This window comes from Loxodonta africana, chromosome 24, assembly GCF_030014295.1.
Source record: "Loxodonta africana isolate mLoxAfr1 chromosome 24, mLoxAfr1.hap2, whole genome shotgun sequence".
NCBI lineage: Eukaryota > Metazoa > Chordata > Mammalia > Proboscidea > Elephantidae > Loxodonta > Loxodonta africana.
In genome coordinates, this window is record NC_087365.1 from 30,225,421 (window position 1) to 30,297,147 (window position 71,727).

General features: G+C 41.5%; 2 protein-coding genes across 5 annotated transcripts in view; both read left to right on the forward strand.

Annotated features, from left to right (window-relative positions):
- The first annotated feature begins 2,257 nt into the window (after nt 1-2,257).
- Nucleotides 2,258-50,354, forward strand: CSNK2A1 (casein kinase 2 alpha 1). 4 transcript variants are annotated; one of them, XM_064275908.1, is made up of 14 exons: nt 2,291-2,390; nt 11,335-11,450; nt 27,507-27,714; nt 29,738-29,849; nt 32,821-32,922; nt 33,415-33,465; nt 34,943-35,002; nt 36,411-36,494; nt 40,879-40,989; nt 42,545-42,646; nt 44,043-44,143; nt 44,953-45,101; nt 46,226-46,312; nt 48,992-50,354. In XM_064275908.1, the coding sequence occupies exons 3-14, from the start codon at nt 27,614-27,616 to the stop codon at nt 49,105-49,107; spliced, it is 1,176 nt and encodes a 391-aa protein (XP_064131978.1). In that variant the 5' UTR covers nt 2,291-2,390; nt 11,335-11,450; nt 27,507-27,613; the 3' UTR covers nt 49,108-50,354. The 4 variants fall into 4 exon arrangements, with proteins under 4 accessions (XP_003411677.1, XP_064131981.1, XP_064131978.1 ...); XM_003411629.4 differs by lacking the exon at nt 11,335-11,450 and having other exon boundaries at nt 2,258-2,390; XM_064275909.1 differs by lacking the exons at nt 2,291-2,390; nt 11,335-11,450 and adding an exon at nt 19,706-20,000.
- A 12,010-nt stretch (nt 50,355-62,364) lies between these two features.
- TBC1D20 (TBC1 domain family member 20) overlaps nt 62,365-71,727 on the forward strand; it is a 21,804-nt gene continuing 12,441 nt past the window's right edge. Inside the window, exons 1-2 of the mRNA XM_064275918.1 lie at nt 62,365-62,496; nt 71,137-71,322. Of these exons, the coding sequence (XP_064131988.1) occupies nt 62,427-62,496; nt 71,137-71,322 (256 nt within the window). The 5' untranslated portion in view covers nt 62,365-62,426. The remainder of the gene's footprint in view (nt 62,497-71,136; nt 71,323-71,727) is intronic.

Genomic DNA, 71,727 nt, shown 5'->3' on the forward strand with positions numbered 1-71,727 from the left:
AAGTTCGTTCCTATTTCAAGGTCTTGGTACTTGCTGTTCCCTTTTCAGAGGGACCCCCTGAACCACTCAAGCTAAAGTTCTCCTCCCCCTCCCCATTTACTCTATTTCACAGCTACTTATCTTTTTCCTTCATAGTACTTATTACTACCTGAAATTCGTCTGTTTATTCATTTGTTTACCTGTGTGTGCATCATTTGGTTCTCACTCTAGAAGGTGAGCTCCGTGAGGAAACGGTGTTTGTCTCGCTCACACCACATCCTCAGCACCTAGCACGGTGCCGGGCACATTGCAAGCGATCAATAGCTGTTAGCTGAATAAACATGAATAAAGATGGGGAAAAAAGAGCCAAGAGAGCGGAAAAGACTTGGCCCACGAGATGGGTAGGTCAGTCATTTCCTGGAAGACATTTTCACAGAAACCTTGGGATCTTGTTTACCCTCCTCAGTCCACAGGTGGAGAAACTGAGGCCCAGAAAGGCAGAATGGCCAGCCTGAGGGCACCCAGAGAGCCATCGCTATGGATTCCCAGCCCATTGGGTTCAAATGGCATAGATCGGTCTGACAGGATTAGGCCCAGAAAAGGTCAAAGCCACCTCCTTGAGGCCATTACTGCAAGTTTGCATCCCTCCCCCATCCTACAGGAGAGGAGGTTGTCTTTTAGGGAGCAGAGGCACCAGTCAGCCGACAAACTGCAAAAAGGGCTGGAGAGGGTGGGTAGGCCCATCCTTGAGCCAGGCAGCTATTCTGAGGTAGCTTGAGATAGTGGCTGGTACCAAAATAACCCAGCCTCCTCACCCTTGTTCCAGCCCTCACACCTCTGCCCCACCTGAAGTGAAGCTAACACTTGAATTTCCCTCAGCAACACTTACACTCACCGGCTTTCATCAGAGCCTGCAGGGGCAGGGTGATCATCAGATCCAGTCCTGCCCACTGGGGGCTCACAGTCTGGTGCCAGAGCCTGACTAGGGACCAGTAAGGTTGTTGAGTGATGATGCCCAGGTCTCTCAAGGAGAGAAGATTCCCCTAGGAAATGACCCTTAAATGAGTTCAACGAACATACCATACCGAAGTTAGGCAGTGCATGAGGGTGAGGAAAGCGTTCTGAGTAACAGAGAAATCTGTCAGTACAAAGGGAGGGAGACAACAAGCTAAGTTCCGGGAATAGTTTGCAGTTTTAGTGGGTGGGAGCATCAGGAATTCGAGGGGAGGTGGCAGAATAGGAGGCTGGAATAGGGGTTTTCATCAAATTATCTAGGGCCTTGAATACCAAGCTGAAGGGCTTGGGCTATCTTTGGTGGGCAAAAGTGTGCCTCGAGAGATTTTTGACCAAGAGTATGCCATGAAGAAGGAGCCCTGGTGGCGCAATGGTTAAGTACTCGGCTGCTAACCAAAAGGTTGGAGGTTCAAACCCACCCAATGGGCCTGTGGGAGAAAGACCTGGCCATCTGCTCTTATAAATATCACAGCCTAGAAAACCCTATGGGGCTGTTCTACTCTGTTACACGGGGTCGATGAGTCAAAAATCCACTGTGCATTCGACGGTACACAACAAAATGCCATGATAAGGTTTGCAGGTAGACCCTGTGGCTGCTTTGGGGCGTTCGCCCCTGTGCGGGGTAGAGAGAGGAGATCAAAGGGGGATAGCTCTTTATTCTGGAAGGACACCTCACGTAGGAGGCAGGAATTAGGCCTCCGACCCTAGAGAGCGAGTATCGTCACTTCCCGGACTTCCGTGCCAAGCCTCTCCCCGGATCCAACTTTCTGTCACTGCTTCCGAATTCTAAGTTTGAGAAGAAAAAAAGTCCAGCTGGAGCCCTAACCTAAACAAGGGGTGCAAGCTGGGGAAACTTCAACTCCCAGAGCGCTTTGCTTTACAGCTCTGCAGGTCGCGCATGCTCCTTTTTAAGAAAGGCGGGGCCGGCATACAGGTAGGTGGGCCTCGACAGCTGGGTGAAGTGCGGGAAACCTAGGGACCGCCATCTTAGTTTGGGTCAAACCAATTGTACACTTAGTGGGAGGTTCATGTTCGCTCTCTCGTCAGTTCACATAAGCGCTGAAATAAAATGCAAGTAATCATTTCCAATCTCTTTATCATGCTTTGAGTCGAGAACTCCTTCCGTTTTGAAGCTTAATCGGGAACTAAACCCCCTGGTAGACAATCAGACATCCCAGCATGGCCGCAGCCAGCTAGATTCCGCCGGGGGCGGAGTCGGAAGCGACCCGCCCCACCTCCTGGTAGGAGGGGGCTTCCGCTTCCGGCAGCGGCGGCTGCAGCCTCGCTCTGGTCCCTGCGGCTGGCGGCCGAGCCGTGTGTCTCCTCCTCCGCCGCCGCCATATTGTCTGTGTGAGGAGAGGGGAGAGGGGCCGCCGCCGCTGCCGCTTCCACCACAGGTACCGTGGGCGCCGCCAAGCCAGGTCGTTGAGGGCTGGGGGTGGCCCAGAGTGGGACAGCGGGGTGCGGCCGCTCTTCCTGCTTCCAGTCGACTCCTGAGGGGTCCGTCGCCTTCTCCTGCCCCCCTTCCACATACTCACCAACCGAGGCCCCTGCAGCCCATTGGGAGGCCTGGGGCCACCCCCCTCCCCAGGGCAGGGAACGAGGCTTGGGGGCAGGGGCCAATGCGGGGGTGGAAACCAGCTCTCCGAGTCCAGTTTCTTGCCGGGTAGAGGGCTGGACTGGGGCGGGGACTAGGAGGCAACTTGGGGGAGGGGGTCGCTAGAGGGGGAGGGGAGCGCGTGGGGTGGGGCCGAAGGGGGATGCTGGGGGAGAGTGCAGAAGGGAGTGGTGCTTGCTGGGTAAGGCGAGGTGAGCCCTCCTGCAGAGAAAGAGTAGGGGCCTTCCAAGGGTCCCTCAGGGCGGGGTTGGACTTCCCACCTGCAGACCGGGGTGCAAGGTGAAGGGAGTCCCGGGTGCGGTTGCAGAGAGAGAAAGGGGGAGGGGACCATGAAGAGGGTCGAACGGGTGGAGTTGTTAAGGGTTGCTTGGAAGCCTGGATGGAAGAGGACAGGTATGTAGAATGAAGGGTTGGCTAAGAGTATACATATATATACACACACATGCAAGTTGGTGACCTTTTGAAAGAGTAGGACTTTTAAATTTTGTTTTAGTGTTTGTTTTTTTGCAGTGTTGGAATATATCAGGGCTGGTGATGGGTGGAGCGTCTGTAGTTTGTTTTTGCGAAGCACAGTCAGGGTCAGAAGTTGCTTCTTGGTTATTGCTTTTGTGAGGAAGAAAGAGTTTTGAAAAGGAGGCGGCAAGTTATTTGGGAAGACTTGGTTACCTTTCGACTGCTGAATTGTTTGAGAAGTGAGCCTGGGGAGAGGAAATGAAAAAAAAAATTAGGAAGAGAAGATTTTCTGAGATGGAGGCCTCATTCCATCTAAGGAGTGGCAATAGAGGCCAGTGTTTAAAAACTAGATTGCCTGGGTTCTCAAATATTCATGCCACCGCTACGCAACTGTGTGACCTAATCTCTGTCAGCCTCAGTTTTCCTTTCTGTAAAATGGGGATGACAATATTTTGTAGCTCATAGGTTTATGGTGAGAAGTAAATAAGATAATTCATGGCAAATGCTTAGCACAGGGCCTGGCAGGTAGTAAGTGCTCACTGGATCTTACATGTCACTCTTATTAAAGGGACTAGCTGGTATATTTGCAGTTCTTTATTCTGAGTAAAATTTGTGATCAAGAATTTGAAAGTATGCAAGGCATCAGAATATTATCTTTGTAGTTGCTGCAGTGTTTCGTTTTGTTCTAAGCCAGTTGGCTTAATATACCCGGGAATGAAAGACCAGGACCAATACTAGTACTAGTTCTACTCCATATCATTTTGAAAAGTTCCTTTGCAATCTTACCTGGACAGGTTTGTCCTTTTGTGACTTTGAAATACTTGACTTTCATTTGCTATGGGGGGAGGAGGTATGACTTGGAGAAAAAATGAAACAATTGGAAACTGCTTAGATTGATTTATTAACTGGTGACAAAGTTACATCACCCTGGGGCAACTTTTCTCCAAAAAAAAAAAAAAAGTATGCTTAGTTATGCTCTCTATAGGGTACAGTGGAGACTAGAAAGGCAGCGTAGTTTAGTCTCTGAGTAGTGAGTGAATTGCCTTGCTGTTTCCGGGGTGAAACCATTGGCAGCTTCTTTTCCGCATGTATTTTTAGTTCTCCAGTTGCCTACCAACTCTCTTCCAGGATGAGTCCATATTTTTACTGTAGTCTCTGTCTCTGAACATAACATCTTTACTTCACATACTCTTTTGAAGAAAAGGGAAATTTTGTTAGAAAGTGAGTTTAAAGCTTTGCATAGGGTTTTGGGGTTTGTAGTAGGCAGAATGTGGAGCGCTGGTGGCAGCAGTGGTTAAACACTCAGCTGTGAAGGTCACCAGTTCAAACCCACCAGCTGCTCCATGAGAGAAAAGATCTGGCAATCTGTTTTCTTAAAGATTACTGCCTAGAAAACACGATGGTCCTGTAGGGTTGCTGTGGGTTGGAATGTACTGAAGTGTTCTACAACGGTAGACAGAATGACCCTTCTTCCCAGAGATGTCCACACCCTAACCCCCAGAATCAATGAATGTGTTATCATATAGCCAGAAGGACTTTGTAGATGTAATTAAGAGTAAGGACTTTAAAATAGGAAGATTATCTCGGCTTTTCTGGGTGGGGCCAGTCTAATCATAAACGTATTGCCATCAAGTCAATTCCAACTCATAATGACCCTGTAGGACCAGGGTAGAACTGCCCCCATAGTTTCCCAGGCTGTCATCTTTAAGGAAGAAGACTGTCACATCTTTCTCTCGCAGAGTGGCTGGGGGGTTTGAATGGCCAACCTTTCAGATAGCAGCTGAGCGCTTAACCACCAGGCTACCAGGGCTCCTTAGTCTAATCAGAGAAGCCCTTAAAAGCTAGGTGCATTCTCCAGCTGGAGTCAGAGAGGTTCAAAGCATGAAAGGGACTCTACTTGCCATTTTCTAGAGGGGGCTACATGGAAAGCATGAGCCCACAGCTGACAGCCAGCAAAGCCAAAAAACCAAACCTGTTCCCTCGAGTCGATCCCGACTTATGGACACCCTGTAGGACAGAGTAGAGCTGCCCCATAGAGTTTCCAAGGAGCGCCTGGTGACCTTTTGGTTAGCAGCTGTAGTACTTAACCACTACACCACCAGGGTTTCCGGGCAGTCAGCAAGGAAATGGAAACCTCAGTCTCAAAACTGCAAGAAATTTAATTCAGCCAACAATCTGAATGATTGGAAGTGCATTCTTCCCCAGAGCTTTCAGCAAGGAACATAGCCCTCTGGGTACCTTTTGAGACCTTAAGCAGAGGATCTAGCCAAGCCTATCTGACTTATGACCTACAGAAACTGTGAGAATACGTTTGTGTTGTGTTAAGCCACTGCGTGTGTGCCGACTTGTTATGGCACCAATAAAACACTAGCAAAGATCTTGGTACCAGGAGTGGGATGCTGTTAACCTAAAAATGTGGGAGTGGTTTTGGAATTGGGCAGTTGGTAGAGGCTGGGAGAAATTTAAGGAGTGTGATAGAAAAAGCCTAGATTACCTTAAACAGATTGTTAGAAATATGGATGCTAGTGATTTCTGCTAGTGAGGGCTCAGAAGGAAGTGAGGAATGTGGCAGAGAAATCCTGAATTGGCTTAGAGCATACCTATGTCCAAAACCAAAAAAACCAAACCCAGTGCCATCAAGTCGATTCGGACTCATAGCGACCGTATAGTACAGAGTAGGACTGCCCCATAGAGTTTCCAAGGAGTGCCTGGTGGATTCGAACTGCCGACCCTTTGGTTGGCATCCATAGCACTTAAACCACTATGCCACCAGGGTTTCCATACCTATGTCACCGTGAACAAACTATTAAAGGAAATATGGGTACTAAAAGTACTGTCCCTGAGAGCTTAGAAGGAAGTGAGGTATATGTTATTGGAAACTGGAGGAAGGGGAATCCTTGTTACATAGTGGCAAAACATAACAGAATTGTGTCCTGCAGTTATATGGAAAACAGTTTGTAACTTGTGAACTTGTATATTTAGTATAGGAAATTTTTCCAAGCAAAGTGTTGAAGATGCAGCCAGGTTTCTTCTTGCTGCTTATTAGAAAATGTGAGAGAGAAATGTTAAACCAAAAGAACCAAGACTTGATTTGGGAAATCCTTGTCCTATCCAGATGGCAAAAGGAGTGTGTGGCTGTACAACCTTTTACTAAAATTTCAGAAATATCAAAAGATCAGAGCATTCAGTCATGCAAAAGACTCTTTGAAGAGATTAACAGTGTGACTCACAGATCCCCTAATCAAACTGGGGGCCTCTAGGAAGCTTAAGGGTATCATCCCTCAGCCATCTCAACAGAAGCCAGAGATAGAGGAGGATTATTTTTAAAAGATTTGTGGACATAGCCTCCATTTAATGAAGTGAACCCATGTGAATTTCACGCAAAGTTCACAAGGTTCTTGAGAATTTTATACAAGTAGAAACACTGCCAGTTTGGATTGAAAGGGACAGTGAGAGTAAGATATTTAAGAACACTGTTAGACCCCTAAAATTCTACTGGCTGGAAGCAAGCTCATAAAACTACCCAGCTGCAAACATGCTACCTTTTATTTTAAAAAGAAGGGTGATACAGTGGATGCAACCAGGAGCCCAGAGGGTAGAGCCAAAAGCCAGAGAATTTTTCCATGCTTTGAAATGTAGTGGGGTTTGCCCAGCTGGATTTCAGAGCTTTTTTTTGGACGGGAGACTCCATTTTATCTTGATCTTTTCTCCCTGTTTAAACTGGAATGTCTGTGACTGTTACCCTGTGTTTGCCCCATCATTGTATGTTGGGAGCAGATGACTTATTTCTTAGGAATTGTAACTCAGGAGTTGTACTTAATGAGCCATGGCCAGAGCCTCATCCACACCTGGTGCAGATTATGAGATTGGGGGCTTTTTGAATTTACAAGATTTAGGTGAGATTTTTAGACTTCAGGTTGATGCTGTAATGGGCTGAAACTTTAGAGGACCTTAGGATGGGATGAATGTTTTTACATTTGGGAGAGACCTGAATCTTTGGGAGCCAGAGGGCAGACTGTGTAGGTGTGTAGGCAGAATGGCCCCCCTGAAGATGTTCATGCCCTAATCACTTGAATCTGTGAGTCTGTTAGTTACGTGACGGAAGGGACTTTGCTGATGTAATTAAGCACCTTAAGATAGGATGATTATCCTGGATTTTTAGGATGGGCCCAATCTAATCATTAAAAAACTCCATTTGTCCTGAGTCAGTTCCAACTTGTGGTGACCTCAGGTGTATCAAAATAGAATTGCAGTCCATAGTGTTTTCAGTGGCTGATTTTTCAGAAGTAGACTACCAGAGCTTTCTTCCAAGGAGCCTGTAGGTGGACTCAAATCTTCAACCTTTCCTTTAGCAGGTGAGCGTGTTAACTGTTTGCATTATCTAATCATATGAGGACTAAATCTAATCATGAACCCTTAAAAGCGAAGGTCTTTCCCCAGCTGGAGTCAAAGACATGGAGCAGAATGGGAATTCAGAGAGAAGCCTGATGGGAGTTAACCTGGCATTGCTGGAGGGGCCACAAAAAGCATGATAAGTAATGTGGACAGCCTCTAGGAGCAATAGCTGACAGCCAGCAGGGAAACTGTCAGTCCCATAGCTGCAAGGAGTTCACTACAGCCAACAACCTGAGTGGAAGTGCATTCTTCCCTAGAGTTTCCAGCAAGGAACATAGCCCTGCAGGCACCTTGATTTTGGCCTTTTGAAACCTTAAGCAGAGGAACCAGCCAAGCCCACTTAACTTTGGAACTATAGAAACTGGAGATGATAATTTGTGGTGGTTTAAGCCATGACATTTGTGCTAGTTCGTTATGGCAGCAATAGAAAACTAGTACAGGGGTTTTGCTGATTTTGTTTTAAAATCTTTTCAAGGGAACAAAGACAGCAAAGGTTATTCAGTAATATAATTTGGCCCTGGAAGACTTCAGAGAATAACACTGTTGAGTGGAACCTAACCCTCTTTCTTGATATGTAAATACCTTGTTAGCGTCCTTAGATGCAGTTTGAAGGGCTAGATGACCAGCTTGCTAAAATGCAGATTCTAGAGCTCTAGGCTCTTTTGATAAACCCTTTGCTGTCCAGTGATTCCAACTCATAGCAACCCTATAGGACAGAGTAGAACTGCCCCATAGAGTTTCCAAGGAGTGCCTGGTGGATTTGAACCACCAACCTTTTGGTTAGCAGCCATAGCGCTTAACCACTATGCAACCAGGGTTTCCGGCTCTTTTGATAGGATTTCTAAAAAATGATTCTTCCATGTCTATGATAAACTTCTTGGATAAATAACAATTTATTAATTTGTATTGCCTGAATAAAGCAGTGGATTTATGTAACAACCTTTTAAAGATGTAATTCCTTTTTTAAGATGGAAATGGATGATTTTTTAAAATTGATAACCACCTATACAATGGTTGGTTCTCTCACGCCTCCTCCATTCCATTGTCCATTGCCGCCGAGTCGATTCTGACTCATAGCGACCCTATAGGACAGAGTAGAACTGCCCCGTAGAGTTTCCAAGGAGTGCCTCTTGGGTTCAAACTGCCAGCCTTTTGGTTAGCAGCCATGGCTCTTAACCACTACACCACCAGGGTTTCCCTCACGCCTCCTACTCCACCCCAAAGTTGTAAGGTCTTTTCTCCCTTCATTGTCATTTTGAGGTTCAGAGTCAGATTTGGGAATCATAGCTACAGAATGGAGTTTCTAGCTTTTAAGAAAGGCCTTTTGTTTTTGTTCTGTAATAGTATTCTATTGATTAGTTTCATACGTGAACTCTAAACTTTAGTGGTGATGATGCAAGAATTGAGACAGTTTCTTTTTTCGTTACCTGCATGGAAAGATGGTCAGAGCATTTCAAGGTATAAGGACTTTTGAGATGATCTGTTTGACTTCCGGGCTTAAACCAAAAAAAAAAAAAAACCAAACCTGTTGCCATCTAGTCGATTCCGACTCATGGTGACCCTATAGGACAGTGGAACTGCCTCATGAAGTTTCCATGGAGCGCATGGTGGATTTAAACTGCCACCCTTTTGGTTAGCAGCCGTAGCACTTAACCACTACGCCACCAGGGTTTCCTTTCTGGGCTTAGAATGAGGAAAATTAGGGCACATGAAGGTTCAAGTGTCTCAACCAAGGTATCTCAGCCCTAGAGCTGGCCTAGAATCCCAGTCCAGGCAGTGGAAACGCATAGCTTTTGAACTATACTCCCTGAGAACTCCTGCTTTGCCCCTTTTCTTTGTTGGTACTACCTTGTGCCTCAGTTTCCTCACGGGGTCTTTGTGAAGATTAATTACGATAACGCATCTGATACATTTAACACAACGCCAAACAGTGACCCTAAAACGTTAAGTGGTGTATTATGATAACTGTCTTAGTTATCCAGTGCTGCTCTAATAGAAATACCAGAAGTGGATGGCTTTAACAAACAAATTTATTCTCTCACAGTTTAGGAGGCTAGAAGTCCAAATTCAAAGCACAAGCTCTAGGGGAAGGCTTTCCCTCTCTGTGGGCTCTAGAAGAAGGTCTTTGGCTCCTTCAACATCGGTGGTCCTGGCCTCCCTTGGAGATCTATGTGTGTCTTGACATCAACCTTCCACTGGGTCTAGGAGATTCTCAGCACAGGGATCCCAGGTCCAGAGGACATACAGTACTCCCAGCTCTTCTTTCTTACTGGTAGTCAGGTCCCTCCTGCTTGCTTGTTTTATCTATTAAAAACGATTGACTCAAGATACAGCCTAGTCCTGCAGATTGTATCCTGCCTCGTTAACATAACTGTCTCTAATATTGCCTCATTAACGTAGAGGTTAGGATTTACAACACATAGGATAATTACATCAGATCACACAATGGAGGATAATTGCATAATACTGAGAATTATGGCATAGCCAAGTTAACACATACTTTTGGGGGACACAGTTCAATTCATAACAGTAACTATTAGGACAATTTTATATGATTAACAATTGCATAAATAATTACAATATAATTTGTACAAGTTCAGAAATTGAGAACTGATAAGATTTGGTCTTATTTAGGGTTAAGTAAGGGATAAGCATTTTAAGGTAATAACGCTTGTGACACTGGATTGAAAATGAGAAGCTCTATGCTAATCCTTGGTTTATCAGAATTCACTGGGTGACCTGGGCCAAGTTCAACAATTTTGTTTCACAAGAGCATTAAATGTGTTCATACACCTAAATTTCTTTGAACTCCTAAAATGAATAATTTCAAAAGTAGTATCATATCATTTGGTTGTTTCTTTATAGCAAGAAATCTAGGCCAGCTGGCTGTTCAAATGAAGAGAAGTCCTCTAGGATTATTAAGGAAATGAGTGGCTGTCATTTTAACAAGCAGTGTATTTGCATTGAGTTGTAGGCAATTGGTAGTTTAAAAAATTATGTATGCTCCAGAGTAGATGTTAATAGTCCTTGTTGTTTACCTGGAGTCCCTGGGTGGTGCAAATGGTTAAGCGCTAAACTACTAACCAAAAGGTTGGTGGTTCACATCCACGCAGAGACATCTCAGAAGAAAGCCCTGGGGATCTGTCGCCTAAAGATCACACCGTGGACAACCCTACGGAATGCAGCTCTGCTCTGACATCCAGGGGGCTGCCGCGAGTTAGAGCTGACTCCCTGGCGACTGCTTTGGTTTTTTGTTATTGTTTTTTGGTTTTAGTTGTTGACCAGACATGGTATTTTCTGCATTATTGAAATCAGGAGTTCAGTCTTTAAAAGTTAAGGGTGAAAGAAGTCACAGTATCACAAGACACTGCTAGGAGTGGCATTTCACTGAATTCTACAAATTCTGTCTTTCAGTCCTAGACAGAAGGAACCTACTTAGCAACAGTTGCTATGGTGGACAAGCTTTTTTTTTTAAAACATTAGTGGTAATCGTGTTTCCCTGCGTAGAAAATTCTGCAGTATCCAAGTAAGGGTCTCAGGTTAAATAAACATAAAGAAAACCAAACCCATTGCTGTCAAGTCAATTCCAACTCATAGCAATCCTATAGGACAGATTGGAACTGCTCCATAGGGTTTCCAAGGCTGTAAATGTTTTTCTTTTCTTTTTTTTTTTGTATTTTAATAATTTTTTATCGTGTTTTAAGTGAAAGATTACAAATCAAGTCAGTCTGTCACACAAAAACCCATATACACCTTGCTACACACTCCCAGTTACTCTCCGCCTAATGAGGCAGCCCGCTGTCTCCCTCCACTCTCTCTTTTCGTGTCCTTTTCGCCAGCTTCTAACCCCCTCCACCCTCTCATCTCCCCTCCAGGCAGGAGATGCCAACATAGTCTCAAGTGTCCACCTGATCCAAGAAGCTCACTCCTCACCAGCATCCCTCTCCAACCCATTGTCCAGTCCAATCCATGTCTGAAGAGTTGGCTTCAGGTATAGTTCCTGTCCTGGGCCAATAGAAGGTCTGGGGGCCATGACCACCGGGGTCCTTCTAGTCTCAGTCAGACCATTAAGTCTGGTCTTACGAGAATTTGGGGTCTGCATCCGACTGCCCAAGGCTATAAATCTTGATGGAAAAAGACGGTCACGTCTTTTCTCCCGTAGAGCAATTAGGTTTGAGCCACCAACCTTTGAGTTAGTATCTGAGCACTTAACCACTGCACCATCAGGACTCTTGTAAGATTTAAATCCCAGGGTACAATTAATCTCTTGTAATTCTGTGCATATCACACCTTAAATGCCTTTGTGTTGGCCAAACCAAAACCAAACCAGTTGCTGTCGAGTCAGTTTCGGCTCATGGCAACCCGATAGGACAAGAGTAGAACTGCCCAGTAGAGTTTCCAGGGAGCTGCTGGTGGATTTGAACTGCCGATCTTTTGGTTAGCAGCCGAGCTCTTAACCACTGTGCCACCAGGGCTCCTTATGTTGGCCACTTTTTTTCTTTTCTTTTTTTTTTTAATAACTTTCTGGACTTCTATGTTTTTCAGACAGGTTTTCATTAGCTGAAACATTTTAATCTGCTTGCAAAAGCAAACTCTTTCATCCTTTTTCTGGCTTAAAGGTGAAGAAATGAAAGTCACCCAGAGAGTACAGTGTGTATGCTTGTGTGTATTGCCTTTTAAAATAAAAGTGGTGTAATTTTTGTAGGTGGGAATAACAACAGAAGTCCACAGTGGTATATTAGGATTGTAATCTTAAATAATCCTGAGGTTTACTCAAGGAGTAACTTCCTGAGTTAGCAAATATTGTATGGATTCGGGCCCTTAACCAGGAAAAACTTACACTGTTGGTTTTAAACAGGTCGTTTCCTTACTTGTTCAGTGTGCATTTGGAATCTTGGGATTTGAAGCTCAGTGGGTTAGGGGAACGCAGACAGCTAGTTGTTAACCTTTTTGAGCTGTGTCCCCCCTCCCCACCCCCACCCCCAGTTTAAAAAAACAAAAAAACACTACTTAGGTATTCTTAGTTTGACAGGTGAGAGAGAACGTTGTTGTCCATGGTTACTACCTTAAGTTGAGACAGGGAAAGAGAATCAGTAGGAAGTAGAGGGAGGGAAATAATTTAATCTTACATCTGTTTTTAGCGTTAACCTATTTTCTTTTAGTTTATTCTTCCAAGCTAGCGTTAGGAGATTTAGTTTGTGTTGTTTTTGGTTTTTGTACCAGTGACCTCCGTATAGAGGATCTCCCAGAATAAATGGTTTACCATTAAGTGGTATACATGGACTATATCTGAAAGCTGCAAGAGATGATTGTACATCTCTTGAAATAAGGGGATTCATGAAATGGTTTTTTCAGCCTACTGCACGGATTTTGACAATTCAGTTCATGATGTCTACAGGTTATTTAAACCAGAATTTCTCAACCAGTGTACTGTGATGGGGGATTACAGATGGATGTGCCTAGATACTGGTCCTCTTAACCCTCTGGCCATTTGTACAGGGCACAGGGCATTCAAACCAGGAACAGTCTGGATCATTTACTCCAGTATGCCATACAGATACTATTTTCTCTGTGTGTCTTGACTTTAAATAATGCTGGGAAGCAGTGATTTAGATATTAAGGAAGTTCAGTAGTTTTAGGATTCAGGAGGCCAACAATCTTAAAATGATCTTTGTGTGTGAGTATGTGTGTTTGTGTTTTAGGTGAAAGTCTATAGCGCAAATTAGTTTTTCATTCAAAAAAGTATACACAAATTGTTTTTCTGATGTCGGTTGCAGTCCTGCAGCTTGTCATGACTCTCCCTCTTTCCCTTTACGCTCTGGATTCTTCGTGTCTATTCACGTTTCCTGTCTGTTCCTGCCTTTTCAGCCTTGCTTTTGAGCAGGTCTTGCCCACTTGGTCTTGTATACTTGCTTGAACTAAGAAGGATGTTCCTCATATATGTTATTGCTTGTTCTATAGCCTTATCTAATCTTTGGCTGAAAGGTGGACTTCGGGAGTGGCTTTAGTTCTGAGTTAGCAGGGTGTCTGGGGGACAGAGTCTTGGAGGTTCCTCCAGTCTCTGTCAGACCAGTAAGTCTGGCCTTTTTTTGTGTGTGAATTTGAATTTTATTCTACCTTTTTCTTTTACTCTGACTGGGACCTTCCGTTGTGATCCCTGTCAGAGCGGTTGGTGGTGGTAGCTGGGCACCATGTAGTTCTTCTGGGCTCAGGCTGGTGAGGCTGTGGTCTGTTAGTCCTTTGGACTAATATTTTCCTTGTATCTTTGGTTTTCTTCATTCTCCTTTGCTGCAAACATGATGAGACCAATAGATGTATCTTAGATGGCTGTTTGCAAGCCTTTAAGACACCAGATACTACTCACCAAAGAAGGATTTAGAGCATTTTCTTTATGAACTATGTTATGCCAATTGACCTAGATGTTTTCTGCATGTAAACCTTCTCTTAAATTTTCATAGTAGTGGTCTCACACAATATTTGTCCTTTTGTAATTGTCTTATTTCACTCAGCATAATGCCTTCCAGATTCGTCCATGTAATGAGATGTTTTAGGGATTCATCACTGTTCTTTATCATTGCTTAAAATGATCTTGGCTTTTAAGCTTGGAAAAGACCGTTTTAGGTATCTCTCTGATCATAATTTTCTTTCCACACAAGGGTCAATATGTAAAAATGTAAGACTAAAAGATTTAAGATTGGATACTTGTGAAGAAATTCAAGTTCTAGCAGTAACATGAGGCAAAAATAAAGTTCAGCCATTTAAGATACAACTATTGGTCTGTGCTTATATGGAGCAAAAGAGAATGAAGGAAATCAAAGGCTCAAAGGAGAAACTAGAAACTGTCCATGGGACTTGTAGTCCACACAAACCACAGCCTCCTCTAACCTGAAACCAGAAAAACTACTACCGCTACAACCGCTCTGACGAAGAACGCAATAGAAGTCCAGATAGGATGGGAGAAAATTGTAGAACAAAACTCAAATTTCTAAAAAAGGCCAGACCTACTGGGCCGATAGAAACTGGAGGAACCCCTGAGACTGTCGCCCTGAGATAACCTTTGAACTTGGATTTGAAGCTATATCTGTAGGGCACCTTTCAGCCAAATAATAGATTGGCTTATAAAATAAACAGTATCATCCATGAGTAACGTGCTCCCTTAAACGATTAACTATGAGACCAAATGGTCAACATTTACCCAAAAGCAAACATGACAAGGCAAGGAGGGGAAGGGAAACTAGATCAGTAGAAGCAGCATTGTAAAAATTGTAACCAATGGCAGAGAAAAATTTGTATAAAAAGTGTTAAACAAGAACCTGATTTGCTGTGTAGACTTTCACCTAAAACACAATAAAATATTATTAAAATAAAAAATAAAATTCACTTTTGTAAAACTGGTATCCTCACCTGGCTGTGGAGGCCACTGTATCTTCTCTGAAACTGATATTTTGTTATTCATAAACTTGGATTTCATGCTGCTACAAACATTGAAGCCCAGTATACATTGTCTTCCTCTCTTCCTTCAGGGAAGAATAGATTATATTTGATTTGAGAAAGATTTTTAAAGTTCATGTAAATTATAAAATTAACCTTTTAAAAATTGATCTTTTATAGTCTTAAAATGTACATTTCCTGTTTATCTAACTCAGGATTCTTAGTTCTGCTGAGGTTTACAAATTCCTCTGAGCATCTAGTAAAAGCTGTGCACCTTTCTTCAAAAAATATACGTACATATACTATCTGGACTCTCAGGGAACTCCTGAACCTCTGATCTCATTGATGAACTCCATTTTCAGTGCCATAATTTGTAGTCCAAATAGTAGTTTCCCCGTTCTCTTATTTTTAGTAACTGTAACATTTGCGTTGTTTATCATTTGTTGCAGTATTGTTTTTCAACAACTATTTCTAGGCCAACTTCTATATACCATCCTCTGTGGATGCAGAGGTATTATTCCCTGCCCTCGGAGCTTTCTTAGCTCGAGAGATGACCATTGTCACGAGTACAGTGTAAGTGCTGGAAGAGGCAAGCCCAGAGGGCCCCAGGCTGTTAGGATTTTCCCGTAAATCCATGGTCAGTTCTGTATTTCCTTATTGTCAAAAGGTAGAGTGTAAGCTATTCCAGGGCACTTAAAAAACACAAGTTCCGTTTAGACTAGTGATGGAAACGAAATCAAGGAGTGATGCTGAACATTTGCCTTGCCCGTATTTTTTCCTGGCTACTATTTTTTAATGGTATAGTGTAGAAAAGGAATTACTAACTTTAATGCCTAGGAATCAGCAAGATAAATGACCGGATCTGTCCGTGATTACCTGTGGCATCTCCGCTGGGTTGGACAGTGGGCTCTGGTTTTTGTCATGCAGGAATGCAGAATCGTTGTTACCAGACGGACCTTCCCACCTCCCTTCCCTTTCTTCTTTCTTTTGAGAAACTGAAGGTTGATTTTTTTTTTTGAAGTTTTTTTTTTTTTATGTTGGCAATGCTATCACTTTTTACAGTATTATGAAAAACTTCATAATACATAAAAATAGATTAGTATGATCGTATCATCACCTTTCAACTTAACCGCTGATTCACTTTTTAAAAATACTACGTGATACACATTACTGAAGAAGTCAGCACAACTTGACCAAGGCAAGGTCACAGAAGCTTCGTAGACGCATCCAAACTCCATGAGGGACCGAGGGCTAAGGGCTGGGGACCATGGTTCTGGGGAACATGTAGGCAAGTTACAGTCTCTAAAGAAAATGTTCTGTATTCGACTGTGGCGAGTAGCATCTAGGGTCTTAAAAGTTTGTGCACCGCTATCTAAGATACACTCCACTGGTCCCACCCCATCTGAAGCAAGGGAGAATAAAGAAAACCAAAGACAAGGGAAAGATTAGTCCAGAGGACTAATGGACCACAACTACCACAGCCTCCACCAGACGGAGTCCAGCATTGGATGGTGCCCAGCCGGCTACCACCACCAACTACTCTGACAGGGATCACAATAGAGGGTCCTGGACAGAGCTGGAGAAAAATGTAGAACAAAATTCTAAACTCATGAAAGAAGACCAACCTTATTGGTCTGACAGAGACTGGAGAAACCCAAGAGTATGCCCCCCCATACACCCTTTTAACTCAGTACTGACATCACTCCTGAGATCCACCCTTCAGCCAAAGATTAGGTCCATAAAACAAAGCGAAACTAAATGGGCACACCAGCCCAGGGGCAAGGATGAGAAGGCAGGAGGGGACAGGAAGACTGGTAATGGGGAATCCAAGGTCAAGAAACGGAGAGTGTTGACACATCGCGGGATTGGCAGCAAATGTCACAAAACAATATGTGAACTAATTGTTTAATAAGAAACTAATTTGCTCTGTAAACCTTCACCTACAGCACAATTTAAAAAAGAGAGGGAAAAAATACTGTGTGAAAAACTTGTACTGAAATGTTCATAGCAACATTATCCATAATAGCCAAAAAGTGGAAATAACTCAAGTGTTCATCAGGTGACTAATGGATAAACAAAATGTTGTATACCCATAGAATGGAACACTATTTGGGAATAAAAAGGAATCGAGGTACTGATACATTCTACATACAACATGATGAGCCTTGGAAACATGTTAAGTTATAAGAAGCCAAACAAGAAAAGTCCCACGTTGCATGATTCCAATTATATGAAATGTCCAGAATAGGCAAATCCGTAAAGGCAGAAAGTAGATTAATAGTTACCAGGGAATGGTGGGGCTGGGGGGGTGGTGGGGGCATTGGGAATAAATGTTAATAGGTACAGGATTTCTTTTGGGGATGATAGAAATGTCTTGGAATTAGTAGTGATGGTTGAACAACATTGTACACTTCAAAATGGTGAATTTTATCTCAGTTTTTAAAATTGAAAAAAAAGTTATGTGAGCCAAATAGAGTGTGTGTGTAGCTACCAGTTTACAATCTTTGCTTTAGAAGAGAATGAATAGGCTTTGAATCTTAACTATTTTCAAATCACTACCTCTCTGTGATATTGGAGAGGTTACTCAGTTTTGCCTTATCTCAAATGGGAAAGACAGTACCTAGGTGCTGAACTTGTTAGGTTTAAAAGTGATAAATATAAATCTTAAGACTTGATGACTGGCCTACCATAGGCACTCACATAACATGTCTAGAATTGAAAGCCAGGCTATGTTTGTTGTCCTTAGTTCCATTTTCCATTGTTGGCAGGCCTAGGGCAACCCACTGTATTAGTTATTGCTTATGGATCACCTGCAGGGAGTGTCATTGTCTCCTATGTAACCTACTTATTCCATGTTGGTAAAGGAGCGAGTGGGAGGGGTTGTTAATGCCAATATTCTGCAGTTTACTGACTGTAATCAGATAGGTTAAATGATATATCCAAGGTGACATAGTCCCATGAAGAAGTGAATCTCAGCTGTGCCCCTTAGTGGAAGGGCAAAGCTGAGACTCGATGCAGTTCTTGGTGGTTCCAAACTTCCTGTTCTTTCCACAATCCTGATCCCTTCTAAATCCAAGGTTTGTATCTTTCAGTAATAGAGTACTGAATTCTCTCTGTAGCTCAAACAAGGCCTGGCAAGCACTGTGCTTATCACGTAGGTATATCGCACAGCCTGGAACCTCACGAAGCTTATGGCTCCAAAGAAACATCTCTCACTCATACTGAGTTCGTATCTTTTTAAAGAGTGATAGAATGAAACCATTTTACCTATGGTGTTACTAATGGATGGGATAACACTTACATGTAAGACTGAAGAACATCTTTAAAACCAGCCACAGCAGACCATATACATGGAGCGGAATATCCATCATACAGGCAAACTGCTTTTCTCGTTTTTGAACAGGAGAGGGCTATATGGACATGTTTTTTGTTTTGGTCAGAATACTGTCTACTACTGTCTTGCTACTCGGCTCCTCAGACATTTATGAAACACTTAACCCTGCTGGGCACTGTGACCAGGTCTTTGGATTCATAACTCTAATAAGGACAGACAGGTGTGTAAACAAAATGCATTCACTGTGGTAATCTAATAAGATGGGGGTGCTTTAGCCCCAAAGAGGAAATAGCTCATTTTGGAAGGGAATGGAAAGGTTTCATAGTGGACATAAAACTGCAAGTTCTTGAAGGGTGAGTAGGATTTCTACTAGCAGGCGGCATTGAGGGCATAGTCAGAGTGTAATGGCACAGTGACAGAAAATGAGTTCAGTTCTCACTTGTTTAAAAATGTTTTAGAAATATTCAGCTGTGCTACAGAAAAACATTAGGATAGCACAGAGGTTTCAAACTGATACCCAGTTATAATATGATTGAATTTATTTAATGGTTATGGAACTATTCAGGGTTTTCATTTTTTCTTGTGTGAGTTTTGATAAGTTCCCCCCGGCCCCCCGGAGTTTCCAGTGTACTTGGATAAAGTTGTTCGTGATACTCTTTCCATTGTTCATATCTGCCAGATCTGTGGTGGTGTTCCCTTTTCCATTCCTGATATTGAAATCTAGATCCTCTCAGTGGACGGAGCTAGGAATTTACATCAAGTAAAGCCCACTCTTTGTGATGTACAGATTTGTGAGTTTTGTCAGTGCATAGGGTAACATATCCACCATTACTATGCTATACAGAATCAGTTCACCCTGTGGCAGTCTCTCATCTTCCCCACCTCAATGGTTTTGCCTTTTCCAGAATGTCACGTAAATGAAAGCAAACAATACGTAGCCTTTTGGATCTGGGTTCTTCATGTAACAAAATGCATTTAAGATTCATCCATGTTGTTGCCCAGATCAGTAGTGTGTTCCTTTTTATTGCTGAGGAATATTTAGTTGTACAGTTGCACCACCATTTGTTTATCCATTTATCTGATGAAGGAGATCTTGGTTATTTTCATTTTTGGCGATTATGAATAAAGCTGCTATACACATTCACATACAGGTTTTTGTGTGAGCATAAGTTTTCAGTTCATTTGAGAAATACCTAGGAGTGGAATTGCTGGGTCATATGGTAAGTGTGTATGTTTTCCAAACATGCTGCATTTCCATCAGTAATGAATAAGTTTTTATTACTCCACATCCCCAACAGCGTTTGGTATTGTCAGCTTCTTTTTTTTTTTTTAACCATTTTAATAGGTTTGTAGTGATGTAAAAATGGCATGGCACATCGCGTCTGACCTCGAACTTCGTGAGGGAGAGAATCAAGATCAACATCCCAAGGCTGATTCCTATGAGGTAGAGGTCAGACATACCTCTTCTCTCTGACCTTTTTACCAGTACCGATGCTAGCTGTTCCTCCCACAGCACTCTGCTTCTCCGCTGGGTTCAATAATTCGTTGCAGTGGCTACACAGAACTCACAGACCATACTCAGAGTTATGAGTTTATTAGGGAAGTAATAAGTTGCAATTCAGGGTCAGGAACAACTCAGGATACGTCTCTTCAATCAGGACAGCTCTTCTCAGCCATGCCTCCAGGCAGGCCTCTCTCTGGACCTTGGCCTCTCGGCCCCTCAGCCTGGCCTCTGCCCTGCTCGGACAAGTGTTACAAAGCTGTTCAGCCCTGCCAGTAAGTACCCAGAGGCACCCTGCTCTGCTAGGAAGCATCCTGACCAAAGGTGGTCAGCTCTCCATGATTGGAACACCCACTGTAACCAACTTGATCTGTGGGCTAGGAAGCCCATCGCATCATCTCACTGGTGTCCTGGCTCTGCTGTCACCGTTTCTCTGCCACTGATTCTTGCTGTCTTGTGCCATCTCCTGTGTTACAGCGCTCTCTCTCTGTCCTGGGTCTAGGAGGTTCTCAACACGGGGACCTCAGGTCCGAAGGATGTGCTACACTCCGATCTCTTCTTGGTAATGAGGTTCCCCCCTTTTCTGCCTCTGGGATGGCTCATTTTAACCCTAGTGGGATGGCAAAACTGACCAATCCCCTCATTAGGGTTCCATATATCTTATTTTCTTGGTCCTACCCCCACAAGGTTCTGTGCACCTTATTTGCATTAGTAGCAAGGTGTCCCAATTCCCTTGGTGGGCCACAAGCACCTTATTTGCATAATCCCACCCAGTCATTTGGTGGCAGTTAAAAGACTGGTGAGAGAGGTCATTATAATAGCCATCCATCACTCTGCAAGTGGTATCTCATTGTGGTTTTAATTTGCCTTTCCCTCATCACTAACTTTGCAGCACGTCTTTTCATATATTTATCTATGTTTTCTCTTATGAAATAGCTGTTAAGGTCTTTTGCTCATTTTTTAATTGGGTTGTTTGTTTTCTTACTGTTCTCTATATATTATAGATGCAAGTTTTTTATCAAATATTTTTGCACATATTTATTCCCTATCTATGGCTTGCTTTTTCATTCTCTTAACAGTGTCTTTCACAGAAGTGTTTAATATTATCTTAATATTAAAGTCCAGCTTATCAATTTTTCTTTTATGGATTGTGTTTTCTAAAAGTTTTATAGCTTTATATTTAGATTTATGATACGTTATGTGTTTTTTTTTTGTATATGGTATGAGGTTTAGGTTGAAGTTCATGACTTTGCGTATGGATGTCAAAATGTTCTGACAATAGGTTATGTTCTAGGATTTTTTTTTCTCTTCTTTACCATTCTTTTTATCATTCAATTTTTCCCTTCTTTCTAGTTCGGGAAGACATGGCTTTTCTGTTCTTTTAGTAGATACTATTGTGGATGATATAACTTGCAGCCATAACTTTTCAAAGTCTAATACTAATAAATCTACCGTCCTCAGATAATAAAAGGACCTCAGAACACTTAAATGCCATCCTCTGGTATTACATGCTATTGTCCTGTATTTTAACTTTTTTTTTTTAAACCTACAAGATACTGTTCTTTTACGTAGTCAACGTTATCTTTCAACTCAAACTTGACAAATGGGATTTTTTTTTTTTTTTTTTGCCTGAAATACAGTGTATATGAAGTAGAAAATACCAAGTTCTATAGGAATGAAAAAACTTTAGCCTTGGAAGCCAGCAGACTTGACTTTGAATCCCAGCTCCATCTCTACTGCATGTTCTCAGTCAAGCTACTGAACTTGCTTAGTAAGGTTGTTTTCTTACCTACAGATGAGGGAAAGTAATGCCTGCCTCATAAAACAGTTTGAAGGATTAGGTATTTAAAACTGAGAAGCTATTTTAGCTCCAGACTTGTAATATCTGTATCTGACTATTCAGTACCTCCTTTTGAATGTTTCAGAGCTATTTTAGCCTCAAGTCCAAAACACTAACTTTTGTGAGCCCTCTTCCAGATTTTTTTTTGTCTCCAGGAATGGCACAACAATCTGTCCAGCCAGAAATCTGAGTCACCTCCCACTTCTTACCTATTGTCCAGTCCACCCAGAGCTATCGAAATTACACCATAAATTTTTTTCTCAAATTAGTCCACTTATCTGTACTGCTACCACCCTAGGTCAAGCCGTCATCATCTCTCTTCCGTTGACTACTATAACAGCCTTCTGACTTCCTACATCTGTTTTCTCTGTCCACACCCAGCCAGGGTAAACTTCTCAAAATTTACATATGGATAACTTTCCTGCTTAAAGTTCTTCAGAAAATTTCTGTTATCCTTAGTCTGGAGATAAAATCCTTCATGGCACACTTGTGGTACTTTGCTCCATGTGATTATTTGGTTAATGTTGACCTTGTTCTGCCTTGCTCACTATTATGTTCACAAGGCCTAGCATAATACTTTTTCATAGTAGGTGTTCAGCTACTTAAGGGATGAATACAGGAAGGAATGTATGAAACAAGCAAACTAATATTGAGAAATTTAGGCTGTTCTGTTAATGCTACATATGAATATACACGTATTTATTGACATGCATGTGAAATACTATTTCTGAATAAAACAGTGGCAATCTTTGATTTCTTCTCTTTCCTGTCTTTCTGTATCTCCTTTATATTTCCATTCTGTCACCTCTCACCCCTCTTGGCACCATATTACTTATCTGAAGTCGCTGAGCCATCATTCAAGAAACCCATTTAATTCTCCCCTTGTAATTAATGAAGGCCAACTATTTGAAATTCATTTGAATGCTTCTCCTAGTATAAACAGATTATTTGGTATGCGTGACAGTAAAGTGAGGCACCTCTTTGCGGTACTGCGAAACAGCTAGTTGTCTTCCCAGTGGAGAATCAAATCCGCCAGTTCATAAATTAGGTCCCAGCTGATGAGGCCCAGAGCTGCAAGGGTCATTCACACGGGTACTGGAGAATCTCTAGAGTTTTCATTAGTCTTACTCTCCTCTTGACAGAGAATGCCAAGACCTTAAAGGGACAGAGGAAGACTGAGTGTGATACTTGGACCAGTAAATAGTATATAGGAACTGAGTATTTTCCGTTGTGAGTCAAGTGGTTTCCCAGGAGAAATGAGGTCTCGTTTTGTAATATCATGTCCATCTATGAATTGGTTATCAGAGTGGTGTAATTTTTGTATTTTAAGGAAAACTAAGATTGAAGACTCCAGTTTTAAAGGCATGCTTCTGCTTATTAGCTTTCACTAAGGACCTGTGGCATAGTAATCATTTAATAATAATTTACATGTGTTTGATATTTCTGAACCCTTTTTGGAAGATCATCTCACTGGATCTTCCTTTCAATCTGCAAGTACAGTTGGGCAGATTTTTGTAAGTTATGAACCAAAACTGGCAGAAACCCAACTGAGGTGCTGCAGCTGGCTAGGGATTTGAACCTAGGACTCCACTACTTTTTTCATCACCCTATTGTACCTCTTCTCAGCTAATAATTTTGTGTAGTAGCAGAGAATCCCTGATGGAGCAGGAGAAAAGTGGGATGCAGACCTCAGATTCTAGTAAAAAGACCACTTAGTGGTCTAAGCCTGGAGGGACCCCAGAGGTCATGGTCCCTGGACTCTCTGTTAGCCCAAAATAAAACCATTCCCAAAGTCAACTCAATCAGACAAAGATTAGACTGGACTATAAGACATAAGGAAACCCTGGTGGCATAGTGGTTAAGTGCTACGGCTGCTAACCAAAGGGTCGGCAGTTCAAATCCACCAGACGCTCTTTGGAAACTCTATGGGGCAGTTCTACTGTGTCCTGTAGGGTCACTATGAGTCGGAATTGACTCGATGGCACTGGGTTTGGTTTTTTTGGTTTATAAGACATAAAATGATACTGGTGAAGAGTGTGCTTCTTAGCTTAAGTAGACACATGAGGCTATGTGGGCAGCTCCTGTCTGGAGGTGAGATGAGAAGGCACAGGGGGACAGGAGCCAGTTGAATGGACTTGGGAAATACAGGGTGGAGAGGAGTGTGCTGTCACATGGTAGGGAGAGCAACTAGGGTCACATAACAATGTGTATATGAGTTTTTGTATGAGAAACTGACTTGAATTGTAAACTTTCACTTAAAGCATAAAAAAAAAATAAGATAGAAAAAAAGAATAAAATTTATTAGGAACCATTAAAAATTTTTGTGCGTGTGTGTTGATTTTATAAACTTCTTAAGTTGATAGGGAAAGGATTTTGAGATCCACGAGAAAACATGCCTTAAAAACCAAATCCACTGCCGTCAAGTTGATTTTGACTTGTAGCAACCCTGTATGACAGAGTAGGACTGCCCCATAGGGTTTCCAAAGCTGTAAATCTTTGTGGAAATAGACTGCCACGTCTTTCTTTTGCGGAGTTGCTGGTGGATTGGAACTGCCACCCTTTCAGTTAGCAGCTGAGTGCTTTAATCACTGTGCCACCAGGGCAGCTTATCAACAGGAAGAGTAAAGCTGCCTGTAAAGGAATATAGAGACTGAAGAAAGAGATGTTGTTTCTCTCAAAAGGCTGAGAATGTTAAAGTTTGATGTCAGTAAAAGTCATAAATTCCTAGGTGCAATATTTGTATTGGTTTAATGTTGTTATCTATACTGTCTTGGCTATTTTCATACATATACACCTAACTATTAACCCATCTTCCTAGTGTCTTTTGCTGCTGATAATGCAGACATAGCAGTCACATAAAACGTCAGTAACGCTGTGGCCTTGTTTCTTTGGGAAGAAGAAAAATCAGTAGAAAAGAATCTGCTTTCTGGTTTTTTGTTTGAGTATTGCGTGTGTGTTTATACTTTTTACCAATATTACATGAAAATGAACTGGCTAATGTTGCCTAGATTGTTTTGTAAAAACAAAATATCAGGGAACGATTTTTAAAGACAGTTCCGGTTCACTTTTTAACAAATACTTCAATGACTTTGTTTTCTGGTTATTTAGATTGTGCTCATGGGACCCGGGGATTTGAGTTGAGCAGAGGCAAGTTATGGGAGATTTGTGGGTGGGAGAATTTGTAAGTAAACACATAGTTTTTTTTTCATCTCTTATTTTGGGGGTGCAGGTCGTGAATATCACTTGTGTTTGTCACACCTCTGGAATATAGTATTAACTCCTATCCCAATCTCTCTTGGCCTTAAGCCGCTGAAGCCAGGGGCATGAGGAGGCGTCTCTTCTGGCCTTATGTGGGCATGGTAGCTAAGCTGCACCTTAAATACAGCCTTTGAAAAACAAGTAATTTGTCATAAGTGAGTCTCTTCAGAGCTCTCAAGTAGGTACTATTTTAAATATTTTACATTAACTCATTGAATCCTCACCACAAGCCTATGAGGTGTAAATACACTTATCCTTTTTTATAGTCTGGGACCAGGCTGAGTGGGTTTGCACATTGACTCTTCCATCTAGCTCTGTGTCCTTTAGCAAGTTAAAAAAAAAAAAAACTCATTGCCATCGGGTTGAATCCTAGTCATAGCGACCCCCCCCCCCCCATGGGACAGAGCAGAACTGCTCCCATAGGATTTTCAAGGCTGTAAATTTTTACGGAAGCAGACTGTCACACCTTTCTCTCTCTGAGCAACTGGTGAGTTCGAACCACCGAACTTTTAGTTTGCAGCCGAGCATTTAACCACTGTGCCCCCAGGGCTCCTTTTAGTAGCAAGTTACTTTTTTTTTTTTTAAACCTTAGTTTTCTCATTTGTAAAATGGAAATAATGGTAACATCTTCACCACTTTCAAAGCACAGTGGTTAAGTGCTAGACTGCTAACCAAGAGGTCAGCGGTTGCCACTCCAAGGGAGAAAGATTCAGCGGCCTGTTTCTGTAAAGGTTTACGGCCTTGGAAACCCTATTGGGGCAGTTCTACTCTGTGTGTAGGGTCGCTATGAGTTGGAATCCACTGGACAGCAACAACGTTATGGGTCTCCACTTCTGAGTGGTGAAGGTTAAATGAAATAATCTATGTAAAGCATTTAGAACATAGACCAGTATCTAGCACGTGATGAACGCTTGTAAATGTTAACTGTTGTTGACTACCTGGTTTATATGGTAAAAAAGATGACTGTCACAGGAATCAGGAACATGTTTTCCTTCCCCTGCACTGCTATTAATTATGTGATTGTGGGTAAATCTCTTTATGAGCTTCAGTTTTCCTATATTCATTGTTTTAAACTTTTTACTTGAAAATAATTTTAAATTTACAAAAGCTGCAGAAATAAAAATAGTACAAAGAACATCTGTATTCGCTTCACCGAGCTGTACCTATGATAACGCCTTACCCCATTTGCTTTGTGTTTCGTGTGTGTGCGCGCGCTTTGGGCACAGTCTGTATATATGCATATGCATGCACACGCCAGCACACACTTTTTTCTTAGCCCCTTGAGGGTAAGTTATGTACATCATGATCCTTCACCCCTGATTACTTCAGGAAAATTTCTTAAGGATATATATTTCCTTAGCTACTCGGGTTATGTAACAGCTTCATGCATTTGCATTTAATATGTTTTATTTATCTGCCATCTATATTCTAGTTTTGTCTGTTGACTTCACAGCATTGTCCTTTATAGATTTTCACCTTCTAGTGCAGTATGCAGTCTAGGGGTAGGGTTATTGCATTTAGTTTTCATATCTCTGTCTTTTGTGAACATTGACATTTTTTGAAGAATACAGTATCCCCTCAGTGCCCCCCTTTTTTTCATAGAACCTTTCTCGTTTTCTGTTTGTTCAGCGTTTCATTGTGATTAAATTGAAGTTACGTGATTAAATTGAAGTTACGCAATCCTGGCCAGAAACCTTTGTAGGTGATGTGTCCTTCTCAGCTTATCATATCTGGAGATTCAATAAATAAAAGCAGTGTAAAGAGAATCAACAAATGTTACAGAAATTTCAGAGAATGGAGACAGATGGGAATGGCCAAGGAAAATATCATTAAAAAAGGCCGAGTTTACTGATTTGACAGAAATCATATTTATAAAATTTTACCAATTTTCCCCCAGTGTCAGTTTTTGCATTAGCTCAGCTAATGTATATTACTGTCTCCTCCCAGTTTTTGTTAAGCTTGCTCCTATATTATATAAATCAAGAGGAAAGTACTAATTTCTGTTTTCAAATTTAATGAAATCAGGAGAGCTTAAGCTTTTTGGACCACTTTGAAATTTGAAGTGTTAACTTGTGTGTCTTTCAAATGGTGGTCAAGAGTCTACTGATTATTACATAAACTAAACCTGTTGCAGTCTGGTCGATTCTGATTTTAGCCACCCTATATAAGGTTCCCCAAATGATTTAGATCAGTATAAAATAACAGTAAACTTTGATGTATAAGAACATTTACTTCCTTCCTTGTTTTATCAAATGTTGGAGTCAGACTGACAGTTTGTACTCTCAACTTTGCCACTGTTCTAAAATCGTTCAGTGCGCCTACTTGCTGTAGACAGCTGCTGAAAGTGCTGTCCTTGCCAGTGCCTTTTTTATGTATAAATAATGATAGTGTGGGTGCATCTATTCTCAATGCCGTTTTTTCCTTGCAGGCCATCTTGTAAAAAGCATGCAAACGTTCCCTGAGGAAATAAAAAGTTATTCCATAGAATATTATTAGGCCCAATATCAGTTTATTTCTTGAGATTTTTTTCCATGTTACATGTAGTTGACAGTTGAGATACATTCTTTAGTTAATAGGTGAGAGAGCCAGAGGTATATTTGAAGATAATTTTTCTTTATTGTAAGTTTTTTCTTATACAAATTCAAAAAATAATTCACTGGCCTTTATGAATTTTGTTTTACAGTTGAAGAAACCCAGTCTGAAACCAGGCCTTACCCCCAACTGCCTCTAAACTTGTAACTGCCGGATCTCCAAACACCAAGTCCAGCTTTATTCGCCAACCTGTCTGACATGTCGGGACCCGTGCCAAGCAGGGCCAGAGTTTACACAGATGTTAATACACACAGACCCCGGGAATACTGGGATTATGAGTCACATGTGGTGGAATGGGGGTAATTGTTCCTGTTTACTTCATTATACTCGCCCCAAGAGCTGACGCCTATGGATTTGTTGCATAATTTGTGTCAGGAAATCTACCTGGCTGTGCAGCTATAAAACTCAAGATTGAAGTCCAATTGGTGTACTCTACTTTTGAGCTACAGATTTGGTTCTTCAGTGAAGAAGCAGAGTGTTGCTTTGGCAAATTAACAGTTTTGATGGGCTTACCATTTAAAAATCACTTTCATGTTATCTTATTCTTTTCTCTGATTTTTGTGTACAAAGCTGGTTAACAGTTACGTCTCAGTTTGGCTCTCAAGCTAAGTGTTTTGCAAATAGGTGAGAATACTTGAGAGACTTAGAAAACACCATACTCTTACATTAAAGTATTTTTGAGGTCAGAGAATGTTGTCTCTTGATGGATACTGAAGGCTGAAACACTTCTTCAGAAAGCCGTCCTCTTTCTGATGAGAAGCAAACTTAAGTCCTTAAACGTTTGCCCTTATCACACAACTAGGCATGTGTAATATGGAATGCAGCCCAAATTCCATCTTGAACAGTTGTTGTCTACCTGGATAGCTGTGTTTGCCCTCCTAATTCTCTGTGCAGTCTCATTTGGATGTTTGCATTTCCTGGCCCAGTGTGGTATGTATTTAATTGATCAGGTCATATTTTTTTGATAAAAGCATTTTGACATTCAAGTGCAAAAGAGAGCAACTTTATAATTCCAAGCTACAGCTCCTGTATACTACATTGCATGTCTGCCCATATGCAATTTCTATAGCCTGTAAGTGATTAAAGACAGTTTCCCTCAGTTGTCATAGAGTTTATTTTTAATCCTGATTGGGCCATGATTCTTAACCGCTCTTAATTGCCTCCTCACAAAAGAGACATTTTGTGTTTTAAAGATACTGCCAACTGATGGAACAATACCAGTAAACATTATATCTAATAAAGTTCCCCTCATATATCAGTCTTTGGAACCCAGATAATACCTGTGTGAGTTTTTGGCATGGTGCCATTTGCTTGCTTGCGTTTGTATTTTTATGGAGGAGGACTCAACCTTCCCCTAAATCTGCTGTGATTATTATTACGTGTTCCATCATTCTTAGTACTTTTTGCCTTCTCTCTCCATTCACTTTTCTTTTTAGCTACTTAAGGAATATGAATGGCTGATGTTTTGCATACTACATTCCTAGAGTCTCCAGCAGGAGTAAACAAAATTTAGGCCTTACTAAAGGGACCATGGATGGCACAGGACGGGGCAGTGTTTCGTTCTGTTGTGCATAAGGTCGCTATGAGTCGGAACAGACTTGATGCCACTTAACAACAATAAAAAGGGCCATGTTTGTCATCTTCAGAGCAAAATCCTTTAAGTTTGAAGTAAGGGCAGGAGAGAAATGTTGGCATTTCCCTTATTCTTTATCTCTATTTATTACCTCTGATGTTGCTTACTGGTCGTGGGCTATGGGTAAAAGTAGAAGCGACCCGTGACTGTGGCTCATGATGTGTAGTGTGGTTTACAAAATCCATCGCATGGACTATCCTCAGAACTTGGCTTGAAGGGCAAGTGAGTGGTCAGGCCCATATGTTTGGAAGCGGTTTATCTGCAAGGAGGCCCATTAAAAATCAGCCCCTTAATGTGGCTGAATTGGGCCAGGCACCAGGGGATGGGAGTGTATAAAAATGCATTGATATTCTGATTCTCTGAGGGAAAGCTGTCTTTTGTTGGAAACCTACATATACATAACAAATCCTAATACAAACTAGATGTGCATAGAGTGTCAATAGAGATGTAAACAATTTCGGATTAGGATAATTGAAAGGCTTAAATTTTTCTTATCCTAGGATTTAGAACACAGGTTTTTAGTTGGCCCAATTTAAAAACAAAAACCAGCATGATGAAACCAATTTGGAATTATTTGAAATAGCTCTTATTTCTTTAACCGGTGATAAAGTTTTATAAGTTGAATTGGTGTTTAATAATTGACCTTTTTAATCATTGTGACTTTGATTTTTGACTTTTTTTGTTTACAGAAACCAAGATGACTACCAGCTGGTTAGGAAATTAGGCCGGGGTAAATACAGTGAAGTATTTGAAGCCATCAACATTACAAATAATGAAAAAGTCGTCGTTAAAATTCTCAAGGTGAGTGCAAGAAGAAAGAAATTGTGATTTTAGAGGTATTTGTAATATTGATTTTAAGTATTAATAGTGATGTCTTTTTAAAATAGCGTTTTAAAGGTTTTGGGGGTGCTTTAAGTACTTTATCTTACTGTATCCTCTGAGGTAGATAGAATAAGTATCTTCATTTGACAGATCAGGAAACAGGCCAGAGAAGTGATTTAACTCATCATAGCTAGATTGTGCTGGAGGAAGGGAATAAAGCTTAGGTCTCCTCTCTTCTAAGTCTTGTCTAATACTGATTTCCTATTTTTTAGTTAAATTGTAGGTTTTTGTCTTTAGTAAAAAATTGTTACCTCTACTGTGAAAGGTTGAGGAGTCAGACCCTTAGGTCAGGCAGGTAGGTGATAGACGTAGCTAGTGTGAGATACGTACTCCTGCTTAAATGATGTGGTGGTAGGGACTACAGCAAACTGGGACACATGTATCTGGTCAAAAGGAGATAGCTGCACTCAGCTCTAGCTGATTGTTGCCCTGCAGTAACGCAGGTCTACTGTTGCTTGATATTCTGTTTGGAAATTTTTATTTGTATATGAATTCCTCTGATTCTTAAATGCCTGCTCAAGACTTTTTAAAAACACCGCACAAGCCAGATTTGGCCAATGGGCTAGCAGTATGCAACTTGTAATTTAGTTTTAACTGTATTGCACACTATCGTATATCAGGAACTTAGTGTAAAACTCCTTGCCACAGGAACTTTTCTATATTTGACACTCGATTTACAGCACCCCTAGTGTCTCAGTAGTATTTTCATGGTACCCGTAAGCCAAAAGAAGTACCTAACACTTCTGTATATTAAGTGTAGTTAGGTTCAAATAACTAAGTATATATTTGTGTTTTAACAACTTGGTAGCCATTTAAAAAGTCATATGCATAAATTGAAAGAAAAAGTCATTTTATTTTGTTCTTAAACGAAAACCCGTTGCCACAGAGTTGATTCCGACTCATAGCAACCTTATGGGACAGAGTAGAACTGTCCCATTAGGGTTTTCAAGGAGTGGCTGGTGGATTTGAACTGCCGTTCTTTTTGTTAGTAGCCCAGCTCTTAGCCACTGTGCCACCAGGGCTCCATTTTGTTCTTATATGACCACAGTTAATTACTAATGGGATATTCGCACATATTAGGCACTACACACCTTCTCAAATGTTACAATCATGTGACATCACTATCCTCATTTCCTATGTCACAGTGATTTTTGTGCAGTACTTGCTTTTTTTACCACAGCAACCACTGAATACCCAGCTTCACAAAGAGATGATGTCACCAGAAGGAATACAGTGCAATCTAATGAAACAATGAACTACTTGAAGCTAGTGGTTCACTCAGTGTCTAGCAGATACCAAGCATTGGTGTGCTTCCCTCAAATATTTAAAATATCCTACAGTGCCAGTTGAGTTGGCCAGGGTGTCTTGGCATACCACTTGGTAACCAGAAAAATTTAAGTATATCTATCCTGTGACAGGTAGAAAGAGAAATAAGCTAAAAATCAAAAAACTTGGATTTAACTCACTCTTTAAGTAACTAGCCATAGTTATCTAAGACATGCTTCTTCATCTGTGAAAATGAGATAATCCTTCTTTACCTACCTCAGGTTTGTCAAGAAGATCGAATACAAAATCTTATATAGAAATATGCTTTAGAGACTGAAGTTCCGTGTAATTGTAGAATGGCATTTATTTGGAATGGTACACTGTAGAATGCGGTGATATATTATTAGAACCACATGAAAGGTACTGACAGTGGGTCTTATAGAGGTTCAAAGAGGGTATTGGTTAAGAAAAGCTCCCTGGAGCTGTTTTCATTGCCTGAATGGGAAGAAGATTTGGATAGGTATGGGTGGGAGAGTGGGGAAGCATACCCTGGAATAAGAAGAGAGGAAAAAATAAATGAGAGAGATGTTTCATGTGAAAGATACCGTGTTGACCACACACAGGAGGTGAACTTGGAGATCAGTGAAGGTCTGGAAAAGATAATCTCTGCATTTCCTTCCAGCCTTGAAAATTATGACTCTGTCTCCTCTAGGTAGCTAGGAGCTGTTGATGGTTTTGAGTGGAGAATGATTTGGGAAGTGTTTTTTTTTTTTAGCTCAATCTTGTCTTAACTATACTGTGTATTAGATAGAGGAGCCCTGGTGGTGCAGTGGTTAACCATTCAGCTGCTAACCAAAAGGTCAGCAGTTCGAATCTACCAGCAGCTCCTTGGAAATCTCATGGGGCAGCTCTACTTTGCCTTATAGGGTCACTATGAGTCAGAATCGACTTGACGACTACAGGTTTTTTTTTTTTTTTAATAAATTATGTATAACTGTAGATGAACTTTATTCATAAACCGTAGTTAATTTTTTTATCTCCTCCTTCTGTTTACTTAATAAAACAAAATTTGCCTTGATCATATTGAATTAGAGTTTAAGTCACCTGCCTAGTCTGTCACAAACCAGCTTTTTAAGTTTATAGATTTTAAGGATTCTCTGACTCCAGAGCCCACGCTTTACCCACAAGGTTGTACAAAGGTAGTTCGGCCATCCTTGCAGTTGGCTTTGACCTCCTTCACCTATAGAGTATTTTTAGAGTTAGAGAAAGGGGTGGAAAGTGCCTGTGTTTCATCCTAAATAAGTTTCGCAGGATACCTTAGTACTGCTAGCCATTTAAATTGCTGCTTTGGAAGGTTTTAAATAGTTAACATTTTCAAGCTGATAATTGAGGTTAATGCTAGTTCTACGAAAGTCTGGTTTTTGGTATGGAAGTCTTTTTTTTTTTCAACATTTGCCAAGTACTTGCAGAGTGCCTGGCACAGTGCTAGGAGAAAGGGACTCCAAGATGAGTCTGACACATTTCCTTTCTTCAGGGAGCTCATAAGTAAGCCAACTATGTATTACATTACTTGCTGAAATACTCTGAAATGATTTATTTTACTGATGTACTTTTACCCTTTCAGCCAGTAAAGAAGAAGAAAATTAAGCGTGAAATAAAGATTTTGGAAAATTTGCGAGGTGGGCCCAACATCATCACACTGGCAGACATTGTAAAAGACCCTGTGGTGAGTATAGTAGGTGTTAGCAAGGCCCACCAGGGCTGAGGTAGCGTTAGACCCACAGCACAGCTGGCCCCTTTCTGCCCCCTTCTACTATTAAGTCCTGCTTTAAAGTGCTTAATCATATCTACCATTTAACTAGCTTGGGTCTTTCATCCAAAGAGACCTCCACCTACAGACTGTTTGTTACTCTTCTAGGCTAAGAGACAGATAGCACTGGAATCTGAAGTGTGTTAATCCATTTTGCAAACTCAGGTCCGATGCCGATAGGCGATGGGTGCATTGTTGGGCTGCCTAGAGCCTGGTGAGACTTCAGCTCTATGTGTTCTATTTGAAATCCATCCCCAAAATAACCTAAGTGTGGTGACCAGAGCGGGGAGGGCTTGTAGCAATAGAAGAGAGGACTGCCAAGTTCACCACACAGAATCTACAAACATAATGTCCACGAAAGCTTCCAGGGCTGTTGCTAATGTATGTTTTCTTTTTTTTTTCCTGTAGTCAAGAACCCCTGCCTTGGTTTTTGAACACGTAAACAACACAGACTTCAAGGTATAATATATAACCAAATATTCCAAGTTGTTGGGTTTTTAGACCCCCTAGAGAACCTTTATGAGGGATGATACTGTTAGAAGAGCTTGCTTCTAACTTATTTAAAAAGCTGTTCATCCTTACAGTGCTAAATTTTGATGCTAGATAGGAGAAAGGAAAACGCCTGTACAAGCAGTATCCACTTGCCACATCTTGGTGTATTGCCCCTTTATTTATTTGGTGCTCTTTTTAATAACCAGTGTATTTACTTCTCAGCACTTTTGCCATTTGTTTGACAGTTTCCACTGACACCTTACGTAACGAAGGCAACAATACATGTTCAGTCAGGATCTGACCTTTTTGCAGTCTACCTTAAAACAACAGTGTTCAGGCATGCATGCATTGTGTATGTTAATGCAGAAACTCTGGGCTGCCGTTCTTAAAAAGGTGGGGGGGAGGGGGCTGTGTCAAATTCTGCTGTGACAGAAACCTCTAGATCAGTTAATACCTGAATTCCACCCTGTCCTTGGGGCTTCCTTACTTCAAACAGTTCTTAATTCCACTACCACGGAAGAATGTAGGCAGTCTTTTTTGGGGTACAAGTTGTAAAGGTATTTTACTGGCCCCGGTGGTGCAGTGATTGAGAGCTACGGCTACTGACTGAAAAAGTCAGCAGTTTGAATCTACCAGCTGCTCCGTGGAAACCCTATGAGACAGTTCTGCTCTGTCCTATAGGGTCACTATGAGTCGGAATTGACTCGATGGCAGTGGGTTTGGTTTGATTTGTTGTGTTTTCGTACCAGTCCCGTACCAAGAATGTTAAAAGTGTCAATAAATGGATGAATGGGGGTGGGTGGGTGGAGATTCTTTTAGCATCAGGATAACTTCAGGAAAACCTGTGTCAAAAACATCGCTAGCCATTTAAAGATATGTACATGTAAAAACCAAAAACACAAAAAACTGCAACTTTTTAGAACCTGGAAAGGATATGTAACAGTTGTTCATAGAATTTACTCTCAGTTTGGAACAGGAATAGTTCTGTTAAATTGGCTCAACAGGTATGGCAACATTCCAATCTGCATGCCCACTGGTGCTCTGCAGTGCTGACTGTGTGAGCCAAAAATGAGTTAGTTCCCTACTGAGGAGGCTGTGTGTTTGCCAAAATGCTTTTTGTGAGAAGGTCTGAAGGTAAATGAAAAGCAAACTAAATTGCAAGTGTATATCAACGCATATTACCTGTATAAGCTGGTATGTTCCCAACGGTGGGTTGTAGCATTAGCAACGTGAGTTTAAATAGTTCTTCACTTTTGTATGTAGAGTTAAAGACCCAGAGCACCTGTAAATGCTATGTTGGAGAAGAAATGACTAGCGAACAGACAGACCTTGGAACAATAGCAAATGAGTTAGGTCTTGGTTTAAATTACTGTGAATGAGAATGAGAAATTGCCTTCCTGGCAGCACCATTTCATGACTTAAATGTTGCATTTGTCTTTAACAGCAATTGTACCAGACGTTAACAGACTATGATATTCGATTTTACATGTATGAGATTCTTAAGGTAAGGGAATGTTGGATACTGTGTATCTTTAGATTCATCATTCCTTTGTTAAATAATCCAGTTAACAGTGGAAAGGCCAGTGAATTAACTTTTTAAAGTATACTGAAAGAAGGGACCTCTGCATTTTAAGTAATAGTATCAGAACCCTTGTGCTAATAATGTAAGGGTTATAAAATAGGGTCTAGTAGGAGTATAATTTACAATGCTTGGAAAGGTGTATTTGGAAGAGAGATGGAACCCCTTTACAAATATTTGTGAGCTCCATCATGCCCCCTAAGCAAGTTATAGTTACATTGTCAAAACTGGTAAAAACAATTCCTGACTTCGGTGTACTTAATTTCATTTAGGATTCAACAACCAAAACAGTAAACTTTAACTTGGCCTTCAAAGGATCATTGTCCTAAGAATTATATAAATCTCTGCTTAGAGATCACTGATTGAAAGTGGACTTTGATTTCTAAAGGGGAATCACCAAATACCTTAATCCCAGTAGTCACAAGATCAGCTTTGTAGATGAGAGAATTGCTCGGAGTTGGCCACGATTTCTTACTAAATGAGGGTTACCATAAAGCCTGTTGTTTGAGCCTTAGAAACACCCTGAAGAGATCGTGCCAGCAGAGATAACTTGATCTTTCCATTGGCTCATGCAGTCTTGTGCTAAGTAGGGCTTCAGAATGTATGGATATACTTGCCTAGCCTTGGGAACCATAGGAACCCAAGTTGCCCTTCAGGAACGGCAAGAACTTGGATGGCTGACTTCAGCTGACCAAAAGATCAGGATCAGCAAACCCTAAAAGTTATAACACTCTGTTCGCTTTAGTTTGAGGTTGGAAACTGTAAATCAGAGGTTGGAAAATTACATTTTAAAGGGCCAAATAGTAGGCATTTTAGGTTTTGCAGGCCATAAGGTCTTTGTCACGCTACTTAACTGCTGTTGTAACACGAGAGCAGTAATAGACAGTAAGCACACAAATAGGCATGACTATACTCCAGTAAAACAGAGTTCACAAAAACAGCAAGTCAGATTTGGCCTGTGGGCTGTAGTTTGCCAGCATATGTTGTAGACTCTTACCTGCTAAAGAATTACTATTCTTTGAATAAGAGGCATGTGGTACAGACGAATTTTATTCTTTGGAGGAGCCTGTGTTTGTGAAAGCACTCCAGGCTTTGGGTGATAGAGAGAAATTGGAAGGAATACAATTGGTGTTCACTTTGGGTCTTTTTGAACAGAAAGGATATTGTCACAACTGTGTCAAGAACAGAATGTGGAGTGTAGAGACCTCAGTTTGCTTGATTGTGGTATATTGGGCAAGTCTCTGAAAAACAGCTGAGGGGAGTGATTAAGGACTTTAATTGTAAACGTTTATGCAAGTTAACGCTTTTCCTTTCTTACCTCTTCCCTTCACAGGCCCTGGATTATTGTCACAGCATGGGAATTATGCACAGAGATGTGAAGCCCCATAATGTCATGATTGACCATGAGCACAGAAAGGTAAAATGATAGATTATTTATCTGCATGGTAAGGTTAACAGACCATCTTCAACACTTTAGCCCCACCCAGCACCTGTCATAGTCCCATTGGGCACTTGGGAAATATTTGATGAGTAGATGAACTAATTAACAGATCACCATGTTTAAGTCATTATTCATATTCCTAAGAATACTTTCAAGAAGGAGGACAGATTAATATAGTGGGAAAAGTAATAGTCTCAAGTCTTATTTATTGAATAACTGGTTTCCCGGGAAACTCCTTTCTCCTCATTTGCCTCCCTTTTATTATCTGTACAATGGGTGTAATGGATATTTGCCCTGCACATGTCACTAGGTTATCATGCAAACGGAGTGTGCACAGTCATGAAATAGGTGAAACATTGAAGAAGTGCTGCTTGTTACTAGCGAGTGTCATGAGGCCCTTGACCTCGACAAATGCCTTCACATGAGAGCTGCACTGATCCCATGCTTTAGAACATTTCAGTTTTTTAAGATGGCCTAGTACACACACCTCTTGCAGGCAGTGATGACTCTATCTGTAGGCTTTGGGGACTTAGGTGGTTCTTTTGTTAAGCGAATATTTTCTGGATTCATATTATGTAACAGGAACTGTTCTGGAGGCTGAGGATATATGAGTAAACAAAACAGACGAAAAGTGCCTGTCCATAGGGAGCTTACATTCAGGGGAGGCTGATGGGCTAGAACATTATAAGTGATACGAAAAATCAGGAATGGGGAATAGCAGCAGCTGTTGCAGTTTTAAACAGGATGGTCAGAGAAGATTTCTTTGAGAGAGCACTTGAGAGGATCCAGCCATGCAGTCTCAGGAGGAAGTGTGTCCCAGGCAGGGGAGAAATAGCAAGTGCAAAGGCCCTGAGGCAAGAATGTGCCTGCAGTGTTGGAACAGCAGCAAGAATAGAGCTGGGGTAGAGTGAAGGGTGTGAAAGGAGATACAAGTCAAAAAGTTAAGGAGGACCAGCTGATCGTGTAAGACCTTATCGGTCACAGGCTTTTTCTCTCAAGATGGAGAGCTTTTATAGGGTTTGAGCAGAGGGTTGGCATGGTCTCACTTGCATTTTAAAAGAATCAATTCTGGTCCACTACACATCTGTTAGAACAGCTAAAATAAAAAAAAATTGTGACAACACCAAATACTGGCGAGAATGTAGAGAAACTGAATCTCTCATGCATTGCTGATGGGGATGTAAGATGGTACAGCCACTCTGGAAAACAGTTGGGTGGTTTCTTTAAAAACTAAACGTGCTTACCCGTCCAGCCCAGAAATTGCACTCCTGAGCATTTATCCCAGAGAAGGGAAAACTTGTCTACTCCAAAGCCTGTACACGAATGTTCAGTTTGATGTGTAATAGCCCAGAACTGGGGAGAAACCCAAATGTCCTTCATGGGTGAATGGTTAAACAAACTGGTACATCCACACCTTGTTGTCTTATTACTGAGTAGTATTACTCAGCAACAAAAAGTAAAGAACTACTGATAGATGCAACAACTTGGATGGATCTTACTATGCTGGGGGGAAGAAAAAAGGCAACTTCAGAAAGTTACATACTTATGACTCCATTTAAATAATGTTTTTGAAATGACAAAATTACAGGGTTAGAAAACAGACGGGGGTTGCCAAGGGTTAGGACATGGGGAAGGTATGACTCTCTAGGGGTAGTACAAACTAAATGTACAAATGACAGAACACCTCTGTATCTTGTGGTGAAGGTTACACGGGTCTGCTCGTGTGAGAAAATTGCATAGAACTGCACACATACAAGTGCGTGTGAAGGTGGTGAAATCCAAATAAGGTTTGTGAGTGGTGCCAGGGTCAATTTTCTGGTTTTTATATTGTCCTGTGTTATGTAAGCTGTTAAGTTAGGGGAAACTGAGTGAAGGGTACTTAGGACCTCTATGTTATTTTTACAACTTCTTGTGAATCTTTAATCATTTAAAAATAAAAAGCCCTTTTAAAAGGGTCATTCTGATTGCTGTATAGAGAATAGAATGGAAGGCAGAGTGAAAGCTGGGAGACCAGTTAGGAGAAGAGACTACTGGAGTAGATCAGACAAGAGATGGTGATGACTTGGACTGGGGCAGTGACAGTGGAGGTGATGGTCATGGTCAGAATATGGTAGAGTCAGCAGGACTTGCTGACAGGTTAGTGGTGGAGTGGGAGGGACAGAAGAATCCAGGGCCAGTTTTTAGCCTGAATAACAGGATGGATAGAATTGCCTTTAGCTGGGAAGGGGGAGACTCTGGAATGGGTTCGATTTGCTGGGAATAATCAGAGGTTTATTTTTTTGTTTTATTGTGGTAAAACATATATAACAAAATATTTGCATTTTGACCATTTTTAAGTGTACAATTCAGTGACATTAATTACATTCATCATGTTGTACAACCATCACCACTATGTGTTTCCAAGTGTTTTTCATCACCCTAGACAGAAACTCAGTACCCTTCAAGCAGTAACTCCCCATTTCTCTCTCCTGCCCCCAGCACTCGGTTAAAAAAAAAAAAAAAGATAGCCACTAATAAATTTTGTCTCTGTGTGTCTGCCTATTTTAGATATAAATGGGATTATACAGTACTTACCCTTTTGTGTCTGACTTCTTTAACTTAGCATAATGTTTTCAAGGTTTGTCTGTGTCGTAGCATGTCAGAACTTCATTTCTCTTTGTGGCTGAATAGTACTGCATTGTGTGAAGATACCACGTTTTGTTTATGCATTTGTCTGTTGATGAACACTTGGGTTGCTTCCCCTTTTGGCTATTGTGAATAATAGCAGTTTAGTTTTGAGATGTCTGTTAGGTAATTATAAAGAGATGCATGAGCACACACTTGAAGAGATCTAATAGGAGGCCTGGGCTAGAGAGTATAGGTGGGAATCGCTGAGATACCCAGTGCTTAAAGCCACAAGACCAGAAATAGTCATCTGGGGAAACTTGTTGATAGATAAGAAAGGAGGTTCAGGTTAGGGATAGAGTTCTGGAGCACTGATGTTAAGGGGTTGATGGGAAGGACAGACTAGACTGTAAAAGTAATACTTCCTTTCATACCTTTTGCTAGATTTCCCTTCATTTACTAAAATAGGGAACTTCTTAGATGCTCTGTTGGTGCCAGAGCAGCCAGGCATCATACTGCCCGCATTTTAATTCCTGGTCATGCTTTGTACAGTGGCTACATAAGGTTGCCTCTTTTCCCTGCTAGTGCTTTTTCCATTTTCAGGACATATTTTGGTATAAAGCTGTTTTGTGTGGCTTTTCTGTTACATCATTCCCTCAGCAAACATTTATTGATTTGCTTCTATATGTTGGACAGTTTTGTTGAATTCTGAAAATTACAAAGATGAATAAAATAGCCCTACTCTCAAAGAGCTGATAGCCTAAATTGAAAGAGAAGGGCAGAAAAATGCATTTTGTGTCATCCCAATAGCTTTTCAGCAGGCAGTTTATGCACATCCATAGTGGTCTCTCGTGTAAAATATAAATCACCTCAGTTCATCTCTCATACCTTACGTTGCTTTTCTTGTCATAATGTTAGTAGAATATGAATGCATTTGGACCTAACTTAAGGGATTATACATCCACAATGCTTTTGGGAATATACAATAGAGAGTTGCAGGTTCTATTAAAAAAACTTACCAAGGTTCAGGAGGCTGAAGGCAGTGATCGGCTCTTCTTGCATGATTAAAAAAGGCTTCATTACAGACGAAGATTAGACTAGACTATAAGACAATATGATACTGGTGAGAAATGTGCTTCTTCGCTCAAGTAGGCACATGAGACTATCTGGGCAGCTCCTGTCTGGAGGCGAGGTGAGAAGGCAGAAGGGGACAGGAGCTGATTGAACAGACGTGGGAAATACAGGGTGGAGAGGAGGAGTGTGCTGTCACATTGTAGGAAGAGTAACTAGGGTCACATAACAATGTGTATATAAGTTTTTGTATGAGAAACTGACTTGAATTGTACACTTAAAGCACAATAAAGAAAAAGGCTTCATTGAGGAACTAAATGTCTCAGGAGAGGAGATATTCACCAATAAGAGTACAGAGTAGATAGTGGAGACATTCTAGTTAGATGAGCAGTTTAAGAAATTCACAGATGCACAAAATGAGATTGTGTCTTTCAAGAACTGTCAGTCTCACTGAAGCACAGGAACTAGGTCGTGGAGAGCCCTGTATGTCAAGCTAAGAAGTTGGATTTTTATACTAAAGGAAATAGGTAGCTACTGAAAGGATTTCAGTAGAGTGACTTGTCTGGTATTGTTTAAAGAGTACTCTAATAATAGTACTTCTACTATTTCTAATAGTAGTATGCTGAGTAGCATAAAGGAAGGTAAAATTGCTCATACTTACTCCCTTTTTTTTTTTTCCTTTCAGCTACGACTAATAGACTGGGGTTTGGCTGAGTTTTACCATCCTGGCCAAGAATATAATGTCCGAGTTGCTTCCCGGTATTTCAAAGGCCCCGAGCTGCTTGTAGACTATCAGGTGAGGAGAGAAGAGCGAGTACAACTTCGGTCACATGTTTATATTGCACATAAATTGTGAAATATGTCACTTTGTGTCATCCTAGTAGCTTTTGAGTAGGCCATTTATGCATATCCATCGTGGTCTCTTTTATGTGAAATATAAGTCACTTCAGTTCATCTCTCATACCTTATGTTGCCTTTATTATCATAATGCAAGTAGAATACGAATGGGTCTGCATTTGGTCTTAAATTAAGGGAATATACACACCTAAGATGCCTTTTCTAATCAGAAATTTCAGACCTAGTTTGAGAATTTTAAGCAAAGTTTAAATATAAAGACCTTTCCCCCACCAAAAAAAAAAGCCTTTTTCCCCACCAAAAAAAAAGCCTTTTTCCTCAGCCAAGGTTCTGGAACCGAATTAATAATTCGTCTAGCATGTAAGGTTTGCCAAGCCTTTTAAAAATCCTTGGCAGTACCTTTCATGACCCAGTGATGATAAAAGTCCTCCCAGGTGGTATTTTCAGATGCCTTAAAAAGTTTCAGACTCGTGTGTGTGTGTGTGCATGTGTGTGCGTGCGCGGGCGGTTTAGATGACAGTTTACAGAGCAAATTCTCATTAAACAATTAATACACATATTGTTTTGTGACACTGGTTGCCAACCCTATGACATGTCAGCACTCTCCCCTTCTCAACCTTGGGTCCCCCATTTCCATTCGTCTGAGTTTACTGTTCCCTTCTGCATTCGCATCCTTGCCCCTGGGCTGGTGTGCCCTTTTAGTCTCGTATCAGTGGTTGAGCTACATGTATTGTTGTTTGTTTTATGGGCCTGTCTAATCTTTGGCTGAAGGGTGGACCTCAGGAATGACTTCAGTACTGAGTTAAAGGGCTTCTTGGGGTTTCTCCAGTCTCTGTCAGACCAGTAAATGTGGTCTTTTTTGTGAGTTTGAGTTTTGTTCTACATTTTTCTTCAGCTCTGTCCAGGACCCTCTATTGTTAGAGCAGTCGGTGGTGGCAACTGGGCACTATGTAGTTGTGCTGGACTCAGTCTAGTGGAGGCTTTGGTAGTCGTGGTCCATTAGTCCTTTGGACTAATCTTTCCCTCGTGTCTTTGGTTTTCTTCAGAATTTTCAGACTCTTTGACCTAAAAATTCCTTTTCTGGAATCTTGAGGATAGGACCCTGAGTTCAAAAAGTATTTTATGCACAGATATTCCTTGTAACACTAAGAGTGGGGGGGGGGACTTCTATTATTATAGGGGAGATTAAAGATTAAATTCTGTAACATTTATACAATAAAATATTAATGGCAGACATTAAAATCATTCCATGGCCTGATAGTTTGGGAACACTCTTATGTAAGTGATAGAAGCAATTCAAAACAGTATGTACAAATTGTTTTAAAACTGTGAGGGGAAAATGCATAGTCAAAAGACTGAAATCAGTGATGATGTTACTAGTTTTTGGCTTTGAGACAGAGTTTTTTTTTTTTTTTAAATAATGAAAAGCAGTTTTATTTCGAACTGACAAGCCTGGGGATTTATGTATAATAACACTTTTCTTTACTTTTATGCAGATGTATGATTATAGTTTGGATATGTGGAGTTTGGGTTGTATGCTGGCAAGTATGATCTTCCGGAAGGAGCCATTCTTCCATGGACATGACAATTATGACCAGGTGATACATATTGTTCTCATTAGGGAACTTACTGATCTAACCTGATGATGCCCAGACCTGTCTGCTCATTAAAAACTGCTGTGGGTCTTGTTAAACCACAGATGCTCAGTTCCCACTAAAACCCCCCACTGGTGTCGAGTCGATTCTGATTCATAGCGACCCTCCCTATATGACAGGGTAGAACTGCCCCATAGAGTTTCCAAGGAGCGCCTAGTGGATTCGAACTGCTGACCTTTTGATTAGCAGCTTTATCACTTAACCACTATGCTACCAGCATTTCCCCAGTTCCCACTGAGACTTACTAACTCAGAATCTCTGAGGGTGGGGCCCTAGAATAATTCTTAATTGACCACGTGTTCAGCCAGGTTGACATTGGTCCTCAGCTTGGTGTGTTTGAGAGCTACTGGTTTAGCCTTTTGAAATCAGACGTTTTCCCCCAGTACTGTTAGTTTGTATTTCTTGTTCCATTGTGAAATACACTTGTAAAATATTTTAGAAGACATGTATAGTTCAAATAGTAATATTGAAATGAACAACCATGTAACTTATCCAGTTTAACAATTAGGATATTACCATAGAATCTTCTGAAGTGAGCTCTTATTAGAGTTGGAAATAGTTTCTCCAGTATGTTGTTTTATATGGCATTTCCATGATCCTTTTTTCTATGCCTCTTTCTACCAAATGAGTTGATCTCGGAAGACATGTAGTCGGTTTTTTATACTAGTTCCATTTCCGTCTTGAAGATCAAGACTCCATTTCATTCAAGAGACCCTGGGATGATTCCAGGACCTTTGGAAGGCACTGTTGTTCTCTTTGAGTACAATGGCCGTTTTTAATGTGAGTCAAAGAATACCGCCTGGATTCTGTTAAAATCATCAATTCAATCTCAGGTGTCATGCGAGGTTGGCAAAGACAAAATAAGAGAGTAGTCTTTCAGAGAGCTCATGGTTTATCTAGTAAAGAAAGCAAACTTAATAAGGAAATAAATTACAATCATAAATGGCAGAGTAGAAGTGTGGACAAGGTACAAAAGGCAGTAGTGTTGGAGATGAGTGGTCTTAGTGTGCAAGTGGAGCTTCCAGAAAAAAAGTGACATCTTCAACTGGTTTTTAAGGGAAAAAAATAAGACTTCACCAGGGAGAAATTTCAAGGGGAAGGAACCAGATTATAAACAAGGTTTGCTTTTTCTTTCTGTCATTTTCACATTGAGTCGATTTAGGGAATTTTATGTGGAAGTGCACTCCTGCCATTCACAGAAATTTGAAGTAAACTGCTAGGAGGTAACATTCATACTGGTAGCCACGGTGGTACCTTTCTGTTAATTCAGCAATAATTAATTGTTTATTTAATCACGTAATAGTTTGTGGTGTGAGTGTTTGTGTTTTTTCAATCCCAGTTGGTGAGGATAGCCAAGGTTCTGGGAACAGAAGATTTATATGACTATATTGACAAATACAACATTGAATTAGATCCACGTTTCAATGATATTTTGGGCAGGTAAGTCATAAAACAAAATCAATGCATTCGTAGCTTGAGTACTATAGGTGTAAACTGACACTTTGAATCTTCAAGAAAGTTATGTTCTCTTTGTGGTCACTGCTTAGGTGTTGAGGGCCCAGTGCCACAGTATGCTGCTTGAGTAGGACTGTGATAAAAGCATTGGGTTGCGTGGCCATCTTCCCAGATTCTCTTACCGGAGCCAGCTTAGGGGCTATAGTCAGAGGATTCCTTTGAAATGTAGATTCTAGTAGAAAGGGTTACAGTTAAGTCAGAAATCAAAATCTCTTTATTTAGCCTGCTTCTCCAAATGGCAAAACCTCTCCAAGAGAGAGAAAATGTATACTGCAAGACTGGTGTGCAAACAGCTGACAGTAGTGACTAGACAAAATACTAATACACTACACACTTAACAACAGGAGCTGGACTTTCCTGATACAAAGGCTTTTGCTGGCCAAGTGGCAGAGATGCCAGGAATGTGTATGGGGATGGGAAAGAGGCCTGGTTGGCCTTGCCACCTGACCCTCCTTGCTGCATAGAAGCATTCTCATCCTGTAAAGTAACCTGAATTGTGTTCAAAATTGTGAGGACCCAGATTTCTACAACGCCACTATTTTCAGTCTTTCCAGTTAACTTTTGTTGTTTCTCTGGTAATGCAGTGGTATGAGACTACTCCTCTCTTGAGTTTTGCTCCTCTTTTGCTATTGGCTGGGCTCCTACCCACTAAGGAAAATCTGGGAGGAAAATGTTAGGCTTCTGTGCCCCTTCCTTTCTGGTCTATTTCTTATTTCCCCTCTTGGCTTTTGCAGACACTCGCGTAAGCGATGGGAACGCTTTGTCCACAGTGAAAACCAGCACCTCGTCAGCCCTGAGGCCTTGGATTTCCTGGACAAGCTACTGCGATATGACCACCAGTCAAGGCTCACTGCCAGAGAGGCCATGGAGCACCCTTATTTCTGTGAGTCCAGCTGCCTGGTCCACAGAGCCTGTGCACACCCTCCCTCCCACCACTGCTCCAGCAGACTATATAAAGCAGAGGAGAATATGCGCTCTGAGGAAAGCTCTAGGCCCAGAGTCACACAGAGCAGGGTTGGAATCTTAGCTGCCATTAACTCCCATTAGTTTTGTGACCTTGACTAAAGTTACTTCACCCACATGAGCCTCATGTCTTCAAATGGGGACAGTGATGGCAATTGTCTTGCAGAATTGTTGGAAAGATTCAGTGGGAAAGTAAGGAAACCTGCCTAGCTGTGTATGTGACACATGAGCACCCCTAAATAAACTGCTTTTCTTACCGTGTGGGTGACACACAATGGTACTGGCTGGTCTGGAGTGGTAAGTTTAGAACACGCAGCACTTTGTCATGTCTCTGGTAATCACTCATTGGAGAGAGCCAATGAGGCTTGAAAGTCTTAATGTAGTACAAACATTCTTGACTTAGGTTTGTGAGTATACCTAACTGTGATGTCCTGAGTAAAAATGCCGCTTAGACCCACCCCATCGTCACTGTGGTGTTAGCTTCAACATTGGATTATTCCTTAGGAAGTAGTGGGATGGTTTTATGGTGAACCCATTATGCTCTTGCTCAGTCTCATGTACCTGAAGCAGGCCGATGGGCTGGTTGGGATGGAGAGTGGAGTCTGCTGTTGTAACGCTAACCTGTACACACCTCATGCTTTGTCCTCTTTGGCATCCTGCTCTGACCAGCTGAGCTGTGGGCTGCAGTGAAATCTTGATAATATATGTGAGGCATCATTTGATCATCCAGACCATTTAGATTCTAGGAACTTCTGTCTTGACCAGGTTGGGTTGTAGGTCTCCATTAAACCTCATGCTGTCTTTGTTTTATTTAGCTCTTCTATACTATTTAGTTTAAGAGTTGGCCTTCACTAAAATTTGACAGGGAAGATACCTCTATTTGATAATACTTGTCTAATTCATGATGAAAGTAGTTGCAACTTTAAGTTCCTCTGGAAATAATATGGCGTATAAAAGAAATACAAAGGTGGCTACTTAAGGCCCCAGATCGTTAGTTTAATCCTTCAAGCTAAACAGAACCTAACCTTTTCATTTCTCTTCTAGACACAGTTGTGAAGGACCAGGCTCGGATGGGCTCATCTAGCATGGCGGGGGGCAGTACGCCTGTCAGCAGCGCCAACATGATGTCAGGTTAGTTCATTTGGCAAATTTTCTAAAAAATGTAGAAGTCAGTTACTATTCTCATTTCTGTCCCTTCTTTGTGGCCTAAACATTTTCTTCTGTGCCTTATTTTTTCTGTAATGAGGCTTTATCAACATGCCGACCTACGCATGTTCGTGGGGTCTCCCTACCAGGTTTCAAAATGTTTCTGAAAACTGGTATACTTCAGTGACACTGCCTTGAATGGGGCAATGACAGTCTCTTCTGGGTCAGAACCCCAGCATCTGTAACTGAAAATCTCTTGCAGAGGGACTTGAGCAAGCCATGAAGTATAAAATGAGAGCCATTCATCTCGTGGTTTAGAGTGATAGTAATCACACAGCCCTCGGAAACAAGATGAAGAAATTGGGGATGGGATTTGTATGTGTATGAGGACAGTTCTCTGATTTTTGGCAGAGCAACTACAGTGTGCCTAGTAAATTGTAAAGATTTATATGAAGTTAGTTTTTCATTATTGTTAAATAATTTTGTAGAGGGTACAAAATTATTCAGAAGAAACCACAGGCCAAGCCCCTAGAAATTACATTCGTAGGTGACTTCCAAGTGAATATACTTTTGATAGGGCATTTACTCAGACACTCTCAAGGGATTGCTCTTGTCCTGATTCTTTTTTAAAGAACTAGAACCGCCTCCTAGAATTTATCTTCTAGATACCCTGCCTGTGTGCAAAACGTTGTATATTCAAGGTTACTCATGGTAGCCTTATTTGTAATAGCAAAACTTTGAAAACAGCTGTCAGTAGGGAGCTGGTTAAATCAGTTACAGGACATGAGTTCAGTGGGATACTGGTGCAGCCAGGGGAAAGAGGGAGAAAGTGCTTCATGTTCTGTTATACCTCAGATTCCAAGATAGTGTGAAATGAAAGAAAGCTAGATACAGGGCCATATCCAAGAATAAGGAATGGGCAGGAATATATTAATCATGTTCTTAAGTTTCTTATATGCATATAATTTAAAAATTATATTCATGCATATGCATAAAGGTTCCTCATGAGCACAGTTAAGTGTTCTGGAATTCCCATTCTTTGCAATGTTATCCATAATTTGTTGTGGGTAAATCTGCTGCAAAGGACCTCTTTAAAGTGTTGAAGAGCAAAGATGTCACCTTGAAGACTAAGGCATGCCTGACCCAAGCCATGGTATATTCTATCGCATCATATAAATGTGAAAGCTGGACAGTGAATAAGGAAGACCGAAGAAGAGTTGACGCCTTTGAGTTGTGGCGTTGGCGAAGAATATTGAATATACCATGGACTGCCAAAAGAACGAACAAATCTGTCTTGGAAGAAGTGCAACCAGAATGCTCCTTAGAAGCAAGGATAGTGAGACTGCGTCTTACATACTTTGGACATGTTGTCAGGGGGGATCAGTCCCTGGAGAAGGACATCATGCTTGGCAAAGTACAGGGTCAGTGGAAAAGAGGAAGACCCTCAACGAGGTGGACTGACACGGTGGCTGCAACGATGAGCTCAAGCATAATAGCGATTGTAAGGATGGCTCAGGACCGGGCAGTGTTTCGTTCTGTTGTGCATAGGGTCGCTATGAGTCGGAACCGACTGGACGGCACCTGACAACGATAATATGCATAAAATAATTCCGGAAGGATACACCCCAAAAATTGTATCATAAGTTGGTTGAGCTGTAAAGCAAGGGAGATTTTTCACTGTACTCTTTTGAACCTTTTGTATTTTGACCCATGTGAACATATTGCCTATTTGGAAAATTAATAACATTTTGAAAATTAAAGAACTGACTGAAGGTAATCTATCTGGCTGGTTGAGGATAATCTAACAGGTCATTACCCAAAAAAAAAAAAAAAAACCTGCTGCCGTCGAGTCGATTCCGACTTGTAGCGACCCTATAGGGCAGAGTAGAACTGCCCCATAGAGCTTCCAAGGAGCACCTGGCAGATTCGAACTGCTGACCTTTTGGTTAGCAGCCGTAGCACTTAACCACTATGCCACCAGTGTTTCTAAACAGGTCATTAGAGGGGTGGAAAACACCAAATGGAAACACAACTCAAATACTGTTTTAGGTCAGAAGGGCTCCTTTCTCCATTCAAAATATTAGTAATTTTGAAAGCTGCCAGCTGATGGCTCTTCCATATGAGGCAGCTTGGTGTAAGAATACGTGAGCTTTGGCTCTAGTCCTGTGCTGCTTAATGTGGTAGTAACTAGCCACTTGTGTCTATTTAGATAGAGTAAAACTAAAAATTTAGTTCCTAAGTCACACAAGCCACCAGAGCTTTTGTGAGAGCTCAATAGCGACATGTGGCTAGTGGGCCACCATGTTAGCTGTCGGAAATTACAGAACCCTTCCATCATCACAGAAAGTCGATTGGACAGCACTGCCCTAGACAGAAATGCACTGGAATCCAAGTGTAATTGACACCTGTTGCCTTGGACAGATTGCTTAAACTCCAAGCTCCGATTTCTTTGCCTGTCTTCCTAAATTTTATTAGGACTTGCCATTTTCACCTGGATTTGGGAGGATCCTACTTGCAGGTGTATGCAGAAACCTGGCTAAGGGAACATCCTCTGTAAAGAGAGGACTGCGGTCACGTCGCTTTTGAGATGGGTGCTGTGAAAACCTGACGACAGGGCTTTCTGTGGTTGATGTCTCTGGCTCACTGTCTGCTGTTTTCTTTCAGGGATTTCTGCAGTGCCAACCCCTTCACCCCTTGGACCTCTGGCAGGGTCACCAGTGATCGCTGCTGCCAACCCCCTTGGGATGCCTGTTCCAGCGGCCGCTGGCGCTCAGCAGTAACGGCCCCTTCTGTCTCCTGATTCCTGAGCAGAGGTGGGGGAGTCTGCCCCTCCCCTTGATGCGGCTTGCGCCTGGCGGGGAGGGGTGAAACACTTCAGAAGCACCGTGTCTGAACCGTTGCTTGTGGATTTATAGTAGTTCAGTCATAAAAAAATTATAATAGGCTGATTTTCTTTTTTTTTTTTTTTAAACTCGAATTTTCATAACTCAGGGGATTCCCTGAAAAATTACCTGCAGGTTGAAAATTTCATGGACAAATTTTTTTCTCCCCTTCCAAATTGAGTTCCGCATCACGAAAGAACAAAGATGAACCAGCCTCAATCCTGGCTGCTGCATTTGAGGGGAGATTTCTTCCCATTCCCCCCATTGCTCCCCCACCAGCCCACTTTGGGGGGTTTGTATCTCATGCTTTTCTCCAGAGATTACCAAAATGTAGCTTCTGAAGGGAGGCCAGAAGGAAGGAGGCAGGAGGGAAGCGAGGAAGAGAGGACCCAGTCTGTAAGAGCGCTGTACTGCTAGTCACTTACATCACTTTACTCCCCAAGTGCTGCTTCAGTGGGTTAGCCTGGTGAATCTGGTGGAAACACATCTTAGTTACATTAAGATGTTGAAAACCTAGCCAGAGTACAGACAGGTCCTAAAAACTTCTGTATGAATCATGTCTTACTCCCTAAACCTAAATCCATCTCACTTAAAATTTTAGTTTCAAAGAGTAGTTTAAAATTTTAATATTTTCCCTCACAGGCTCTTGGCCCTTTCGCCTTTCATCTCCCAACACTCTGTGCTCTATATAGATGGTAGGAGAGAAGGCAGAATCTTTTCAGTTTTCTTTGACTTGGCCATTTTAAAGTCACTTAGTCACCAGGCATAACTCTTTGCTTTTTACAGAAGAAACGAACATTAGCTATATAGGTTTCATGCAAGCAAGTCTTTAAGTGCTAAAGGAAGATATGGCCACACTGAGTGTCATTTTAAGCTTTCTACCTTCTTCTCCTACCTTCCGCTTCCCTCACATGCCATCCGGTGAGAAGACTTGTAAATGTGACCTGAGAGGCAGGAGCAGAGCCACTATCTCCATTGAAGCTGAAATGGTAGACTTCTAATTGTGGGAAAACTAAACTCTCTTGTTACAGTCCTGCCACCCCTTGCTGTGTGTATATATATAATACTTTGTCCTTCATATGTGAAAGATCCAGTGTTGGAATTCTTTGGTGTAAATAAACGTTTGGTTTTATTTATCAAGGTTAGATTTAAGTTCCCTGTGTAAAGGTCTCGCTGGGTGGGTGTCTTAACGTTCACATCTGAGGGGCCTGCAGCCCTGTACTGTGGGGGCATCCCGAGGCTCCCATTTTTATATACCCCTCCTTCAACCTGTGGTACCGGGCAGGGCAGAGAGGCCTTAAAAAAGTACCACAAGCCAAAGCGTCTCTGGGGATTAAGGATCCTTTGCCATAAAGCTCATTTTGTGTCTCAGCAGTGCAGGGATTGGGGATGGAAAAAGTTGCCAGTTTTTGTGTGTTTGTGTGTAAAGTGGATTTTCCACTGTAACCCAACCACCTAAGTTTATCAGGTGCTTCACTGAGGAAGCCTAGTTTTTTAAGCACAATAGCAAAAACATCAGCTCTATATTTTCTCGTGTTGTTTCATGACAGTAGCTGCTTGTGGGGACTAGGAAAAATCTTCCAACATATCTTAAGGCCTAATGTCCTAGTTCCCCATTCTCCTACCTTTATAGATTCACAAGCCTTTCTCACCTGGGCATCATAAACAGTTGTTTTGGGGAGTTAAATTTAATGAACTTATCTAACTTTGTAACCCATTTTGGCTTTAGTAACTTTACCGAGGTGGTGGCTTTAGTGACTATAATGGCAAGCTTTAGACAAAGCTGAAACCTTCTATAACGCTTCTCAGCCAGAGGGAGAGCTGAAGGGGAAACATTCTGACTGTGTGGCAGGGCGATTTTCTTCCTTGTGGCCACTTAACAGCAGGTATTTATCGTCCTGGACCCCTTTCGTTTGTGCAGAAGCTAAAAGCACCAGATGTGCCGGAGATGGAATTTGTGATTACGTTTGCACTGGGTTGTGATTTGAACGGGACATTTAACGACTAATGAACTCTTTCTTTTGAGGTGGTAGGGGTTGTAAATCGAGTCTTCTCACCCCACCCTTGTAGCTCAGAGAATCTAGGTATGTAGCTGAAGGTGACGTGGGGAGCTGCAGACTGCTGGCCATCCTAGCGCCCGTCAGACCTTGCAAGAAAGTGAAGGTGAATGCAGAGGACTCAAATACAACCCAGGAGCCTTTTAAGATAAATAGAAGTTTAAAAATGCTACTTAAGGAGTCACTGCAGAAGCATGAAAGCAAAACAAACAAAGACCCAATTGGGTGGGTGGGTGGGGGGCAAGGGTTTACAGAGTAACAACTTCTGTGTTGTTGTAAATTACCTCATCTGTATACCTTATATTGGGACACTATTTCTCAGCACTACCTGTATCTGCATAGATAGCAGGAAATGAAATGCCAATATAAAACACTTGTGTTGGCAGTTAACTCTAAAAGATTTTTTAAATATTTTTTAACTTTGTTTGAAGAGGCCCTTTTTTTTTTTTTTAGTTTGAAGTCAGAAGGTTTTTTTTTTTTTCTTCTCCCATTGACTTATTGGTTGTAATTGTATTGTAATTGATATAACTAAAACATAACTGTGCTGGGAAGAAGTTGTGCCATGAAGGTCTTTAATTTTTTTTAAATAAAAACATTTAAACAAATGAAATGTCCCTGCAGCCTGAGCAATGTGCTTCTCCAGCCGACACCGTTGTGTGATAGATGGCTTAGTTTTCACATGTTTTGAATTCAGTATTGGGTTGATGGAGATGTAGATGGGGATGAATTAAGGTTGGTCAAGGAGCCCTGAAATCTGGGAGTTTTGGACATTAAGGTACAGTGAAGAGTGTGATGATGTGGTCAAAGTGGACTGGTCTTATTCCTGCCCTTGTCACACTTGGCTTCTTGGCAAGTTATTTAACTTCATCTGTAAAATGGAGCCATCGTTTCCTTGGGATTAAATGAGCATCTATGTCCAGCATCTGGTACCTGTTACACCCTTGATAAACCTAAATCCCCTGGCCTTCGGGTATAGAGAGTTAGTCCTGGGTCCTGGCTTTACCAGTGATTCACAGTGTGACCTCCGACAAAGGCCCGCCCTTCCTCAGGGCCTTTGTGTGTCTTTGGGGAGAGGGAGACTGGACAAAGTGTCTTCTGAGGTTCTTTTCAACTCTGACATTGATTTTAGAAAGTTCGAGGGATGTTTAAATAAAAGGTCCGTGGAGACAGCTTGTTTTAGCAAAAAAGAAAAAGGCCAGTTGAAGGTTGGCCTTGGAGATCACCCTAGCATCGCAGGCAACTTGCTGAACCTTGGTACCTGGACAGAGGATGTGCTGGTGAGCTTGTGGGAACATAATTTCCAGCTTAAATAGAAACCATTGAAAGGATTGCAAAAAGGTAAAACGATTTACTTGTTTATCAATGACAAATGAGTAACATCTACAGGAGTATACCTGAATTGCCATTTATTCTTCCTCATTTCACCACAGTAAAAAATTAAAATCAGAAAATACTGGTATCCCAAATTTCTAGTTTCCCTTAAATCTTCACTGTGTACTATTTTATGGCATCCACATACTCATATTGGAGTTGAGAAGTGTGATTTACATTACGAGGAACCATTGTGCAGTATCTTGCATCTGAAATGCCCTTTAACTTACGTAAACTTTCATTTCAAATATATTTCCATTTTACAGATGAAATGGAGGAAGATTTACTTTTTAGAGTGGATCTGTTACACAAATGTTTTTTGTAAAATTAGATCTTCCAGGGTAGCATTAATTACTGGAGGCTAAAATAGTAGAGAAAATTGGAGATTAGTGGCCAGACAGGGGAATTTTCATTTCCTCTCAGTCTTTAAATTTCATCTTCACCTAATATCAGGTGTGGTTATAATTAGAACTACTATTTTGAGCATCTCTTGAAAAATATAGTTTTGTCACCCTTGCCTACAGATTCCCATCAGCATATTCTCTCCGGAGATTAGAATTAGGTTTGAGTGGTTCTCATTCACCAACCCTTGCCTTCCTCCCTGCTGGTAATCTCCTCCTCCCTTGTGCCTCAGCTTCAGGGATTGCAGTTGACCATCAGTGACATGCATGCTTGAGAGGCCGTTCCCAGGGCCTTGCCTGGTTGAAATTGTTAACCAACAGGCTCTGAAGTATGGTAGTCCTCAGTTCCCACCTCAAAAAGTGTGTCTAAAAACCTTGGTCCTAACTGATGGTGCACCCTGTCTGAAGTCATCTCTCCCTGCTTTCCCCCACTGCCATCATTTTACCCCCTTGCTTTTTTTTTCCCCCTCATAACACAACTACCTGAACTTGTATTTTATTATCTCACCTCCTGCATGTGAACTCCCTGATGATAGGAACCATGTATGTCTTCTTTATCTGTATACTTTATAAAAACCTTAAAAAAAAAAAAAAGTGGGCTAATATCCCTCAGGATTGAAGAAGATTGAGTGGAATAGCTTGAGGAAAATGCTTATCACCACACCTGGCTTGTAGTAGATTCTCAGTAAATGGCAGATTCTTCCTCCACTCCTACTGCCTCTGCACGCACACCCACACAGAATAAGTGAGTGGAAGTATTGTTGTATAAGAAGCATTTCAATCATCATCAGAAGAACCTTGCCTCTTAGGTTTGCAGCTGTAGTTAAAAGCCACAGGCCAGACTGAATTAACATGACAAGAAAATGTTTAGGAGGCCTTGCTGAAATCATGGGCGTGGCTAAAGATTAAGCAATGACCCTAACCAATCTAGTAGGCCTAGATGCTAAAAGCTCCCTGCTTTCCGCTATTTACTTAAATAACATGAAATTCAGACTTATGTAGACCGGACATACAGAGGGTGTCGCATATTGCACATGTGACAGTAATTGCTTGTGCAAAATTTAACCACTTACAGAGAGGGAACCTAGTGGAACTGCAGATGCCCTAGTTCTGATCAGTTTGGCTGGCTGTATGATCTTTAATCAGTTACTTAACTTCTCTAGATCTTCACAAGTGATTTGATGACCTAGATGAACTCTAAAGTCCCCAGCATTTCCGTTTGTAATGTTCTTAATTATAAAATATTTCAGATGTATACCAAGCTACAGAGAAGTGTAACATACCACTGATTTTTCATACCTACCACCCAGTTTAAGTTGACATTACCAACACAGATGAAGTCTCCCTCTTGGCCCTTTCCTGGTCATATCTTCTTCTCTTCTTCCCAGCCCAGAGGTTGTAGTATTTTCTTCTCTGTAAAACTGAGGTATAAGTACTATTTCATGGCGTGGTGGTTCTGATTAAATGACAAATGTATGGAAAGTGCCTAGCACAGTGTCTAGTATAGAGTTGGACCGAATGTTAGTTTCCACTCTGAATTGTACAGTTGTACAGATAATGTGCAGTGAAAAGATGCCACGTGTATACGGACGTTTATTCTGACAGTTTTCCATCTTGTTCTGGAGTGTAGGAGAGTCTATAAATTGAGTACGACAGGTTTCAACAGACACCAGTTAGTTTCTAATTTGTGCCCCGTTCCTACCCTTCTCCCTCCTCCTCTAAGATTCTATCATTCTTATCCCTGAATTTTTTATTTCTCCACTGAATGTCAAATATTTTGCACTGTAGCAAATTACAAACTGGATTTGTCTCCCTGTGGCCATAATCACCAGGGATTCTTACTGGCCTCAATGTAAGAAGGTTTTCCCCAGGGACCTCCAGATGTGAGCTTACAGGATGGCCAACCCATTTCTTGGAGAAGTTCCTGGGGGAATTGGGTATTTCTGAATCAGCTTCACTCTTGCATCACCTGCTTTGACACAGTTTTCTTGGCTCCTCTGCAGAGAAAAGGAGTGGGGTAGGGAAGCAGCAGCAGCTGGTAAGTGGTTTCCTCCTCCTACCCTGTCAGAGTCTCAGCTGTAGATAAATATTTGTAGCCATGTTTAGAAAGGGTAGACTTTGTTTCTGTTGAACAGTTCTGGGAATTCCATGGTGAACTTCCTGCAGAGAAGCCTATATACCCTAGATCCTCAGTTTTCTACACCCTGATATAGACCTCACTCTGATCCCCACTCACCCACTCAGCTCCATCCCCTCAGCCTTAGGTTCCTCACTCACCTTGGCTGGTTTTCTAGAGGTCATTTGCCCATCCTCTTAGTTATCCAGTGCTGCTGTAACAGAAATACCACAAGTGGATGACATTAACAAATTTATTTTCTCACTCTAGGAGACGAGTTGTCCAAATTCAGGGCGCCAGCTCTAGGGGAAGGCTTTCCCTCTAGGCTCTGGAGGAAGGTCCTTAAATCTTCTGAGCTACTGGTTCCTGGGAGATCCCCATATGTCTTGGCATCTGTCTTACCTCACATCTGCTTCTCTAGCTTGCTTGTTTTAATCTCTTATATCTCAAAAGAGATAGACTCAAAGAGCACCCTACACTGATCCTGCCTCATTAACATAACAAAGATATCCCATTCCCAAATGGGATTATAGCAACAGGCATAGAGGTTAGGGTTCACAACACATATTTTTGGGGGACACGATTCAATCCATAACATCCATATAAGACGCCCTTCAGTTCAAACAGCTGTTGGTGTCATGAGACACAAGCCCATGGGGAAATGCCTGTTGTTTGTGTTTGGGGCACTCTTCAATATATGTGCTAGAGTTAGGATTTTAAAGTGTTGAAATAAAAGGAAAACTAAGCAAACAAGCAAAAAAAAAAAAAAAAAAAGTTAACTACAGAGGGAGGGAGAGAAGTTATGAAAGAATGGAAAACAAGTATACTACTGGCTTAGCTGTGAATAGCATGTACATAGTCATAATGGAAATATGAACACTGATCTGACCAAAATTATAACGAAAGAATCAATGATGGGAAGTGTGGGCATGTGTGATAGCGTTGGTAACAGGGCTAAGCAGTTAATGAGTGCTAAATCCTCATCTTTCATGGTGTGAAGTCAAATAATGCCTAAAATTGAAAATCAACAGGTAGTACTACATGCATGTTATTTTTTTAAATTTACACAGCAAATTAGGTTCCCATTTAACACTTTTTATACAGATTGTTCTGTGACATTGGTTACAGTTTCTACAATGTGTCAGCATTCCCATTATTTCCATTCTGTTTCCTCTGTTTTCATTGATCTAGCTTCCTATCCCCTCCTTGCCTTCTCATCCTTGCTTTTGGATAAATGTTGACTGTTTGGTCTCATATAGTTGATTGTTTAAGGGAGCACATTACACATGGGTGATATTGTTTATTTTGTAAGCCAATCGATTATCTGGCTGAAAGCTGACCTCCAGGAGTAGCTTCAGTTCCAAGTTCAAATGGTATATTAGGGCAGTAGTCTCTGGGGTTCCTCTAGTCTCTACCGGTCCAGTAAGTCTGGCCTTCTTTAGGAATTTGAATTTTGTTCTACATTTTTCTCCCATTCTATCTGGGACCTTCTTTTGTGACCCTGGACAGAACAGTAGGTAGTGGTAGCTGGGTAGCTGGGCACCATCTAGTTGTTCTGGTCTCAGGCTAGAAAAGGCCATGGTTTGTGTGAGCTATTTAAGTCCTATGGACTAGTTTCTTCTTTGAGTCTTTGGTTCCCTTCTCTTTTGCTCCAGATGAGTAGAGACCAGTACAGTCATCCATTGGTATCCGTGGGGTGTTGGTTCCAGGACCCCCACGGATACCAAAATCCAAGGATGCTCAAGTCTCTTATATAAAATAGTGTAGTGTTTGCATATAACCTACCACCCCATACTTTAAATCATCTTTAGATTACTTATAATACCTAATACAATGTAAATGACATGTAAATAGTTGTAATACAGTACTGTATTGTTTAGGAAATAATGACAAGATGTGAGGTGAACAATGCTCATATAACAAGTGCTGGAGAGACTGAGGATCTGTGAAACGGTGGGAGGCTATTACAGGGGATGCCTACTTATTTCATTGGGGTAGATTCACCATAGTGCTGAGCACACGGCAAATTCAAGTTTTGCTCTTTGGAACTTTTTTTTCTCAAACATTTTTGATTCTTGGTTGGTTGATTCCTTGGATGCGGAGCCCATGGATACAGAGGGCCAACTGTAGTTGTATCTTAGATGGCTATCCATGTTATTTTGAGGTATGAAAACCAAAAACTAAACCCGTTGCCACCAAGTAGATTACCACTCATAGCGACCCTAAAAGAAACTGCTGAAGAGTTAGTTCTGGAAGGGCATAGTAAGTGTCATGGATTGACTTGTGCCCCCCCAAAATATGTGTCGATTTAGGTTATGATTCTCAATATTGTGTGGTTGCCCCCCATTTTGTGATTGTAATTTTATGTTAAAGAGGATTAGGGTGGGATTGTAACACCACCCTTAACCCAGGTCACATCCCTGATCCAATATAAAAGGGAGTTTCCAGGGGGTGTGGCCTTCACCACCTTTTCTCTCTCAAGAGATGAAAAGGAAGCAAGCAAGGAGTCGGGGACCTTATACCACGAAGAAAGCAGTACCTGCAGCAAAGCACGTCCTTTGGACCTGGGGTCTCTGTGCAGAGAAGCTCCTAGTCTGGGGAAGATTGATGAGAAGGCCAACAGTGAGGGAAAGCCTTCCCATGGAGCTAATGCCCTGAATCTGGACTTTTAGCCTACTTTACTGTGAGGAAATAAACTTCTCTTTGTTAAAGCCATCCACTTGTGGTATTTCTGTTATAGTAGCACTAGATAACTAAGACAATAAGGGTACTCTTTTTTGGGCAAACCAAAAAAAAAAAAAACCAAACCCAGCGTCGTCGAGTCGATTCTGACTCATGGCGACCCTATAGGACAGAGTAGAAGTGCCCCGTAGAGTTTCTAAGGAGCACCTGGTGGATTCGAACTGCCGACCCTTCGGTTAGCAGCCGTAGCACTTAACCACTATGCCACCAGGATTTCCCTTTTTTGGGCAGGGAGTGATAAACATAGTCGCACAATTTGCATTCAGTAGTGTTTATGTATTACTTGGAAACAACTCAACGGCAGTGGATTTAGATTGGATTTATTACTCTGATAAAAATGTAAACTAAATTGGAAAACAAAAATAGATATTGAATGCATCTTTTTCCATTCCAACTGCCAGCTCCCTCATCCAGGCCCCCATCCTCTTTTGCCTGTATCATCATAGCAGATAACTGATCTTGATGCCTTCCTACCTCTCTCTTGATTCCTCTCAATTCATCATCTACCCTACAGCCAGAGAAAGCTTCCCTTCCATCATGAGCTGTCCTGGAGAGCAGAAAATGAAGCTTAGTCATGTTGGGTTCCAGCATGGACCTGGTCCAGGAGAAGGACTGTGAATATTAGTGGAGCAGATGGGTTCAGTAATCTTTTTAACTGTGGTTTGGGGTGTTCTGAGGTGTTTGTGTTTTCTGGTGTCCTGGGCCCCATAGCAGGCCAGCCTGTCAGGTGCCAGCTGACAGTTTCCAATCCCAGGCCACAGGGCAATGGGCACAACCATCATAATGCTTGAATCATAACCTGGCATAGGCTGGCTTCTATTGGCCGAAAAAAGCCCATTGCTGTTGAGTCGATTCTGACTCATAGCCACCCCATTGGATAGAGTAGAACTGCCCCACCGTGTTTCCAAGGACAATCTGGTGGGTTCGAATTACCAACCTTTTGGATAGCAGCCAAACGCTTAACCACTGCACCACCAGGGCTCTTCTATTGGCCCAGGAAGGCTTTTTAAAAATTCTTAATGTCACCTACAGCTGGTAAATTACTAAGTTTCAAAGAGAGTGGTAGTGGGGAATCAGGAGGCAAAATGACTGGCATTCCTGGTTGTGCTGTGTTTAGAGCTCCGTGGTGATAAGGCGCATTTAGGCAACGTGCATCCCAGAAGATGATGTACCAGTCTGGGAAGGAAATTGGGCATCTCCATGGGGCACCTCCTCCTTCAACTTGCCGAGCACTTGCCATCTGTCCCTTTTCCCCGAGAGCCAGCCACTTCCTGTTTTTTTCCAAGGGATCAGAGCCTCATAATGACCACACAGCCATTTAGCCCTAGAGTTGCGATGGGGAGGGGAGCAATCAGGTAGGATCCAAGAGAACTGGTCCTAGTCACAGACCTCTTTTTAGCTTGCTAGGTGGCCTTTTGCTTTACGTGGCCTTTGAGGGTTCACTGTCCCATCACTACTGCAAGCAAGAATTCACCTGGCTTGTTGGGCAGTACAGTAAACTGCGAAGGGCAAAAATACCCCAATTGCTTAAGCAGGTTAATCCCAAATTGGGATGAGTTAATTCTTCAGTGAGCAATAAGCATCTTTTATCTTCAGTGATGATTTAGAGTAAGGACTAGAAATGTTTCCAAACTCCCAGTGTTGATATTTTTGTATTAAGGAATTTTATGCAAACGAGAAATGTGGTACATACTTTAAATATTTATAATGTTTAAGAGGATTTTGAGTATTCTAACAATTATTCTTGAAGTACTAATTACAAATGTGTATTTTAACAGATTCAGACTTGTGATTTCCAGTTGAAATCTTACTAAGTTTGTTTTGACGTATTTAAAGAACTTAAGACTCAACATATTTATAAGTTTAGTTTATTACATTTATAAGAATTGCATAAGGACTTAAAAGACTTAGAAAATTATGATACTTTCAGAAAAAAGGAACATGAATGGCTAAATTTATAAATGCACTTTCAAATGTTCAAAGGAATTTAACTAACTTTACTAATAGGAGTGTCTTAGTTCTCTAGTGCTGCTATAACAGAAATACCACAAGCACATGGCTTTAACAAACAGAAATTTATTTTCTCACAACAGTTTAGGAGGCTAGAAGTCTGAATTCAGGACACTGGCTCTAGTGGAAGGCTTTCTCACTCTGCTGGCTCTCAGAAAAGGTCCTCATCTCTTTTCAACTTCTGTTTCTTGGTTCCTTGGAGATCTCATGTAGCGTGGCATCTATCTTCCCCCATCTGTGCTTGCCTGTTTCCTTGCTTGCTCAATCTGTTCTTTTTGTATCTTAAAAGAGATGGATTTAAGACACACCCTGCACTAATACTTCTTAATTAACGTAACAAAGAACTCATTCCCAAATGGGATTATAACCACAGGTATAGAGGTTAAGATTTACAACATATATTTTTGGGGACACAATTCAATCCTTAACTAGTACCAAACAAGTGATTGCTAAATTTACTATGTTTCTAAGTAGAATTGTAAAATATATTAAAATTAAAAGTTGAAGGAAGAACTGGGTTTTGGGATTTGTAACTTAAATTTTAGGTTTTTAAACATAGATTGAGGAGTCCCTGGGTCATACAAACAGTTAAACAGTTAAGCAACTGACTACTGGCTAAAAGGTTGGCAGTTTGAACTCACCCATACACACCTCGGAAACAGGTGTGGTGATCCGCTTCTGAAAGATCCCAGCCTTCAAAACCCTCTGGAGCAGTTCTCTGCACACACAGGGTTGCCAGGAGTCAGAATTGACTTGACAGCACCTAACGACAACAATAGTGATTTACTTTCAGTAGCCTGTAAAATTTTCATTGTGGTAAAGTATAACAGAATTATCTATAGAATTTAGCCATTTTTAAGTGTACAACTCAGTAACATTAATTACATTCACCGTGTTGTGCAACCATCACCACTGTTTCCCAAAGTTTTTCATCACCCCAAACGGAAACTCAATATCCCTTCAACAGGTGACTCCCCATTTCCCCCTGCCCCAGCCCTTGGTAACCCCTAACTTCGGGGTCTATCCATTTGCCTATTCTAAATATATAAGTGGGATCATACAATATTTGTCCTTTTGTGTCTGACTTATTTCACACAGCATGTTTTCAAAATTCATTCATGTGGTAACATGTATCATTACTCTTTGTGGCTGAATATATTCCATCCTAAGGATATGTATCCATGCATCTGCTGATGGACATTTAGATTGTTTCCATCTTTGTGCTATTGTAAATAGTGTAATGAATATTGGTGTGCGTATAAATATTAGTTTTCAAAATTGAATTAACTTCAGAGTAGTATTTTCTGCTCATGGGCCACCTTGGAAGAAAAAAAAAAAAAAACCTTTAAAAACCCAGAACCTTTAAAAACAGGGTTACAATGTAGTGGTGCAATGTGGAATCTTGACAGGATGGACATGAAGCCTGAGGGGCCAGTAGTAATGGGCTTCATGGGGTGGAGGTCTCAGTAGAATAAAGAATTGTTGTGGAAGTCAAAGAGCAACCAAGATCATGAGAATTTCAGATAAGGGGCTTATTGTTGGAGATTGGGAAGGTGGAGCAGTTTTCTGACCTCAACGATATCAAAGGTACGACCGACTGGAGAGAAAGGAGTGTCATTTGAGATGAGGTCAAGGACTTGATAAACCAGAGTTCTATTTTAAATGGGTGGTCATTGCTTTGCACAACTCAAGGAGGAAGGCAATCTTCTATGTGAATGGCACCCCTTGGCGTTGTGGAGTACACAACCTGCAGAGCTGTATGCCATGGCCCTTCTAAACCCGGAAGTCGCCAGGTATGACAGGAGTAGGTGTGGTGAGGTGAAACAGGAGGTATAATCCTTGATAAGCAAAAATAATAGCTCATAATTGTGGGCCATTTACTATACGTTATACTATATACATACAAAACCAAAAAAAAAAAAAAAACCCAAACCCGTCCAGTCTATTCCGACTCATAGCAACCCTATAAGGCAGAGTAGAATCGCCCCATAGAACCACTGGTAGATTTGAACTGCCGACCTTTTGGTTAGCAGCCGTAGCTCTTAACAACTGAGCTACCAGGGTTTCATATACATACAGTATATACTATGAATCGAAGTAGACTCAACGGCAATGGGTTTGGGTTTTTTATGTCCTAAGCACTTTCCCAATAACTCTAACTTAAATACTGTTATTATCATCACCCCATTTGAGAGAGAAGGAAAGTAAAAGCAGTTAACACACCAGGTCAAGAGCCCGCACTCTACACCTCAGACCCGCCTAACGCGCGGGCCCGGCGCCGGGCTCTCCCTCCCCCTGTTCAGGGAGCGTGCGCGCTTGCCCCGACCGTCGCCGCCTGCCCCCGCGCAGGGAGCGTCACGTGCAGGCGCAGGGGCGGAGCCCGCGCGGGGACGCTAGCGCGCCTGCGCACCGCTGGTCGACGCAGCCAAACCCACCCCGGCGGCTCGGGGCAGCGCCCGCCGCGTCTCTCACGGCTCGGTCACCAGCCGGGGCTCGGGCCCGGGCCCGGGCCCCCGGGGCATGGCTCTCCGGAGTGCTCAGGGCGACGGGCCCGCCTCCAGCACCGGGGCCGGCGGCGCGGAGAAGGCAGGTACGGAAGCCGGCCGGGCGCCGAGGAGCGGCCTGCGGGGACGCCGTGTGGGCCAGGGGCGGCCGGCGGGGCCGGAGACAGCTGTGGGAGCAGTGGGCCTGAGGCCGGGCCGGTGTCGGAGGAGGCAGGGATCAGGAGGGCGGGGGAGGAGAAGAGGGCCTGGGGCTGGGGGACCAGGGGGAGGCTGAGGGGCCAGAGGAGCCGTGGCGACAGACTCGCGTCCCCAGTGGACAGGGCGGGCCGAGGCCCTGCGACCCTGTCTCGTTACATTTGGGAAGAAGCGGAGTCGGGTCTCCCTGCGAACTGAGACCAGGCCTCACCCCCTGGCCTGACTGTCCGGCCACGTCCGCAGACTTCTGGTGACGTCTCGCTCGCTGGAAGGCAGATTTCCCAAACTTCATTCATCTGTCAGCCTCTTGGTTTCCCTGTGACCTCTATTTTTAAAAATTAATTCACGTACCATAAAATTCGGCCTGTATTGTAAAGGGTGCAATTCAGTGATTGTTAGTACATTCGCAAGGTTGTGTAACCATCATCACTAGTTAGTATCTAATTCCAGAACGTTTTCATCACCCCAAAAAGAAACTTGGTGCTCATTAGCAGTCACTGCCCATTCCCCAGTCCCCCAGCCCCTGGCAACGATTAATCTACTTTCTCTCTCTATCGTGTGCCATCCATTTTAATATTAATTCTGTAAAAAGCTCTTCTGTCTCTTTTTTCCTTAGTTTATCCTAAGCAGTAGTTTTCATGAAGTCATGATTTCGTAGTGTACTATATTTTTTAATATGTCTTACATATGATAAATACATGACAATTAAGATTTTGAATACCCACCCCGTGTCAACAAAAATAATCTTTTATCTCTTGGGGAGGCATAAGGTAGCTTTTCTACTTCCTAGTCCTCTGATAAGTATTGCTCATAATAGAACCAACCACCTTTAAATGAAGCACCTGGTGTCACATCTGGGCTCATTTTCTGTTACTCCTTTTTGTCCTATTTTGATACTGGATGAAAGTGGAGCTGACTCCCCAGATAACATCTCTGGGCCCTTTAGCATCATAACCCTTTGCTGGTTGTTTGTGTGACATCCGGCCTCATAGCATAATAGTGCCCAAGAGGCAGGGATCTTGTGACCTGTTGCAGTGCAGCTATGCTTGGTCCTTCTAGGTTGCAAGACTTTACCCCCTGGTCCCTTTAATTTTGCTCCTCTGAACAGAAAGAATTTAGAAACGAAGTATTAAAAAAAAAAAAAGTAGTTTTTTTAAAATCAGATACTTCTTGGCAAAGTTACTAGAAGCCCTCCTTTGTAGAGTTTATGATCAGATTGATTTAGAATATTTTTCTCCATCGTTGGCCTAAAACAGTCTTTCTTGATGTGTGCTTACCTTTATGTTTCAGGTAGTTAATGAATCTCTGATAATTTGGGCACTATTTTGTAGAAACTTGTTAGTTGCTGATGAGTTGGCAGCAACTCATGGCGACCCCATGTAACAACAGAATGAAACATAGCCTGGTCCTGTGCCATCTTCAAGATCGTTGGTACGCTCAAGTCCATTGTTGTGGCCACTGTGTATCTTGAGTGCCTTCCAGTCTAAGGGGCTCATCTTCCAGCACTCTATTGGACGATATTTTGTTGAGATCCATAGAGTTTTCATTGTCTGATTTTCAGAAGTACATCACCAGGCCTGTCTTTCTCATCTAACTTCGTTTGGAAGCTCCAATGAAACCTGTTCACCAAGGGTGACCTTGCTGGTATTTGAAATACTAGTGACATGGCTTACAGTATCCTAGCAATACCTAAGCCACCACAGTATGACAACTTGACAGATCGGCGGTGGAGCAACCAATTAGAACCTCCAAAAATAGAGACTATTTTTTTTTTAATAGGAACCTTACCCAGGATAAGGATGAGGTTTTCCTCTCCCACTCCCTTTCTCCGGTACAGATATGAAGTTCAAGCATAAATTTTTAAGTTAATTTCCAGTGTCAGCATCAGGAGTTCAAGGGAGTGGGTTAGGGGGTGTTTGCCTAGAGGAATCGCTCCCTCTGCCTCTGACTGGCTCTTTCATTGTTTTGATTAAGGCTAGCATTGCTTAGAATTTAACTTCTGCTTAAAACTGTAACGCTTTCTGAAAATGCAAGTTTAAACCAAATAGTATGGAATTTTGTACTCTCACAGAAGATTCCGTTATTAAGTGTGTAGATAATTGATCTAAGTCACTAATTTTTTTTTTGGTGATAGGAAAACTTCTAGAGGAAGCATAGGTAGTGATCATCTTTACTCGTTGTCCTTCCCCTGTATGTTAAGTTCCCCAAGCCAGATGCTTTTGGAGATACCTGTTGCTCTGAGAAGCAGGAAGCTTTACTTTGGCTGTATAGCAGAGTTGTGGGAAATTGGAGTCAACAACTGGGGCGCAGCCATCTTTATCTGAACTATTAAGAACTGCTGCTTCAGTGTCCTTTATTTAAGCGATCACTTTAATTGTGATCAGGCCAAAGCAGTGCCTGTATCATTTTTTTTTTCCTTTGTTGAATGAATTACTTTTTATTCATCAGGGTATTTAAAGTAGAATCTTGTCTTTTACAATCAGCTGTGGGCCTGTCGTTTAATTCAGTCATTGTTATGGTATCCAAAACCTCTACTATGAAGGAATTTGGAAGGAATCAGCTTTGGAATATACCAAAACCCATTTCCATCGAGTCAATTCCGACTGGTAGCGACACTACGGAGCAGAGTAGAACTGCCCCATAGGGTTTCCAAGGAGCAGCTGGTTGATTCAGATGCTTAACCACTGTACCACCAGGGCTGCATATACAGTACAGTTCTCTGTTAAGTGGGGCAGGAAAGAAATTGGAGAAGAAAGAATTCAGGGGGATTTGAATTACTTATGTGCTACTTACAGATGGAATGTGGGATAAAAACATCCCAAGCCCAGATACAGTGGTCTCAAGTCCAGAAATATGTGTCCCTACCAAAATTCCATATCTAAAGCTTATTTTAAAATAAAATAGATAATAGGCATTAAATTTAGTCTTTTCCTGAGCATCCCAAGTATAGTTCTATGATTTTTTCTTTCTGAGATGAAGCGTATATATGCAAGTTCGTTGTTCAGTTGGAACTCTGCCTTCTTCCTCACGTGTAGTCTTAACAGTAGACCTTATCTCTCAGTGGTTTACACATCTCTAGTTCACCTGAGTTTTCTGGGTATGCGTCCCTTTTTATGTCACCTTGAAAGCCTACACATAAGATGCAATAAAATACTTGTGCGGTGGGATGGGAGATTGGTGCTCACGTAGAAGTGCCTTCTTTATTTCCTGTTAACATTTAGTCACTGGAATGCAGGGTCAAGGAAGATGGTATTGGGGCTTGAATGGACAGCCGCTAAAATCCACATTTGAGCAGCATCTCTGGGAAGCACCAGTAGCTTTAGAAACAGACCAAAGAGTCTGAAAGTCTGTTTAGAGTTCTGCAGTAAGCGTATTCTTAGCAGTAGTGTGGGGGAAAGAATGTCATTTACTATAGGCCAAAATTTTTCAGAGGGACAATAGCTATGCTAACCACTAATTCTATTCAGCACATATTTATTGAGTGCGCACAGAGTGGCAGAATGAGAAGATAGTCGTAAATTTTGAAATGCAAGATTAAAAATAAAAGTCTTAAGTGTTGGAGCTGTGGTTTTGGTTCAGAAGTAGTTAACGTGATGGCAGATTATTTGCCAAGACCTAATGGAAATCCAGCTGATTGCAAACAGTGTTCTTTTCCCCAAGATACAAGCAGCAGTTCCCCTTTCCCCCAGATTCACTATGACCCTGCTGAGTAGCTTGTTCAGAAAGGCAGATACAACATCTAAACGAACTGAGGAAGAATTTTTATACCCTTAGCAAATAGGCTAACAAAATTTTAGAATGCCAGTTTACATCAAGCAATATTCACTGTTACAATTTAAGTTCTCTTAATTTGTAACATGTAGAAAGTATAAAAAAGAATTTTTTTACAAATACTCTGGTAGGTTTTTCATTGTTAGGAATTCAATTCTTGCTTATATTTTGTCAGAGCCTATGTTGTTACAAAAAGAGTCTTCTCTGTTTCCTGAAAATGTGTGGCCTGCTCTTCCTAAGAATGGCCCTAAGGGCCAAAGTGAAATCCCTCCCTGGCTCCCCCTGAAGTACAGGGTAAAGCCTAGAATCTTCTACAAGCCTCATTTTCTGTAGTCTCCCCTCTCCCTTTACCTGACAGTAGCTTCACAGAATTTCTGTTTCCTGGACATGGTGTTTCTTTCAGGTGACAAGGGCTTTCCACATAATCATTCCTCTGCCTGGAATGTTCTCACCTTAACACACCCTTTTCCATGTGGCAAAATCTTCTTTAAGAAAGTGCCAGAATATAGTCTCAGTTAATCCTTTCTTTATTACCTCAGTAGTCATTCTTTCTTCTGGACTTTGATAATCCTTCATGATTCTGTTATATGTAATAACTGTGTCCCACCCACCTGTATGCTTCTCAAGGACTGGAGTGAGTCATATTCATCTCTTTATCCCTAGCACAGTGTTCAGTATAAGTAAACACTCATTAAATGATGTATTAATAAATGGATGAATGGGCTGATAGGCAGGTGGATGGATGGACAGATGAGTGGACTGATGGATAGATGGATGGACACAACTTAGCCAACGACTCGAAGCACCTTGTAAACAAACATTTGCCTAGTTATGTGCAGTGCTGACAGAGGGAATTGATACTTGATCTTTCATGATTTCTAGGTAGAGTAACCATTTAATTTAGCTTTCAGACTGGGACACTTTTGAGATTGTGGGGGTCGGGAGGGGTTTGTTATGAACAATTATTGCCAGAACTGTAGGCATAAACCCGGATTCTCTCAAACTGAAACAAATGGTGACCCTACTAGGTTATCAGGGAAAACAGCAACAGTCTAGCCACGAGGACAGGTTTACCTGGATGAAAAGGTACCTGTGTAAGTTATTTTCCTGTCTACACTTCTAGTTGCATGTGACTCCAAACCAGTTGGTGCCTCTCTTTATGTGGTTTATATGTCATGGTTCTCATAGGTAGGTAACCAGCGCTATTAGTGCCAATGTTCGTTTGTGTTAGTAATGTGCAGCTTCGTCACGTTGCCTCGGAATAGAAGTAACATTGCTGAGGAAAGCTGCTTAGTGTCTCTTCTAAAGCCTAACCTCCCTTCCAGCACTGTTGCCCACTGTACGTTAGCTTTAGTGCCTTGTACCTCATAATGCTATGTGAATATTTTTGAGTCTTTATTCTGTCAAATGAAAGGGTATCGTGTCCCTGTCTCCAAGCCTTTCTTCTGCTCTCTGTCCCTCCTCCAAGTCTAAGTCCTCCTCTTCCTTTTCGAGGCGCAGTCTTCTCAGGATAGCCAGGCCCATAGCATGCTCTTTGAGCGCTTGGCGTTTATTGTCTGCACACATATTACATGCAGTTGGGATGCACTGCCTGTGACGTTGCTTTGTGTTGTTTAATGTTTCTTATGTTTTTGTCCTATTTTCCCAGTGGTGCAGGTAAGCAGGTATAATCTAAATACAAGTATCATCCATTTAATAAAAGTAAGCCATTCCTAAAATTAGACATCCTGCATGAAAACTCACCAAGAGCCTATTACTTATAATTGTAAATAGAAAGATTGTAACATGACACACATCAACCACAAACCCCTAACGGATTTCCTGAAACGTGATTTAAACACAGTAAACTGCCTATATAAATGACAGGCTCCTACACAGATGTGAAACACTTAAGACATTGCTCCCTAATCACTGGTAATCAATACAGTTCTCAAGAAGCAGTTTTATTTGCAGTGTCACGACCCCTTTTACCACCAGCCACACTGGAGGCCTACGTAGCCTTTGACACTCTACTTTTCAGCGTGTCATCAGTTGTTTTGGCATGTCACTGGAGACTTTTTCTACATGTGGTTTTGTTAAAAACATGGTATTAAGTTTTAGTGATGTACATATTTTCTATATAAGCAATAGTGAAAGATTATTGTATTAAGAGGTGTATTAGGTCTGTATATTTGGGTATTAAAAAGGGAGAGGCACTATATTAGGAAAACACATTAACTGCTGGATGGGTCTAAATTTACTGAACATTTATTATAATTGTAACTCTTCGCCTGTTACTTATATATGCCTAGTGTTTTGCACATTTTATGCAAATTAAATATCTATAAATTGATTTTAAAAATCCGTTTTGTTTCAGAGTGAGGAAAACCAAACCAAACCCATTGCTGTCAAGTTGATTCCAACTTACGGCGACCCCATGTGTGGCAGAGTAGGACTGTGTGCTGTAGGGTTTTCTGTGGCTGAGGTTTTGGAAATAGATCACCAGGTGTGTCAGGGTACTTGAATCTCCAGACTTTCAGCTAGCAGCTGAGCACCTTAACTGTTTACATCCCCCAGGGACGTAGAGTTAGGCTAGTTAGTGTTCATTTAAAGAAGTCCATATTTCTTTTAAAGGGCACGAAGATATATTAAAGCTTTGATGTATTTTACCACCCACATTCATTCAAAGAATATATTTGTGCACCTTTTATGTGTTAAACATTGCCTGGGGCACTAGAAATATCATGATGAAAATTTTTTAAAAAGTTTCTGCGAACAGACACTATGCTAGTCACCCTTTTTGTCCTGAGTATCATGTGGTTGTAGTGTAGATCTGAAAGAATTTCTTTCACAACTAATGTGTTGGAGGTTTTTTTCTATGACAATATTATGAACTATTTTGTAATAATTTGTCAGAAACAACACTTGAAAAAATTACTTGTTACTTCTTATATTATCTTGTTGATTTCATTCATTCTTTAGATTTTATTTTGAAGCCCCAATTTGCCTCTGGCAGTCCCTGGGTAGTAAAAGCAGTTAACATGCTCAGCTGCTAACTGAAAGGTTGGAGGTTCGAGTCTACCCAGAGATGCCTTGGAAGAGAGGCCTGGCAATCTACTTCTGAAAAATTAGCCACTGAAAACCCAATGGAGCACAGTTGTACTCTGACACACATGGGGTTGCCATGAGTCAGCATCGACTTGACAGAAACTGGTAATGTTTTAATTCTAACTTACATAGAAAGAAGTCCTGGTGGTACAGCGTTGAAGCGCTCGTCTGCTAACTGAAAGGTTGGCAGTTAGAACCCACTTATTGGCTCCAAGGAAGAAGAGACCTGGCAATCTGCTTTCATAAAGATGACAGCCTAGGAAATCCTATGGGGCAGTTCTCCTCTGTCACATGGGGTCGCAGTGAGTCAAAATCCAGCTCAGTGGCACCTAACACCAAAACAATATACATTTTACATGGTGGAAAAGCACATACCAAAAACTGATTTAAATTTCTGGACATTTCAAATTATACATATCTAATGTTTTGCAGTCAAGCAGAAAGTGTAAGCAGGAATACTAAATAGGATTAAAAATAGAGGGACACCTAGTTGGGCTTTTTTCCACTCTGATAGTCAGTGACTACGAATTATAGATTTTCCACCTATAAACTTTGCCTTCCTCCTACTGCAAAGAGATGTTATGAGACTTAGCAAGGAATGATCAGAAATATTTAGGATTGCTCTACATCAGTAAATAAGTAATAGCAACAGGAATTTGGGGTCACGTAATTATCTGCCACCCCGTACGTTCTCACACCCCACTTCATCAATCCAGCATAAATTACATTATTCTTTGAAGGAAAAGGTGGGTTGCCTATATTTATTGTGCTAATACAGTGGCCTTTTTCTTAGACAGTGAGAATCAGGATAACATTTTGTTTCTATATCAGTCCATTTAAATTGTATTGATTTATTACCTATTTTAGAAGGATAAAGGATTTTAGTGTTTATTTAGCTTTAAATACGGTTCAGTATTGATGGGGCACTCATAGGAGACTAGCACTTGTAGTAAGTATTGATGAGAGGTACTGTATTTTTCACAAATAACATGCCCACATAAATGTGCCTACATATGTAATGCAGCTCACTTGTGAAAATAGCAACAGGAAGGTTGCACAGTTGGCAAAAAAACGCATAACGCGTTATTTGCGTAAAAGTACGGTAGTGGTCACCAGCTATCTAGATGCTACTCCTTCATTTTCCAGCCTCTGGCAGTTACGTTGATGTCATGTGATTGGGTTCTGACAAATGGAGATAAGTAGAAAAGTGTCCTGACAGGAGGATGTAAACTCTGAGGCTCAGAGAGGTGAAGTAGCCTGCCCAAGGTTATATAGCATATGAGTGGCAGAGCCAGGATTTGAACCAAGATCTGTTTAATTTTAACTCATCCTTTTTTTTTTTTTTTAACTACATCTTTCTGTTTTAAAAAATGCAGTTATCTCTGAGCTGTGCCCCCGATTTTGGTTCAGACCAATAGAAAAAGATGATCTTTTTAAAACAGGCTGTTTAAAATCTGTTTCATAATGAGCTTTCTCTGATGAGGTTCCGTGAACTGATCCTGAAGTTAATAGTGCATCTGGCTATGGGACTGTATGCAAACAGCTGGTTGCAGAGCTGTCTATCTGAAAGGAGACACCTCTGTACCTCAAACCAAATAAAGAGGTTGAGCCCTAAGCAGGAAATGTGCACATGCTGAGTCTGTGCCTAATCCCTTCCCCCCTTTGTTTTGCAGACTTTAACGCCAAGAGGAAAAAGAAAGTGGCGGAGATACACCAAGCTCTGAACAGTGACCCCACCGATGTGGCTGCCCTTAGACGCATGGCTATCAGCGAAGGAGGGCTGCTGACTGATGAGATCCGGCGGAAAGTGTGGCCTAAGCTCCTCAACATCAACACCAATGACCCACCTCCTCTATCAGGTAATGGCAGGGCACTGTGAGGGGAGCTGATCTAGGGGGCACAGAGAAAAGCATTCCAGGATCTTTGATTTTGATGCCTATTTCAAACCATGAGTAGATAAGTAAACCCAAAGCATTTTGGAATATGCTTAGGCCCGCTCTGATAAAAAGGTCAAACTGCTAAGTAAAGTCTTATTCAAAAATGGAATGGACTTTTACCAGGGATTAAAGTATTGACTAGATAGGGGAATTTGTTAAAAATACCTGTTCCACCCAAAAGAATAAAGAGTCAGCAGTCTCACTCGTAGGTATATACTCTAAAGAAATAAGAGCCATGACATGAATAGACGTATGCACACCCATATTCATTGCAGCATTATTAACAATAGCAAAAAGACGGAAACAACCTAAGTGCCCATCAACAAA

What these genes read in the sequence shown, in the direction of transcription:
- CSNK2A1 (XM_003411629.4), top strand. Translation starts at nt 27,614, where the DNA reads ATGTCGGGACCCGTGCCAAGCAGGGCCAGAGTTTACACAGATGTTAAT. An exon ending in TCGTCGTTAAAATTCTCAAG is followed by an intron (nt 29,850 to 32,820) that starts GTGAGTGCAAGA and finishes TTACCCTTTCAG; the next exon opens with CCAGTAAAGAAGAAGAAAAT. An exon ending in ACATGTATGAGATTCTTAAG is followed by an intron (nt 35,003 to 36,410) that starts GTAAGGGAATGT and finishes TTCCCTTCACAG; the next exon opens with GCCCTGGATTATTGTCACAG.